The sequence below is a fragment of the Mesoplodon mirus genome, assembly GCF_964341445.2.
Source record: "Mesoplodon mirus genome assembly, chromosome: 1".
In the NCBI taxonomy this organism is placed as follows: Eukaryota; Metazoa; Chordata; class Mammalia; order Artiodactyla; family Ziphiidae; genus Mesoplodon; species Mesoplodon mirus.
This window is the reverse complement of record NC_138976.1, coordinates 208,601,026-208,661,973: the sequence shown is the minus strand read 5'-3', so window position 1 is coordinate 208,661,973 and position 60,948 is coordinate 208,601,026. Positions and strand designations below refer to the sequence as shown.

The following is a 60,948-nucleotide window of genomic DNA, read 5'->3' as shown; positions in this document are numbered from 1 at the left end:
CAAGGTATTGGGGCAAGGAATGGCGACTTTATTTGGAAAGTCAGAAAATTGAGAAGATGGCTGGATAATGTCCTAAAGAACCATCTTAACTTGGAATAGAATTCAGGCTTCTTTTATGTTCAGGGAAAGGGGAAGCAGGAGGATTCAAGATTAAAGGGTAAAAGTGGAATGCAGGCTTCTTGGAGTCACCTGGCCTTCAAGGGAAGCATAACATTTCTTTGTCCTTCTGCTTGCTCATGTAGGCTGGATCACAAGCCCCCTGTAAAAACTTAAAATTGTTAGCAGTTATTTTTACTCTACTATTCTTATCTCTGCTTATTAGCAAGATTTCTGGGCTAAAAGCGAACTTATCTACAAAAAGTAGTAGCCATACTAGCTCGGGACCAGGGGATGGAAACTTTCCTCAGGGAACTTAATGAGCTATTTGGGCACAAGCAATATTTCTCTAATATTTAACTCTTTATGTGCAAGACTAGAGTAATGGAGTATAAGCTGAAAAATGAGGGAGGCTGTTCCAACATGGTGTTAGTTCTGTTCTTCCTCTGTTACAGTTGGAAAGACTATCCTTCTGCCATTGAATTGCTTTTGCACCTTTGTCAAAAATCAGTTGGCTGTACTTGCATACTATTTCTGGGTTCCCAATTCTTTTTCTTTGAACTGTCTGTCTCTTTGCTAATATCAAACTGTCTTGATTACTGTAGCTATATAATAAGTCCAAAAAATGAGTAGAATGATTTCCACTATATTTTGTCTCAAAATTATTTTATTGAGCTGGCTGGGTCTTCCAGGGCTAGGTAGAATTAGAGTGGTGAGAACAAACATATTTGCCTTGTTCCCAAACTTAGGGGGAAAGCATTCAGTCTTTCATAATTTAATTTGATATTCGCTATAGTTTCCCCCCCTAACTTATGAAGTTAGGAAGTTCACCTCTACTCTTAATTCCTGACAGTTAAAAGAAAACAAGAAATGACTGTTCAATTTTGTCAAATGCCTTTTCTGCATCAATTGATATGATCATGTAATATCTTTAATTTTATCCTGTTAATATGATGGATTACAATGATTGATTACATTGGTTTAATTTATTCCATGACTTAATAAACACCACTTGGTAATAGTGTGTGATTATTTTTATATATTTGTTACAAACAAAATAACAGGCCCAAAATGGAGTCACTTATGCTAAACATCATGTCACCAAATCGACACATACCTTAATTACAGTTTCAGCTCTCCAAGAAATAAAATCTTAAACCAGTCAATACGGAATCACCTGATCAGCACTTGTTAGGTAATCTGCCTGATAGCCCCTGTCATTCCCTAAAGGAAACTAATCTTGCAATAACCAATCTGCTTTCTGCCTAATATAAATATCTTCCTTGTTCCTGCTCTCTTCTGCCCATAAAAAATTTCATTTTGCACAGCTTCTCAGAGCTCCTTTCTATCTGCTACGTTGGATGCTGCCAGATTCATGAATCGTTGAATAAAGCCAATAAGATCTTTAAAATTTACTCAGCTGAATTTTACTTTTAACATATTTAAAAATTCTACTTGCTAATACTTTGTTAAGGATTTTTTCCTTATCAACACTCATGAAGTATATTGATCTGTATTCTTTTTTTGTTTTTTTGGTACTGTCTTTCATTTTGGTATCAGGGCAATACTGACCTCATGAAGTTTGTTGGACTGTGTTCCTTTTAATTGTTTATTCTGAAAGAGATCGTGTAGAATTTGTGTTAATCTTTAAATGTTTGTTAGAAATCTCCAATGAAGACATCTGGGCCTGAAGATTTCATTTTCAGATGTTTAAATTTTGACTTCAATTATAGAGCTACTCAACATATTCATTTCTTGCTGTGAAAGTTGTTGGAGTTTGTGCTTTTATGAGCAATTGGTGTATTTATCTAAGTTGTCAAATTTATGTGTATAGAATGGTTTTTGGTATCCTCTTTTTTTAACATCTTTATTGGAGTATAATTGTTTTAAAATGGTGTGTTGGTTTCTGCTTTATAACAAAAATGAATCAGTTATACATATACATGTATCCTCATATCCCCTCCCTATCCCACCCCTCTATGTGGTCACAAAGCACCAAGCTGATCTCCCTGTGCTATGCAGCTGCTTCCCACTAGCTATCGATTTTACATTTGGTAGTGTATATATGTCCATGCCCTTCTCTCACTTTGTCCCAGCTTACCTTTCCCCTTCCCCGTGTCCTCAAGTCCATTCTCTAGTAAGTCTGTGTCTTTATTCCCATCCTGCCCCTAAGTTCTTCATGACCTTTTTTTGTTTTTTTAGATTCCATATATATGTGTTAGCATACGGTATTTGTTTTCTCTTTCTGACTTATTTTACTCTGTATGACAGACTCTAGGTCCATCCACATCACTACAAATAACTCAATTTCGTTTCTTTTTATGGCTGAGTAATAGTCCATTGTATATACGTGCCACATCTTTATCCATTCATCTGTCAATGGACACTTAGGTTGCTTCCATGTCCTGGCTACTGTAAATAGAGCTGCAATGGACATTGTGGTACATGACTCTTTTTGAATTATGGTTTTCTCAGGGTATATGCCCAGTAGTGGGATTGCTGGGTCATATGGTAGTTCTATTGGTATTCTCTTGTTATCTGTAGGATCTACAGTGGTATCTTACATTTCATTCTTGTTTTTGGTAACTTATGTCTCCTCTAGAGGCTTGTCGATTTTATCACACTTCCCATAGAACTAGCTTATTGTTTTGTTTTCTGTATTGTTTATTCTTTTTTTAATTTTATTGTTTTTTGCTCATATTTTTATTATTTACTTCCTTCTTTTTTTTTCTCTTCCTCTTCTAGTTTATTAATGTGGGAACTTAGGTTATTGATTCGAGAATTTTCTTCTTTTCTAATGTAAACATTTAGCAGTATAAAATTCCTCTCACCACTACTTTACTTGCCAACTACAAATTTTGATACATTTTGTTTCCACTTTCATTCATTTCAATATATTTTAAAAATTTCCTTGAGTCTTCTCTTTTGACCCATGGATTATTTAGAATTGTGTTGTTTAATTTACAAGTGTTAATTTCCCATTGTCTTTCTGTTACTGATTTCTTGTTTGATTCTATCGTGTCCAGAGAACATACTCTTGTTGGAGAAAATTTTCACATACTGAGGTATGGAGAAGTCATTTTGGCTTATACATGGTTCAGCCTGAACTTTGGGTGAACTAAAGAAGCCTGACTCATGGCCTGTCAAGTACACTCAGTGCTTCTGCTTTAATCATTAAGGTAAAGAATGTTTGTTTCAAAGACAAGGATAAATAACTCCCTTCCTATAGCATCCAATGTTAACACTCCCTCGAAGATAAAGTTCCCTTTCCAGACACCAGGGTCCTGCTGTCTCGCTGTATATGTAGTAAATCTGTCTCTTTTGAAAGCTTGAAGGAATATACCCCTGTCATGTTTGACGTATGCTCTTCGTTCTGATAAGGTTTAAGCTTATGCTAAAAACCATGCTTCAAGGGAGTGGTTCCTCAGAGCTATCTGAGAAGCTGTCTCCTGGGCTACAGTTCTCAGTTTGGCTCAAATAGAACTCTTTTATATTCCTATTTTAGATTATTTACTTATTATTTCCACCAATACTCTCTAAGATTTCAGTTCTATTAAAGTTGATAAGATTTGTTTTACAGTCCAGCTTATGATATCCCTTGGTAAATGCTCCATAGGTGCTTGCATAGAATGTTTATTCTACTGTTTGGGGGTGGAGTGTTTAATAATTGCTGATTAGATCTTATTGTTTGATGGTGTTTGAAGCCACAGGAGTAGGGGAAAGGCCTGGGGCTGTTTGGGGTGACCGACTCTGGTCACCCAGAGCTCTGGGTTGTTCCTGGCTTAATTCCAGGATACATACCTCTCTGGTCCACCTTTCCTCCTGACAACTCTTAATTACACACAAGTCTACGTCACTTCAACATGGCCGCCCACAGGCCTGAGTGACTACAGGGGCGCCGCCATAATGACTTCAAATTTAAGACATTTAGAGACGGGCGGGGCTCAGCAGAGCGCCATGTTGGATACTGGCAAGTTTTGGCAAAGAAGCCGCTACTGAGCATGCGCACACTCAGGAGGCGCCTAAGGAATTCCGCAAGGACAGGGAGGGATCCAGAAAAAGGAAGTGGGTGCTGTTGTCGTTCCAGTGATTAAATGACCACTGTCTTGAAAGAGCGTGGGTGAGGGGCTGGTGAGTGCAGGGAGTTTCCGAGGGCTGAGTGAAGAGGTGTCTCTGATGTCCGTGAAGAACAATCGGGTCAGTGATGGAGGCGGTCAGTGGATGGAATAATAGGGGTCGGTGTGGTCTTGATGGTGGCTTCCCGGCGGATTGATAGTGGGCTCTTTAATGGTGAATCCGCGGAGACATAGGGTGGGAGTGATGGGGTCTATGATGGTGGATTCCCAGGCGGAGTGAAGGGGTCTGTGGGATCTTTGATGTTGGATCTGTGGACGGATTCCCGGTGTCTGTGGGGGGTGGGGAGGATAACTGTGAGGCCTGAGTAATGAAGGCTCTGAGGGGGAAGGATGCTAGATCTTCATTGATTTCCTCTCTTTTTTCTGCTTACTGGTTTGTTTCTATTTCTGATATTTTAAAAGTTGTCGATGGAAATAATCAATAAGTAATCATAATAGGAGTAGAAAAGAGTTTTATTTGAGCCAAACTGAGGACTGTAGCGCAGGAGATAGCGTCTCAGAAGGCTCTGAGGAACCTCTGGGTTGAAGCATGATTTTTAACATAGTCTTATACCTTATCAGAACAAAAATCATACATCAAACATGACAGGGATATATTCCTTCAAGGTTTTAAGAGCACCAGATTTAGTACATATAAAGTGAGACGGCCGAACCCTGGTGTCTAGGAAAGGGATGCCATGGGAAGGGAGTTATTTATTTTTATCTTCGAAACAGACTTCTTTACTTTAATTGTTAAAGCAGATGTGCTGTGTGTGTTCACACAAGTTCAGGCAGAACCATGTATAAGCCAGAATGACTTCTCCATACCTCTGTATGTGAAAATTTTCTTTATCGTTATCATGGTACACTTTGCTAGAGATTTTTTGATCCCTTCCATATCCAGATTAGTAGCTACTGTGTCATTCCTAATATTTATGTATCATTTTTCTTTCCCTTTTTTATTATCAGTCATCTCAAGGTTTACTTTATTGCATTTTGAAGTACCGATTGTGCTTATACTCTCTTCTGTTTTTATATTAATTTTATCTTTTTCTTTTTAGATAGTTTCTCTTTTATCTCCATTTTATGTAAATTGTCATTCTTTCCCTTATTTTCCCAGTTTTATACTGGATACGTTTAGGGGTATAAAGTTTCTTTTATATACATCTTTATCTTTGAAATGTATAGTTTCAGTTTGATGTTCCACTTTGATCCTGAGTTATTGGAGTTTCTTCATTCCCAAATTATTGATATGTTTTGTTTATTTTAAATTTTATTATATTGTCATAAACTATAGACTACAAAGTCTCAACTTTTAAAAATTTGTCAAGATTTTACTTGAAGACAAGTTACACAAGTTACATTGAACTTTGTTCAATGGCTATAGAAGAAAGTATGTTTTCTGTTTGTGTGGTACAAACTTCTCTTAATGTATATTAAATATAGCCTGTTAGTATTTTTCAAGTTTTTTTCTTTCCTATTTTTGGTCTACTTGATCCATCATATTCTGAAAAATATATAAAAATAATCTCTCACTAATAATTCACTTTGTAGTTCTCTGTGCTTTTTTGCTAGCTTTATTTGTGCGTGTCTGGGGGAGAGACATACATAAACCTAATGGTTAATGCATTTTGTATCATTTTTTTTTCATTTATTGGATGCTATTATTATAGGATCCCTCTTTTCAACAAAAAGCAATTTCAATTTTGAATTTCACTTTGGTATTTATATTGCTATCCCTGCGTTCACTTTCATTTCATTTGGATGATTTATCTTTGCCCAGGGCTTTATTTTATATTTCTATTTGTCTCATTGTTTAGGTTAACTACTTATAATAGATACATTTTATTTTTCTCAAATCCAACCTATAACCTAGTCTTTGTTTGTCAATAGGATAATTTTACCTTTTCAGTTTAGTGTAATAATGATTTACCTGATTTTTATACCTTCTGTTTTAATGTTTACTATTTATTTTAACTCATTTTCTTTTCCTTTTTCATACTTTTATTGGATTGATGAAATTTTTGTTCATTGTTTCCATTCTACACCCCAGATAAATCCTGTTTTTTTCCTGAGATAGTTAAAAATGTTTTGTCATAGGATAGTATTATTAATTTTCTGTTTAATGGCCTCCTTATCACATAATCATCATCTTTTTAAATAATTATATATCTCTTGCAAAAATTATTGCTGAACAATTTTTCTATTTGCTGTTTCTCATCTGATTTATTTTACATTTGTTTGGACTACTTTTGTGGGTATTCTCCTCAGGTAATGATAAGAGATATTCTGCAAGTGCTTTTATTTCTGAAAATGTCTTTGGCCCTAACAAAGAAGTGGTCCTTTAGATGCTACTTCTGATGTCAGGTAGCTTTCATTACTGCAGATGGGGCATCTTGATTTTCTTAATTCTTTTTCTGTAAATAATCTGTTCTTTCACACATGATTTAGATTTAGATGTGTTTTAGATTTCAAAATTTACCTTTAAAATTCAAGAATATTCCTAGATTTGTTCACTGATTGAGCTCCAACTGGTGTGCGTGTTTGTGTGTAAATTTGTTGGAAAGGCTAATGGTGTAGGCCTAGTGAGTGGTGTGGATAGTGGTAGGAGTCCTTGGGTGATTTCTCAGAGTCCATCGCAGGTGCAGGTATGTCTGGAATTGGAGTCTTGGGATCACTGATGGAGATGCATTGTGGGTAGTGTGGACAAAGAACACCGCCTGCCATTTCAGTAAACAAAGTATGGTGTGGCTATCAAGCCATCAGCCACTGCAGCCACCCCCAACTGTGCATCCTGAGGGGAGTCCAGAATGGGGAAAAGCAGGATATTGGCCTTAGATAGTTAGATGCATGTCAAAGGAATGATTTCAGTGAGCCCAGACTCTTGCATCTCCCATATACAGGAAAGTGCTAAACTCATTAACTTGAGATGTCTGGATTTTCTTTAATTGACAGTAATCTTTTGATGTTCCAATTAGATGGTTTTGGTTTTGTTTTGTTTTGCAAAAACCCATATATATTCTGGCTCCTCCCATACCTCTTTGGAACAGTCCCTCAGAGCTATCTGAGGGGCTGTATCCTGGGCTTAAGTCCTCAGCAATTCTGCTGAATAAATAGTAATCCTCACCTTTTAGGCTGTGCACTTTTTTTTCAGTCGACAGTAGTGATAACAGTGTGGAGGCCAGTTATTGGTACATGTGGTATTATGATATAATAAGAAATATATATTTTGGTTTTCATCCACTGTTCCCAGCACATAGCTCCTAACACCTTTATTATTTCCTAAGTGATAGGGCTATAGGGGCTTCTTTTGTTGCTGTGTCTTGAAATAGCATCCAAGGGATAGGGTGAAATTAGTGGGGGTTTTTTGCTATAAAAATTTCCTTTCAACCACACCTGAAGTGATGTTTGGAAAGCCCCTAGTGAATTGCTGGATGGGGGCTGGTTGCCAGGGGAACCAAGCAAATTATTAGAGTTTTAGAACTTGAAACACACTCTCTGGCTGGAGGTTGAATCAGTTGCCAATGGCCAGTTATTTAATCAATCATTTGTACATAGTGAAGCCTCCATAAAAACCCAAAAGGGTGGGGTTTGGAGAGTTTCTGGATTGAACATGTTGAGATTCTGGGAGAGAGATGCACTGCTTCCGACGTATCTTGCCATAACCATCTCTTCTATTCTACCTGGCTGTTTCTGAGTTATATTCTTTTATAACAAATTGGTAATCTAGTAAGTAAAATATTTTCTTGAGTTCTATGAGCTGCTCTAGCAAATTAATGGAGACTGCGGAGGAGGTCGTGGGAACCTCTGATTATAACCGGTTGGTCAGAGCACAAGTAACCTGAACTTGTGATTGGCACCTGAAGTTGGGGTGGGGACAGTCTCGTAGGACTAAGTCCTTAACCTGTGTGATCTAGTGCTAACCCTTAAGTAGATGGTGTCAGAACTGAGTTAAACTGTAGGACACCCAGCTGGTGTTGTAGAATTGCTTGGTTTGGGGACCCCTCCTCCCAACACACACAACACACACACACACACACATGCACACACACTTGGTGGCCAGAAGTGTTGAGAATAGAGGAAAAACACACAGGAGGAGTTTTTCCTTTTCAGGGCATGATTGATGTAGAACCAGGACCATGAGGTAGAGATGTTGGAGGTTCTGTGATCAGGGACTGTAGAATGAGTGATTGTGATCTCGTGGAGAGAGCAGTGAGTGGTGGCTTGAAGTGAGATCTTAGTTCCATGCCCAAGAATTGGACCTGGGTAGCCTGGATGAAAACCAAGAATCCTAGCCCCTAGACCAGCAAGGGCAAAGTTTCCCTGGCTCTTGCCCCGTTTGAAAGCAAGAATGTTTCAAGGAGGCAAAAACCGTAAAAACAGGTACAAAGTTTATTATTAAAGACACAGCACAACATGTGGGAGAGACATAGAGAAACAGTTTGTGTAGTTAAGACAGAAGCAAGGCAGAGATACACACCCGCAGAGAAAGAGTATGGGCATCCTCCCTAATGAGGAGGAGTGAAGTAAAGAGGTGGTTAAATCATTTATATAAAGCATTTCCTCTGGATCTTTGCTTATCTTTGACCAGTTATCTCACTTCTTTTTCCACACCTGACCTATCCTAGGTCCCTCCCTCACATGCATGCACATCTTTTTGCCAAGATCAATTCCAGTGCAGAAGCCTGTGGGAAGGTTGACACCACCTATTATGGGGTGGAGCCCCCTCCCTTTTTTGACCCCTGAGGAGCCTTTATACGCATGTGTAGTTGGGGAGGTCTCCTTGACCTCAAACATGAGAAATATGTGGTCTCTTTATCGTTTATCTGGGCAGGACTCAGCTCCTGTCTGCCCCTGCCATTACTGTTATCTTAAAGTGTCCACTGGAGGCAAAGTGCAGCTGTTTACCCTGTTCCTGTGTTCTTTCTATCTGGAAGTGTAAACAGGAAGCTGGCTGTAAATGTCTAACCTGGAGCCCATCGATTTCTTGCCTCAAGAAATATAAACAGAGGATGGTTGTAAACGCCTAGCCTGGAACCCATCTATCTTCTGCCTCAATTGCGGCCTGTGGGAAGCAGGACAAGGGAACCAGTGATTCTGATGTGTGAGTAATGGCTGCTGGGGGGAGGTCAGTGTGCAGCAGTTGACAGTTGTAGTAAGCAGATTGAGGAGTGGGAGTGAGGAATTGAGTGTCAGGGTTGGTGATGACTTGAGGGGCTGGTGAAGTCAGATAATGTTTGATACAGTAATTGCATTCTATGTGGATTACTGATTTTGTAATAATAGCAGTAATTAATATTTAACAAGCACTTATGTGCCACACATGGACTGAGTGCTTTTCAAGTATTATAAAATTGGTTTGTTTATCTTAAAAGTATAAGGATGAGGAAACTGAGACTGAAGTAAGTTCTTCAGATTGTCACAGCTAGAAGGTGGAAGACCTGGGATTCAAATGTACGTTGATTTGGCTCCACACCTCATATATTTCCCCTGTGCCACCCTGTTCCACACTGTTTGATGCACTCTTGGGAGGACAGCTGAGAGGCTGTCACTGAGTGGCACTCTTTCTGTCAGGATCCCTTTGTGTTTCCACAGAGCTCTGAGGTCAGACCACTTAGTTGAGCCTTCAGGATCATTTTTTCAGACTCCAGCCCAACTAGGCCCGATAATCAGTGGCAGTCTTTGGACCCTCACTCAACTTAGGGCTCCTGGGAAGACTGGAGTTCTAAGAAAACACAGAGGTGAAGCTCATTGTGAACATGCCAGCCAAAAAGAGCTTGTCTCATAGATCCCATATCCAGTTCAAATCCTGGCTTGGCAGGAATACGACAGTTCCTGTGAGTGGAGAGGGGGAAGCCCAGAAGCACGAATCTTCTCAGAGGTGGACTTGCTGAAACAAAGCATGATCCTTTGCAATGTGAATAATGCATGGCTCATGTCATGTACTCCAAGACTGTTCCCTGTAATGGGAGAGGATTTATTTTTTTAAGTTTTTATTATAGAAAATTTCAAACATACAGGAAAGTAGAGAAAATGTTATAATGAAACTACAAATGCTCTCATCACCCAGTCTCAATAATTATCAACTATTTGCCAGTGTTGTTTCACCTTATCTCTTCTCACTTGCTTTGTTTTAGTTAGAATATCTTAAAACAAATCTTGGATACCATGTCATTTCACCCACAAATACTTTAGCATGCAAATCCAACTGATGTGGACTGTTTTCCCCCACATAACCCCCAGGCCATTACTCACCTAACAAAAGTTACAGTAACTCCTTAATATCATCTGATACTCAATCTATAGTCAGAGTTCTCTGATTATTGTGGACAAAGAAAGTTGTCACCTGCCGTATCAGTAAACAAAGGATGTGGTGGTCAACAATCCATCAGCCACTGCACTCGCCCCCAACTGTGCACCCTGAGGGGATTCAGGATGGAAAAAAACCAGGATACTGGCCCTAGATATTTAAGGTGCATATCAAAGCCATGATTTAATGAGCCCAGACTCTCGAATCTTCCCATACATAGAGAACTGCTAAATTCATTAACTTGAGATGTCTGGATTTTCTTTTTCTTTTCTTTTCTTTTTTTAAAATTTTTATTGGATATAGTTGATTTACAATGTTGTGTTAGTTTCAGGTGTACAGCAAAGTGAATCAGTTATACAGATACATATATCCACTTTTTTAAAGATTCTTTTCCCATATAGGCTATTACAGTATTAACAGTAATCTTTTCATGTTCCAGCTACCTATTTTTTTGTGTGTAAAAACTCCTATATATCCTGGCTCCTCCCTTACCTTTTCGGAACAGTCCCTCAGAGCTATCTGAGAGGCTGCATCCTGGGCTTAAGTTCTCAGCAAGTCCGCCGAATAAAACATAATTCTCACCTTTTAGGTTGTGCATTTTTTTTCAGCTGATGTTATCTAAAAAATGACTTTTTAAACTTTTCCTATGAAAATTAAAAAAATACAAATGTAGAGAAAGTAGTATAAAGAAGCCTCATTTAGGGGATTTCCCTGGTGGTCCAGTGGTAAAGAATCTGCCTTCCAATGCAGGGGATGCGGGTTCGATCCCTGGTCAGGGAACTAGGATCCCACATGCCACGGGTCAACGAAGCCCGTGCACCACAGCTACTGAGCTGTGCGCCTCAACTAGAGAGCCCATGTGCCACAAGCTACAGAGCCCATGCACTCTGGAGCCCGCGTGCCATAACTAGAGAAGAGAAAACCCCCATGCCACAACTAGAGAGAAGCCCTCGCGCCGCAATTACCCATCAATTTTCACAATTATCAACTCATGCCCAGTCATTTGTCATCCATCCCTTCCTCCAACATTTCTTTTCTTCTGCTGGATTATTTTGAAGCAAATCTCAAAGATTTTGTCATTTTATCCATAAATATTTCAATATGTAAAATTCCTTTAATAAAAATAGCCACGGTGCTATTATCACACCTTAAAAAATTACAATACATTTTAAAGTATCATTTTATGTGGATTGGATTGGTAAGATTTAGAGGCTTGATCAGATTCAGATTCCTTTTTTTTTGTTTTTGTTTTTTGGGGTGCAAGACTACTTCCCAGGTGATATACTTGATCAGGAGGCACATAATGTCTGGTTATCTGTTTTGTGATGTGAGCAGCCACTGATGATTGTTTCTTAGATCCATATTACATTATGTGTGCAAAATGGACATTTCTATTTCTACCACTCCTTTACTTTGTCGACTTATAAAAATGCATAATGTGAGAGTTGAGAGTTGTCTTATTTGGGGCAAAATGAGGACTATAGCCCAGGAGACTGTTTTATATAGCTCTGAGAAACTGCTCCGAGAGGTAGTGGGGAGGGTCAGTATTATATCTGATTCAGGTGAAGGGGGTGGTACGTACAGTCAAGCACACATTTTGGCAAAGTCTTGCTGCTAGTCCTGTGAAGGTTGCTGCTAGTCACAAGGAGCAGATGTCTCTGTTCATGATTTTAATGCCTTTCTAGATATGAGGAGATGCAAGGATTTGGGCTCATAAAATATTCTCCTGAAAATATCTTACTATCTGCAGGGCTGTTCTGCCAGTTTTTGCCAGAGCATCAAGTGCCTCATTCCTGATCTCCACCCTGAACTCCTTTCAGGATGTGTTGAAGGTCAGCAGTTGCAGTGGCTGGTGACTTAACCCTTGTAGAGGCAGATGGCAAGTGCCAATTTTTAGTTGGCAACTTGTAGCTGGAATAATTATATAAGCAGAAAAAGAAATTCCTTCATGAAGTGTTTGGTTATGCTTGACTGACTCTTGCTTTTTGACAAGTTTCAAAAATAATGGTTTGGTTCCCTAATACTTTCCAAAGGTGCTAGAAATGTTCTCTCTCTTGATCTGGATGGCAGATGTGAAAAATAGGGGGAAATGCTGTATACTTAATATTCACGTACTTTACATAAGTTATACCACACAAAAAAATTAGCAAAGAAGTAACCAAAATGTTGTATATATTAGAAAGTGTATGTTAGAAGCAAAAAATTTAAAAGTCCATCATAAAAAGATACTGGGGAAGATAGGTCTAGGGTAAAAGGGACACAGTCCTCAATGTATAAGTCTTGATTGGAACATACTTTCAACAAAACAGCAAGAAAAGGTTTTTCTGGGGTAATTGGGAATTTTGAATATGAGCTGAATATTAAAGTGTTATAGAATTGCTAATAATTTTCTCAGGCATGATAATAATCTTTTAGGAGATTGATGTTATGAATTTAGGCATGAAGTGTCATGAAATCTGCAACTTTCAAATGGTTCAGCCAAAAAAAAAGTATATACACTAGTATACTCATATATATGTATGCATTTACATGTAACTATATGTGTATATAGAAAGATTAAACAAATATGGCAAAATACTAATTGTTGAAACTAGATGGAAGTTATTTCTTGTACTAATAATTCAACTCTTTATGTTAGAAAACTCAATAAAAAAATTAGAGGGGCTTCCCTGGTGGCACAGTGGTTGAGACTCCGCCTGCCGATGCAGGGGACACGAGTTCGTGCCCCGGTCCGGGAAGATCCCACATGTAGTGGAGCGGCCAGGCCTGGAGCGGCTGAGCCTGCGCGTCCGGAGCCTGTGCTGCACAACGGGAGAGGCCACAACAGTGAGAGGCTCGTGTACCGCAAAAAACAAAAAAAAACAACAAAAAAACAAAAATTAGAAAACAGTGGCTTCAGTCAGTAAGTGACTTAGGTCTTAAGGTTTATTAACTAGAACCAAATCCACTTATTATATTGTAGTTAAGACAAAGTTTCCATTGACAGTTCCCTTTTAAGAATGGGAAGCGGGAATTCCCTGGTGGTTCAGTGGTTAGGGCTCAGCACTTTCACTGCTGGGTCCAGGTTCAATTCCTGTTCTGGGAGCTAATATCCCACAAGCCGCGGGGTGTGGCCCCCCAAAAAAAGAACTGTAAGCAAAGAACAGTGAAAAAGCTAGCAGTCTCCCTTTTTTTGGTCTTACTTATGGATGTTCTCACTACTTGTGATGGGCTGGTCACAGAAGCTCAGAGAAAAATCATTAAAAAATTACTTTGCTTTTTACTAGCAAATAAGAAAAATATAAACATTCAAATTACTTATAATTTTACCATCACCCAAATATTATATCTGTTAACATATATTTCCTTCCAGATAATTTTCTCTATGTGTATGAATGCATTCATGTATGTGTGTATGTGTGTATGTACACACATATTGTTCAATGAAAATGGACTCATACTGTTTGGTACATATTTTTATTTTTACTTAGCATTTTAACATATTTTTCTAGAGTAGTTTAATTTTACATGACATTATGTCTGCTTTATAATACCTATAAAGTATTTAAAGCTGTCCACAATTGTTATCAAGATGTTTCTAAACTTTTTTTTTTTTGATATTAGCTGTGGTAAAACTCCTGGATTTAAATCTTTGTGCAACACAGGATGATTTTTTTATGATGTAGTTCTAGAAATAAGTTTTTGGGTCAGTTGCATGGACACTAAATGATGTATATGTCCATGTGTGCCATTGACACACTTCCTTCTCTCATCTGTCCCTCTGTCAATCTGTTTTTTCAGATCTCTGCCCCTTTCCCAGAAGAACCAGAAATGACCAAGTCCCTGGTGAGTTCTTATTTGTTCATGTATTTATTTGTTGCTTTCTTTATTTTTTAGTGGATTTTAGGAGGCATCTATTAACCCATATAGTAAATGTGTAAGTATAAATAAATGAAAGTTAAGATCAGAGAAAGTAAAGAAGAGATTATCACCTCCAAGTCAAGCTTGGATTATAGGTATACGTGAGTTGTGTGGCTTCACACAGTTATGAACTTTGAACTGTAAAATTGTCTCTGGTCTTCCTGAAAGACATAACAATGATGGAAGTGAAATACATGGTTTATATTGTTGAAAAGTAATTTATTTCATCTATAGTAACTATTTCCTGGTTCTTGATGTTTGAGAAAATTTTTGATAGATCTTCAGATGAATGGAGATAGGACAGTGTCTTTAACAACCCTGTTAGAAGTTCACTAACAGGTTTTCTATAGTGACTTACAAAGCAGTGCTTTTCACACTTGCACATGACTTCAGATTCTGATTTCGTAGGACTGGGATTCCCACAGGATGTTAGTGCTGCTGGTGCAAGGACCACGTTGTGAGGCAAGGTTTTGAGTGAATCGACGTTGAATTTTGTCAGTTGCTTTTTCTGCATCAGTTGACATGGTCAGGTGATTTTCCTTTTTAGCTTATTGCTGCTGTAGATTACACTGATTAATTTTCACATATTGAGCCAGCCTCAGCCTTTCAACCTCTGAATAATTTCCACTTGGTCATGACATACACTTCTTTTTATATATTTGTATTTGCTAGTATATTTTTTAAGGATTTTGTATCATGTTTAGGAGGGATATTGTTCTATTTTTTTCTTTCGTTACTACTATGCATGGATGAAAGTCCCAAAACTCCACTTGGCTTTTTTCTTTTTCCATACCACTCCATTGGAGTGTGACGGGGCCCCTCTGTTCAGCCAGGCAAGAGTGGGAATCTAAGCTACCCACTGGGTCTTTGCTGATGGGCACGGGATCAGGCCCAGAGTTTTCTGTTTATTTGTTATGTTTGGCTGGAGCATGTTTTGCCTAAAGGTTTTCTGTCTTTCTAGATTGCCCCTTTCCTGGTCTTTTAGCTAGAGAGAGCAGACTTTTCTTTGAGTTTTTTTGTTGTGCCCTTGTTGGTGTTTCTGGGTTGTAGGCTTTTCTAGTACTTGGCCAGGGCTGTATGAGTTAATAGACTTCAGGAAACTCATGCTGTGTAGTTCCTTGGTTCCTGAGGTCCCTAGACAGTTTGCTTTTTTTTTCTTTAAGCTTTCAGTCTTCTTATGTTTGCTTTATGGATAATGTCTATGGTTACTAGATGTACTTAGTGGGTGAACAGGGACAAGTGCATCTACCCTGTTTTTCCAGGGGTCGAAGTCAGTTCATTGATTTTTTTTTTAAAAGAGGAGTTATTTATATATTAAGCATGGTCTTTTTTTTTCCAATTTTTTTTTACTTCTTTGTTCTTTGCATTTTACCTTTTAAAAGTAAATATTTAATTGTGAATATCATTAAGGTTATAGATATGTTTACTCAAATAGATTTTTGAAGCTTCATTTAAAAAAAAACAAACCACCTGTTAGCTGCTCTCTTATCCCTCAGATTGCAGCTTCTTAAAGGTAATCACATCAGTCTGAACTCAACTGAACTAATTTTTTTAGTATTTACGTTCCCATGTCTAAATAACATGTTTATATTGGTACCTTTTGGTTTTCAGTTTTAGGCAGTTTCTACTGACTTAGCACAATGGAAAGTAGGGATTTTACTCTCTTTCAGACACTTAAGGCTTCAACACTTATATGCACATTTCTTCTTCCCCTCCTTCTAATATAAGTATATCATAATTTTGGGTAAATCAATAGGCTGTATTTATTATTATGATTATTTTAATTATATTCACAGCTGAACCATTTATTTTACCTTTTATGCACTATTTTTTGTTTTACCTGGAATTAATTATTGTTTGGTTTAATCATTTGTTTCATTTTCCATATTTGGATCACTAATTCAACTCCACATTCTTCCCAGGTATATAAATATCTTCTCAATATGTTAAAATATATTAGATAATAACAGTAATCACAAACATTAATATAGGCTTACTATATGCTAGGCACTATAAACACTCTCTATTAACTGATTTAATCATAACCCCTCTGAGGTATCTATAATCATTATCCTCATTTTACAGAGAAGGAAACATCCACAGAGAAGTAACTTGCCCTGGGTCACACTGCTAGTAAGTGGTGAAGCCAGAAGTAAAACCCAACCAATTTGGCTCCAGAATATAGGTATTTATTTCAGCTGTTGAAAGAAGCTTCCCTTAGAGTCTTTGACCTGCTTGAAGTTGCTCTCTATTTGATATTCATCCACTGACTTGGGGGTCTCCCTTTGGCATGATTCTAGGAATTCCTATCATGTCTCTCAAGTATTGGAGCTCTTGTTTTCTGGCTCTTTCCTGATTTATGCTTTCATTTTTAGAGAATATTATCCAGTAGCTCTCTAGAAAGTATTGTGTGGAAAGTAAATTTTTTGAGACCTTGCATATCTGGAAATATTTTTATTTTACCCTCAGTAATTTCATAGCTAATTCTAGATTGTAAGTCATTTTTACTCAGAAATTTTAAGCCATTCTTTTTACTTTTACTATCCCATCTTCTCTTACTGATGTGATAGGCAGAATAATAACCCCCAAAGGTATCCACATCCTAATTCCTGAAACCCGTGAATATGTTACTTCACATGACAATAGGGACTTTGTAGATGGATTAAGTTAAGGATTTTGAGATGGGGTGATTGTTCTGGGTTATCTGGGAGGGCCCAGTGTAATCACAGTTCCTTATAAATGAAAGAGGGAGGCAGAAGGGTCAGAGTCAAGGGGAGATTTGAAGATGCTACTCTGCTGGCTTTGAAGATAGAGGAAGGGACCACGAGCCTCTTAGAAGTCATACAAGACAAGGAAATGGATTCTCTCTTATAGCCTCCAGAAGGAGTGCATCCAACACATTGATTTTAGCCCAGTAAGACCTATTTTCAACTTCTGATCTCCAGAACTGTAAGATAATAAATTTGTGTTTTAAGTTTGTGGCAATTTGTTGCAGCAGCAATAGGAAACCTTTACAGATTTTGGTACCTGGAAGTGGAATGATGCTGTAACAAATACCCAAAAATGTCAAATGGCTTTGGAATTTGGTAATAGATAGAAACTGTAAAAAATTTGAAGAGCATAATAGCAAGAGCCTAGATTTCCTCGAACAGACTGATAATAGAAATATGAATGTTAACTCTGCTAGAGGACTCAGAATGAAGTGAGGAGCACACTAGGAGAAAAGCTATATTGTTTTAGAGAATATTTCAATTATTATAAACAGACTATTGATAGAAATATGGGTGTTAATGGTGCTGCTGCTGAAGACTCAGAAGGAAATGAGGAACATGTTACTGGAAACTAGAGGAAAACATCTCTGTTATACAGTGGCAGAAAGCTTAGCTGACTTTTTTTCTGTAGTTATGTGAAAAGCAGATTTGTCCATGATGAACTTGTATTTTTCTCTGAGGAGATTTTCAAGCAAAAGGTTGAAGATGTAGCCTGGTTTCTTCTTCCTGCTTATAGTAAAATATGAATGTTAAGAGACAGATTGAAGGAAGAACTGTTGAGCAAAAAGGAACTAGACTTGATGTTTTGGGAAATTTGGGGGCTATCAAGATTCCAAAAGATGCTAAAATTAGTTTCACTGTAGGAAAGTATGCTCTCGAGAGAAAGTCAAGGGTGTGGATAGATGCTTGTATATATTTCTAGGTTTTTAGAAAAAAACCTAGGTATTTAGCAGGATGAATAGGGTGGAATGCATTTAACTTTTTTTTTTTTGAACTGGAAGTCTCAATCTTTGCTGTTAATTTGATTGTTTAGTTTATTTACATTTAATGCAATTACTGATATACTTGAATTTATATCCAGTTTTTTTTTTTCTTTCTTTCTTTCTTTTTAAATTAATTAATTAATTTTTTTGGCTGCGTTGGGTCTTTGTTGCCGGGCACGGGCTCTCTCTAGTTGTGGCGAGTGGGGACTACTCTTTGTTGTGGTGCCCGGGCTTCTCATTGTGGTGGCTTCTCTTTGTTGTGGAGCATGGGCTCTAGGCACACGGGCTTCAGTAGTTGTGGCACGCGGGCTCAGTAGTTGTAGTGCGAGGGCTTAGTTGCTCCGCAGTATGTGGGAATCTTCCTGGACCAGGGCTCAAACCGGTGTCCCCTGCATTGGCAGGCAGATTCTTAATCACTGTGCCACCAGAGAAGTCCTATATCCAATTTTATTAGTTTTATTTTTGAATTGTCTGTTTAATATTATTTTTACATTCCTTTCTTGACTTTCTTTTAGATTAGTCAAAATTTTAATTTTAATTTTGTTAACTTGCTTGTTATACATTCTTTTATTTGTTTCCCTAGATATTACAATATCCATTTTTAACTCATTATTACCTTGCCCCCTTCTCAGTAGATACTAAAACACCTTAATTCCATTTGCTGCATTTAAATTCTACACATATTTTAAACTTCACAAGATATTACTGTTACTGTTTTTGCATAGTCAGTATTTACAGTATTGTAAAGTGGGATTTGAGAAACTTATTGAATCTTTGAGTTGCTGTCATTCACCATTACTTTTTCAAATTTTGCTTCTGCCTCATATTCTCCCTCTTTATCTTCTCAGACTACAATATGTTATTCCTTTTCACTGTGTTGTACATGTGATATGTCACATGCACTTGTGTTTATTTTATTTAGAAAAAACTCTGTGGTCTGGTTTGTATATTTTCTGTTTGCTTGTCTTCCATTTCAGTAATTCTGTATTCTGCTATTAAACCTCTCTCAGTTCTTAATTTTAGATGCTGAATTTTTCAGTTTTCATTTGATATCTTTATTATAAGTCCCATTTTCTCTAATGAAATTCTCCATCTTTTCTTCTAACTCCAAAGCACTGTAGAACTGTTTCTTTTGAATATTTTCCCTCTGGTTTTGGATATTTGGCCCTGTTTTTTGATAGGCATAGGATTTCTTTAATTGTATCAAAACATGTATAAAGCATTGTAGAAGATCTAGATTATGATATCTTTCTCAATGGTGGATTCATCTTTCCCTGAGCAGATAGCGTAGAAGATGAACATCTTTATCCAGTCAGGCACAGTGTTATGTTGAATCAAGGCTGAGTTGAAGCCCTAATAATAGTCTACCTTTGGTTCACTCTGGCTATCTAAGATTTTCAGCTGAGAGCCTGGTTTGTCCTCTGTGGACCCCCGTCCTGATAGATGCCAACTCTGTCTTCTTACCAGACTACTAAAATTTTGCTTTGCTTTTCAGAGGCTATTCTGCTTAAGTTTTTAGTCTTCTACCCATACAGCCCTAGAATTTGGTAGATGTCCTGAGGGGAAAATTGGCCATGTGTTTGAGTTCTGGTTTATCTGTCACCCAACTGTAGCCTTCTACTTGTTCAAAGCTGGATTTTCACCTTTTGCCACACCCAGAATTGGTAAATACTCCCAGTGTAAAAGTGGCTGCGTACATCAACTTAAATCTTCAATGTTCTCTTGAGAGTCTTAGAACCTAACAAGCTTCCAGTACTTCCAAACAGATGATTTCAGTATTTCATCTGGCATTTATAGTTATTCTTGGAATAAACACTGGACTGCCATAAACTATTGTATGCCATCTGGAAATGACAGTGCCTCAAAAGGGTCTCCTTCACATACCATATATATTGCCCATTTAAAGTGTGCATTCAATGGGTTTTAGTATATTCATGGAGTTGTGCACCCTTTTTCACAGTTTTAGAACATTTCCTTTCCCTCCCTACTCCGACTCATACCTTTTAGCTGTCACCCCCCCCCCCACACACACACACACATCCTTCCATTCCCCCTAGCCCTGGGCAACCAGTAGTCTTCTTTCTGTCTCAATAGGTTTGCCTGTTCTGGACATCTCATATAAATAGAATCATATAATATGTGGTCTTATGTGACTGGCTTCTTTCACTTAGCATAGTATTTTCAAGATTCATCCATATTGTAGCATAAATCAGTACTTCATTTCTTATTATGGCTGAATAATCTCTTGTATGGATATACCACATTTTAAAATTCATCATTAGTTGGCAGACATTGCATTGGTTCTATTTTTGACTATTAAGAATAATGCTACTATGAACATTCCTGTACAAGTTTCATGTGGATAAGTGTTTTTATTTCTATTGGGTATGTACCTAGAAGTGGAACCATTGGGTCATATTATTCCTTTTGAGGAAGTATCAGACTGTTTTACAAAGTGACTGCACCATTTTACATTCTCACCTTTACTGTATGAGGGTTCCAGTTTCTCCACTTCCTCACTAACACTTGTTATTATGTGTCTTTTTTTTAAAAAATTATAGCCATCCTAATGGGTGCATTTTTCTGATGACTAATGACTAATGATTTAAGCAGTTTTTTAAATGTCAGAATGCAAATTTTAATGTCATTTATTATTTTGCTACAAAGTAATAATAAAAATACAAATAGGCACAAACAGAGCATTTTTTAGATTATAATCATCTTAGTGAATTTGAAGGGGTATCTCTTTGATTTGAATTTCAATATCCCTTATGACTAAAGATATTGAGACCCTCTCATGTGCTCTTTTGGCCATTTGTATATCTTCTTTGGAGATATGTATATTCAGATTCTTGATCCATTTTTAATTGGATCATTTATCTTTTTATTGAGTTGTAAGAGTTCTTTATCTATTCTATACACAAGTCCCTTATCAGATATATAGTTGCAAACATTTTCTCCCAGTCTTTGGGTTGTCTTTTCACTCTCTTTTTTTAAAAGTACACCTTTTATATGTTTGTTTGTTTTGGCTGCGCCGCATGGCATGTGAGATCTTAGTTCCCCAACTAGAGATCGAACCCATGCCCCCCGCAGTGGAAGCACAGTGACCTAACCACTGGACCACCAGAGAATTCTCCCTGTGTTTTCACTTTCTTGATGGTATCCTTTTAAACACAAAGTCTTTAACTTTGATAAAGTCCAATTTATCTATTTTTTTCTTTGGTTACTTGTGCTTTTGATTTTATATCTAAGCATTGACATATATATGCTACCAAAATGTAAAATAGTTATCTAGTGGGAAGCAGCAGCATAGCACAGGGAGATCAACTGAGTGCTTTGTGATGACCTAGAGGGGTGGGATAGGGAGGGTGGGAGGGAGGCTCAAGAGGGAGGGGATATGGGGATATATGTATATAGATAGCTGATTCACTTTGTTGTACAACAGAAACTAACACAGTATTGTGAAGCAATTAGTCTCCAATAAAGATCTATTAAAAAAAACGAAATCATTGCCAAATCCAATGTCACAAAGATATACCCTTTTTAGCTAAAACTTAAGAACATTTAGGTCTTTTGATCCATTGTGAGTTTATTTTTTTAATATGGCATGAGGTAGGAGTCCAACCTCATTTTTTTGCATGTGGATGTCCACTAGTCCTAGCACCATTTGTTGAAAAGACTATTTTTCCTTTTTAAATTGTCTTGACATCTGTGTTGAATTATCAGCTTACCCTAAATATGAGGGTTTATTTCTGGATTCTTGGTTACATTCCATTGAATTCTATCGTCTATATTTATGCCAATACCACACAGCTTATTGAAAAAAAAGCCTATTTTATTCATCTTTTTTAAAGAAAGAATTGACTTAGTAGATCGATGAGTGCAAAGTGAAAAGCAGAAGATATATTCTAAGTGAAGTGTTAATGAAATATGGCATACATAGAAAAGAATGCACAAATCATGTGTATGCAGCTTGATGAGTTTTCACAGCTTATTCTTTTGTAACCAGCACACAGATAAAAACAAAACAAAATAAAACACCAGAATATTATCAGAACCATAGAAAGAATGGCATGATACTTTTAATATTTATTTTTTCCTTGAAATAATAATGTAAAATTTAGGTATTTAGTGGGAATCTTATATGTCGTATCATGTTAAAAATTATTAAAAATAAGTTTCTAAATATCTTGTTCCTGTCCTGCAATCCTGATCCTTTACATTGAATAAGCATGTGTTTTTCCAGGGATCAGTGTCTTTCAAGGATGTAACTGTAGACTTCAGCAGGGAGGAGTGGCAACAGTTGGACCTTGCTCAGAAAAGTCTATACAGGGATGTAATGCTGGAAAACTATTTCAACTTGATCTCAGTGGGTAAGCACAGCTCTGCTGGGTAAGGCTGTACCTAATTGAGTGTATTTTCTTTCTCAGTGGAATTTCTGAAATCTGTGAGATTTCTGAGGTACGTGGGACTTCTAAAGACTGCAGGACATCTGAAGTGTGTAATAGTTTTGTCCTTATTTTTTGTCCTATGTTCTTAACAATATTATGAATATACTTCTGTTCCCCATGAACTTTTCTGGAAAGTAAATGGAATGTTTCATTGTATGACCTCTGAAATCAAGTATTTTATCGTTTCCTGTTATTAGGGTGTCAAGTTCCCAAGCCAGAAGTCATTTTCAACTTGGAGCGGGGAGAAGAGCCATGTATGTTGGATGGTGAAATCTCAAGCCAGAGCTATCTAGGTGAGTAGGGAACAAAAAGCATAAGAGATAGCACAACCGAACTGCAGTTGTACTGGCAGAGGCTGACAACTTTGAAGTGCTATTCATATGATGTTTCTCAACATTCTGAACTTTTGGAACTGCATGGATAGAGTTGATATTGACCCCTTGGACATCTAAATGCCATCCCCACTTCAGGCCCCTTCCAATATCAGTGTCTTTTTTGCTTGACTTTTTTTTTTTTATTAGCAGAGTTCCCTGTGCTATTCAGTAAGTCCTTGCTGGTTGTCTATTAAATTAAATTAATTAATTAATTAATTAATTTTAAAAGCATCTTTATTGGAGTATAATTGCTTTACAATGGTGTGTTAGTTTCTGCTTTGTAACAAAGTGAATCAGCTATACACATACATATATCCCCATATCTCCTCCCTCTTGCATCTCCCTCCCACCCTCCCTATTCTACCCCTCTAGGTGGTCACAAAGCGCTGAGCTGATCTCCCTGTGCTATGCGGCTGCTTCCCACTAGCTATCTGTTTTACATTTGCTAGTGTATATATGTCCATGCCACTCTCTTCATCCCACTTTGCTTGACTTTTTAGGAGGGATGTGCTACAACTACTGGTATGTTGGATTTAGGATACTGCTTTTTTGCTTTTTCTCCCTTTTTATAGCATTTTAAAAATTCTTTTTACCTCCATCAAGATCTTAAATCATTTTCTTACATATTCAGGGGCTCATAGAGTTGTTTTTTTTTTTTTAAATTACTGTGGGTCACACTCCTGCTGATTTCTTTTCATTGTTTTTCTTTTCCCTTAGTGCTTCAGAATTGTCATCTAGAGATGGCCTTATTATATCTTCTCCCATGCCTCTCCTCCAACTGTTGACTTTGAGGGTACCATTACGTACATTTGGGGACAACTTTTTGTTGTATGTGACATTAGTAATTATGCTTCCTGACATTTTCTTCCTATCTGGCTAGTGTAACACAACACTCACTAGGTCTTTCTGATTAATTTATTAATTTTGATATTTTACAAAAAGTTTCTGTACCTTGTGTGCAGGAAATTGAGTAAATTACAGTCTTCACTTTATAGTCAATATATTCATCACTCTGTTTAAGCTCCCCTTCTTATTTTATTTCTTTCATAACTTTTTTCTTTTTTTTGTCACACCCTGCAGCATGCAGGATCTTGGTTCTCTGACTAGGGATTGAACCGTGCCCCCCTGCAGTGGAAGCTCAAAGTCCTAACCACTGGATGGCCAGGGAATTCCCTATTTTACAATAAAAATTTTATTTTATTTTATTTCTTTACTTATCCCTTTTAATCCTCACTCTCTATTTGTTTTTATTCTTCCCAGAGGCAACTGCTCTATTATATTTGATATGTTTGCAATCTATCCTTGTATTTGTGGGGTATTTGTAAAATTTAAATTTTTGGTCATTTTAATTTATAGAAATGGTACTGTGCTGTATGTCCTACTCAGTTTCTTATTTTTTTCTCTCAGAACTAAATTGGTTCATGTTACAATGTGTTTTTCTAGTTCATTTCTTCTAATTGACGCATATATTTCATAGTGTGTATATATACCACATTTACTTGTCCAGCTTTCTAGCTACTACAACTAGTATTGTAATCAATTTCTTCATGAACTATTCTTATAAGAAATGAGAATTTCTTGAGGAAGAGTAGTGGGATTGTTTTATTACTGAGTATACTAATACTTTATTTCACTAAGTATAAACATGTTGTTTTCTAGATTGGATGTATTAGTCTGCAATCCCCTGAACATACAAGGGCATCAGTTTCTCCACACCCCTGCCCATATTTTTAATAATTTCACATAATGTGGCTAATATGATGGATTTTAATTTCTAACTATTGTTTTAATTTGTGTTTCTCTAATAACAAAATATTTTGAACATCTTATCATGTACCTTGTAGTAGATTCTGACTTCATTTTTGGTATTTGACTGCTGGCACCTTCTAAACTTCACCACGGTCTCTTTACCTTCTGCCCCACATCTGGGCAAACTGACAAGAAAGCCCAGGTGCTCTCTCCCTTGGTACTAGTGGGAAGTTGCACTCTATCAGTCAGCTTAGCCCCACATCCCAACCACCATAAGAATCCCAAGCCAGTTTCCTTTTCTTGCTCTCTTAAGTCACTTTTGGACCTTCTTGGGAGCTCTCCCTTTAAAAGCCTCATTGTGTGAGTAATGAACCTTTTCACACCTTATTGGTACGTATGTCAAATTATCACTCTTGACATTTGAACCAAATTTGGGGTGGGAGTCCATTCCTCCTCTGAAGGTGACTTAACAGTTGGTGTAGTAAGCAGGATCTTTAGACAATGACCACCACCAGGGGGTCTTTCTTCTCTTGTTCTGTGGCTTTACTGCTCTCTGGTGAGTATACACTTTGAGCTGTGCTACTTTATGCTACATTTGCTGAGTCCCACAAGTCTCTGTCATATTTTTTTTTCTCTGTGGGTGGGTGAGGATATATTTATTCTCTCAGAGTATACTTAATAAGTGGAAATAAGAATCAGAGTAAATAATCACATTTATATGTATATTTTGTAGGCTGATTAGCAATAAGTGAAATTGAAATAAAAATGACAAACATAAAAACAGCAAAAAAAAAAATAACAGTTAAAACAATGATGGCAGGTACATTGAGAAACAGGCACAATGCTGAAAGCTCTGTAAGTTTAGCCAAATCTTTCTGGAAAGAACTCTGGAAACATATAATAAGTGATATTAAACTGAACATGCTTCCTGCCCTGGAAATTCTACTTTGGGGACATACTCCAAGGAAGTAAGCAAAAGAAAAGTCAAGAAGTTGACACAAAGATGTTTATGGCTACACTATGTATGAGAATAAACTAAACAACCCAAATGGTCCAAACAGAGGAAAAACTACCATAGCTATAAAAAAAATTATAAGTATAGGAAGTACTAATATACAGAAATGTACTATGAAATGTTATGTGAAGGAAGCAAAAACAAATAATCTATCAACACAGAGTTTAAATACATATAATGTACACACAGACCTTAACAGTGTTCATAAGATTTTAAACAATATAAATAAATTATAATGCTCTGTCATATTTTTAACCAATTGAGGTTGGAAGTTATTGGCATTATGGGACATATGTAAAGGACAACGCCTTCCTTAAAGTGGCCTAGACCTATCTGTGTGTCTCAGAGTGAATCATGTGTCTCAACTCTGGCATAAGCCATGATTGACTCCAGAATCAGGAACAAGTCTTAACCTGTCACTGTTGGTTGTGTGTCTCAAGGAGGCATTGGCCCCCATTGTATAGAGCTTTCAGGGGAACAACTGATACCTTACACGTATAAGGGCCCATCAGGTGGCTGCTTTTGTGGAGGAAGAGCAGTTACAATGCAGCATGCTAACAGCAGATGGCACATCTTTCAAAATTTTGTCATATTTTATTGTGCTTTTTGCTTTTCCCTGTGACTCATCTTCTCAAACAATTCTTTATGCTCTTTCTACTAATTTTTCTCTTTTATAAAATATCAGTTAGATGCCCTCCTCCTTTTACTTTCCAGTGATATCACCAAAACCATGTCTGTATTTACTTATGCCTGGATTATTCAAACCCTATTTGGATGTACTGTTTCCTTTTTTTTTTTTTAACTTTTTTTTCTTAGATGCTGATTAAAATATTCTGCTTATCTTGTCATAGCTATATGGTGCAAAATATCTAACATATGACAAATTCCTCTCTCAATGGGTTTATAAAGGAAGAACATGCCTCATATTTGCAATTCACATTTATCTCTATTTAGTTTCCATAATCATGTTTACTTTGTTTTAACATTTTCTTTAATGATCCCCCTGCATCTGACCCTTTATTTTCTGACCTATCTGCCTATTCAGATAATCCACATACTTATGCTTTGCTCTCAGGTTTCACTTACTCCTTGAATTGGACCTAACTATTACAGCATACATTGCTTTTCCCTTTTCTAATTCTCCAACCCCCAGAAATTCAGAGAAAACAACATTAATTTGTGTGATAACTGAGTCTTTTACCTCTTTTTAAAAATGTTTCCTTAGAGAATAATTAGTGAAATTAACTTCTTTAATTGGTGTGATAGGCAGAGGAGGTTATTTTGTGCTATTTCAGAGGGATTTGAAAAATTTTCTGCTAGGAGTAATTCAAAGGGCCAATAATTGTAATTAGAAAGGGAAGACAACTGCAAGAAATGTTTAAAATTTCAGGCTTTGAGCATTAAGCATTTGTTATTGTGCAAATCTATGCCGATTAAATATGACTATGAAATGCTCAGAAATATCTGTGTTTATTTTTAAGTTAAAAGAAAAGAGAGCCTTCCTAGAGTTGTGCTGAGATTTGAGATTCATTTTCAGAGCATAGAATCCTAAATGATCCATGAAGAAAATGAATTTTGAATAGGAACAGAGGATCAGAAAAAGGAAGCTTAATGGGGAAAAGGAAAAGAATATATGTTTGGATTCAGTAATAAAATAGACTTTAGTGACTGGTGGAAAGATAACTTGCATACATTCATTTTATTGGCCTGAATTATGACTCTGTATTTTATTGAATGAGTAATTCAATGTGTGACAGAGGAATTATGGATAAACTTTTTACCACAGGAGCAAATTTTTTACATTGAACATTGTTGGTAATAATGTAAATGTTGTCAGGTGTAGCAATGGGTTTATAAACTAAAGAAAGTGAAAGGTTGCAAAAGATGAAAATCCATGTTTAGAAATCAGTATTAGAGGCCCTCAGGATTAATGAAAGCCATTAATGTGTGTGAGTAAAAATGTAATATAAAAATTAAAGAATGTGTTTGGGGACATTACAAGGCCCTAGAGATAGAATGAAATGGATATGAGGTTAGACTGTGTCTATATTCAAGAATAATCTAATTTTTACTTAAATATTTACTGAGAATCTACTATGTCTTACACACTATTCCAGAATTTGGAATATTAGTGATTCTTATTCTGGGCAAGAATGGTATATTGGAGTAAAACTAAGCCCCTGTCACTGAGAGACCCCCAAGAAACAGTGACTTAGAGAATATAAACATTGACCCATCACATGACAGTTACAAAGTGTGGTCCAAGTCTGCCAGACCACTCTGCTTCCAATGACTATTTAGGGACAGAGTTTCTAGAAAGTCATTGCACCATGATCTCCTAGAGCAGGGGTCGGCAAACATTTTCTGTAAAGGCCCAGAAGTAACTATTTTAGGCTTTGTGAGGCATGTGATTGCTGTCATAATTACTCAATTTTGTTTTGAATCCCCAAAGCATCTATAGACAATACATCAATGAATGGATGTGGTTGTGTTCCAATAAGAACGTTATGGACATGGAAATTTGAATTTCATATAATTTTCATGTACCATGAAGTATTACTCTGCTTTTGTTTTTTCAACCATTCAAAACTGTAAAATCTTTTCTTAGCTTTTGGGTAGAGGCCTGGATTTAGCCTGAGGGCTGTAGTTTTCTGATCTCTGCCTTGGGCATTGCCAGCCGCAAGTCTGGAATATAGCCAGTGGGAAGAGGAGAGGGTTTGGGGAGACACACCCACTTCCTTAAGACCTTGGCCTGATTACAACAAATATAATTTTTACTCCCATTTGATTGGTGATAACTGAATTACTTGGCTTGACAAATGAGGCTGCACAGACCTATTGTTCTTTTGTTTTTTTTTAGACCTATTGTTTTGAGGCAGACACATGTTTGGCTACAAGCTTAATACTGTTGAAGGAAGGGGACAGATTTTGATGGACAACTTTCAGTCTCTGCTTCAGAGTTAGCCCTTTTTGCTGTTATATTCTTCCTATTAGATGCATGTGTGTGCACCCCAAACAGGACATAAAGAATTGAATCATATACATACATTTATTGTTTGTAATGGTAAAGCTAATTCAGGATGACTGAGGCTACAATAGTTTTCTAAACATAAATAAGTTGGTATTTAGGGCACAGTGGTTAATAGGGAAAAGAGAAAGCAGGGAGATTAAGATTTATAGATGAAGGATAGTAAGAATCTAGAATCAGAAACACTTCTTTTGGGCTTCCCTTCGGGTGGTGCAGTGGTTGAGAATCTGCCTGCCAATGCAGGGGACACGGGTTCGAGCCCTGGTCTGGGAAGACCCCACATGCCGTGGAGCAAGTAGGCCCGTGAGCCACAATTACTGAGCCTGCGTGTCTGGAGCCTGTGCTCCGCAACAAGAGAGGCCGCGATAGTGAGAGGCCCCGCGCACTGCGATGAAGAGGGGCCCTCACTTGCCGCAACTGGAGAAAGCCCTCGCACAGAAATGAAGACCCAACACAGCTATAAATAAATAAATAAATAAATATTAAAAAAAAAAAAGAAAGAAACACTTCTTTTTAGCCACATAGTTTGTCAATTTGTTCTTCTGACCCCTTACTATGTAGTTCTGCTACATACACAGAACTGATGTACTTCAGTTTGAATCTCATCTTCCCCAATTACTAAACATTTGATTTGGACACACTACTTAACTCTTCTTTGGCTCAGTTTCCTCATCTGTAAAATAGGGACAATAATAACACCAATAACAAAAGCTTGTGATGATGTTTAAATGAGTTAGAACTTGGAAAAATGCCTGGCAAATCTAAATGCTATTGTTTATCAGACAGTAAATGTAATGTAAATGCTTATTTTTTTTTTTTTGCGGTACGCGGGCCTCTCACTGTTGTGGCCTCTCCTGTTGCAGAGCACAGGCTCTGGACGTGCAGGCTCAGTGGCCATGGCTTACGGGCCTAGCCGCTCCGTGGCACGTGGGATCTTCCCAGACCGGGGCACAAACCTGTGTCCCCTGCATCGGCAGGCGGACTCTCAACCACTGCGCCACCAGGGAAGCCCTGTAAATGCTTATTTTATTATTGCATATTATTATATATAAAGAGATTACTACACATATATTTATTCATATTTTATATATTTATCTATATTTAGTATTATGTTTATATAAACCTCTTCCATTTCTCTCTGTTCACCCTGTATCCACTCTATGTATCATCCCTTCTGTGTTCTGCTAACTGTTCTTTGTGTGTTTTATTTTATTTTATTTTTTAGATCAGGGTATTGGTTTTGAAACGTCACAACAGGGAATGTCTGAAGAAGTTTCAATCCAGTTTGAGAGAATTAATCTCTTCACAAGAGATGACCTGTATTCCATTTTAGAAGAATTGTGGCAAGATGATGAACAGACAGGGAGATGTGAGGAAAACCAGAACAAATATTTAAGTCATGTTCCCTTCATCAACAAGGATACACTAGCTAATGAGGGAGACTGTGAATATAATAAAGACATTAGGAAACTATTTCCTGTAAACACATACCTTGTTCCTTCAAGAAAAAGACTCCATAACTATGACTCATTTCAAAAGAATTTGAAGCCTATTGTAAGCCTATGTAATTATAATAGAAACAATGCAACAGAAAATTTTGATAAGATTATTGGGTATGGTAATATCTTTACTCATATGAATTCTCATACAGAAATGAATGCTTGTGAATATAATCAATGTAAGAAACTTCTGAGTCATAAGCAAACTCTCATTCAACATCAAAAATTTCATGGGGAGAACCTCTATTTATTTTCTGATTGTGTAAAACTTTCCACCCATAAGTCACACCTTTTTGCACATCAAAGGATTTGTACTGAAGAGAAACATCATGAGTGCAGCAAATGTGAAACAGTCTTCACTCGGAAGTCCCAATTTGCTGTACCTCAGGTTTATACAAGAGAGAAACCCTGTATATGCACTGAATATGGGAAGGACTTTCCCCTCAACTCAAACCATGAGAAAACTCCTCACACTGAGGAGACTGCTTGTAAATGCAGTCCACATGGAAAAGCCTTTATCCTGAAGTCAGATCTGTTCAGACACCAGAGAATTCATACTGGAGGGAAAAAACCCTATAATTGTAATGAATGTGGGGAAAATGTCTCTCAGAATTCAAACCTCAGTATACATAAAAAAGTTCATACTGGCGAGAAACACTTTGAATGTACTGAATGTGGAAAAGCTTTCACAAGGAAATCAACACTAAGTATGCATCAGAAAATTCATACAGGAGAAAAACCCTATGTATGTACTGAATGTGGGAAAGCCTTTATCCGGAAGTCACATTTTATTACACATGAGAGAATTCATACCGGAGAGAAACCTTATGAATGCAGTGACTGTGGGAATTCCTTTATAAAGAAGTCACAGCTCCATGTGCATCAGCGAATTCACACAGGGGAGAATCCCTTTATATGTTCAGAATGTGGTAAGGTATTCACCCACAAGACAAATCTCATTATACACCAGAAAATTCATACTGGTGAGAGACCCTATATATGTACTGAATGTGGGAAGGCCTTTACTGACAGGTCAAATCTCATTAAACACCAAAAAATTCATACTGGAGAGAAACCCTATAAATGCAGTGACTGTGGAAAATCATTCACCTGGAAGTCACGGCTCAGGATACATCAGAAATGTCATACTGGAGAGAGACATTATGAATGCAGTGAATGTGGGAAAGCATTTATTCAGAAGTCAACACTGAGTATGCACCAGAGAATTCATAAAGGAGAAAAGCCCTATGTTTGCACTGAATGTGGGAAGGCCTTCTTCCATAAGTCACATTTTATTACACATGAGAGAATTCATACTGGAGAGAAACCTTACGAATGCAGTGATTGTGGGAAATCCTTCACGAAGAAATCACAGCTTCATGTACATCAGCAAATTCACACAGGAGAGAAACCCTACAGATGTGCTGAATGTGGAAAGGCTTTTACTGACAGATCAAATCTCTTTACACACCAGAAAATTCATACTGGTGAGAAACCCTATAAATGTAATGACTGTGGAAAAGCTTTCACTCGGAAGTCAGGCCTCCATATACATCAGCAGTCTCATACTGGAGAAAAGCATTATGAGTGCAGTGAATGTGGGAAAGCCTTTGCAAGAAAATCAACACTAATTATGCATCAGAGAATTCATACAGGAGAGAAACCTTATATTTGTACTGAATGTGGGAAGTCCTTCATCCAGAAGTCACATTTAAATCGACATCGGAGAATTCATACTGGAGAGAAGCCCTATGAATGCAGTGACTGTGGGAAGGCCTTTATTAAGAAGACACAACTCCTTGAACACCATCGAATTCACACAGGAGAGAAACCATATATGTGTGCTGAATGTGGAAAGGCTTTCACCATCAGATCAAATCTTATTAAACACCAGAAAATTCATACTAAGCAGAAACCCTATAAATGTAGTGACTTTAGGAAAGCCTTCAACTGGAAAGTACAACTCAGTATACATCAGAAATCTGATACTGGGGACGTAGAATGCTCAGTGCCACAATCATGGTGTGGGGATAAAAGTTTTGAGGAGCTATAGCTTGGCTAAGAAGAGGTAACCAAAGTCACTTTATCTAGTCAGAAGAATGAATATCTGGATCTCATAGCTGATGTCCAGTTTTATACATATGGGGAGACACTCTGGAGAAAGTGTTTAAGCAGTGTTTAATGGCCATGCTTGGTTAATTGGGATTGTCAAGCCCCTGCAAATAATAGTACATTTGGAAGGAGAAAACTTGGCAATCTTTCTTGTTTCACATTTTCGATAAGCAGCTTTATAAATCAGGGCTGTTGAGTTTTTCATGCCCTGCATAGCAAAAATATTCAATGTTGACCAAAGGAATTTCTTAATGAACAGTGTTCTAAGAAAATTTTTCATTGTCCAAGCACTCTAAGGACACTGAAATCAAGGCAACAGTATAGACAGTTCAGGTCTATAATGAAGAAAAGCTAGACGTTTTTGTGAAAATTGACATTAAAGGCACAAAGAAGGACTCTACTTTTTTTTTTCTTTGGGAAGTCAGTATTATTTATTGTTTATAATGTTTACTAGTGTGTGGAAATTTGGATTCGTAAATTTAAAATTTACAATTTGACTTTGAGATTGGCAAATCAGAACCACAGACTTACCTGAATATTCACAGGTATATCTTTAGGTAACCAATGTGTTCCCTCGTTTACTAATTCCCTGCCATGGCAGCAGGTAGCTCATGCCCAAGAGGTATAAAGTGCTCCCAGCCTATATCCCAAAAGTGATCAATGATGTAAGCAGCACCCCATAGACTACCTGTCACACTAGAAGTGGCCCTGAGATTGTGGAATTTAGCTGCAGGTTACAGATTTAGCACTCTGGATTCTCAGCATCTTCCACAGAAACCCCTACTTTTTACTGATTTCTGTTTGAAAAAGAGACAAATTAAGAAAATGAGTTTTAAAACCTAGAATTCTTTCCTTCCAATTTCGTTAATGCATTCTCTACATATTTATTATTACATACTAGGTTATATGAGGCAATTGTCTTGCATTTGAGCTTGTATTCTTAGAAGATAGCTGCACATTTGGAAGAGTACTCCTATTTCCTTTCAGTCTCTACAAATTAATCAATTGTTTTCAAATCCTCTATATTCTTAAACTTTTTTTTGTGTTTTCAAATCCTCTATATTTTAAAATTCTTAATCCTCTATATTCTATCAGATACTAAAAGAATGTGTGTACTAATCTCCCAGAATAATTGTGAATTTGTCTCTCTTTTAGAGCTACTAGTTTTTGTTTTATATATTTTAAGTCTTTGTCTTTACATATATTCATATTTAGAATTGTTATACTCTTTCTGGTTAGTTGAAACAATCATTATAAAATATCTGTTTTTATCTCTAATGGTGCTTTTTGTCTCAAAATTTACTATGTAAGATATTAATACAATATGCATACTTTACTTATTAACGGCTAATGTAAATTAGTACACCACTTTCTGTATAAGGTGAAGAGTAGAACATTAACTTTATTTCCTTCTTGACATATGGTATTGGTAGCATGTATTTTAATTCTGAATGTAGTTGAAACACTCAATCATTACTATTTCAGAGTCAATATGCATTTAAATGAATCTGTATATTTACCCTTTTTGTTACTTTTTCCCCTTCTTTTTCTTGAATTTTCCTTCTAGAATCATTTTTTTTTTTCTGACTGAAGAACACCTTTTAGTATTTCTTTTAGTGTATGTTTGCTAGTGACAAATTGTTTTCATTTGTTGGAAAATGTCTTAATTTTGCCTTCATTTTTAAAGGATGTTTTTACTGAGTATAGAATTCTAAGTTGGCAGTTATTTTCTATTAGTATTTTGAGATATTTTGTTATGATTTGTATTTCATTGTTTTGTTGAAAAGTAAGCTTTCAATCCAGTTACCTTTGAAGGTTATGTTTTTTTAAAATTCTTCTTTTCTCTCACTCCTTTAAAATCTGTGTCTTTGTCTTAGGCTGTCAACAATTGGACAGTGATATGCTTAGGTATGATATTCTATGTATTTATCCTGCTTGTGGTTTGCAGTGTTTTTTTAAAATCTGGAGCTTAATGCTTTTTTTCTTTGGGTTTTTTTTTTTTTTTTGCACATTTGGGGAAATTTCTAGCTATTATTTATTCAAATTATGCATTTACTTCATTATGTTCCTCTCCTTCTCCTAGTGATGACCCCATTGTCTAGATCCCAATAGTATTTTTCTGTTGACTATTTTTTCTCTTGGGTTTTGGTGATGTCTTGTCTCCTCATATACCTGGTGATTTTAAATGAACTGCTTAGACATTATATATTAAAAATTGTAGATATGATTAGATGGTCTGGATGATATCTTTCAGAGAGGGTTTCCTTTGCTTCTAACAGGTGACCAGCCTAGGAACACGAGCAATCCCTGATTGCCTTCATCCAATCATTTACTGAGATTATTTGAAACTGGGCTGCAGTCCCTGTGAAGGCTTGTCTATTTTTTTTCACTCTTATTCTTAGGGGATACCATCAAGACTTAGGACTTTGGGAGATTTATCAGGCCCCTCCTCCTTAGAGGGAACTTAATTCTACTATTTGTCCCTTTAGTCCCATAAGTTTGTCAAAAAACTGTCTTAAGCTTCCCTTGCCCAGTATTTGCTTTAAGAATTAGCAAACACCTCTTTTTAATAAATAGTTCCAAATTCCAGAGGTTATGTCTTTAATCTTATTCTTGCAGTTTCTCACTTCCTTGGTAGCTCTCCAGTGCTGTCACAAAGCTAAACGTTTTTAATATTTTCTTCCACCTTTTTTAGTTCTCAGAGGGAGTACTGGTACAGACCACCTACATTGCCATTAACAGAAGTTTTTAATTCACTGAGATAGCTGTTGCTACTTAAGGAATGCAGAGTCCAGAAATATATTTTTTTAATTACCAAAACTCCAAACTTTCCAAAAAATGAAAGTGCTCTGATTTGCAACATGACTTTATTCCCAATTTTTGTTGCTAAAAGTTAAGTCATTCACTCTTTTGTTAAACACTTTATAAAGAAAATTACTTCTGGTGGTGTCAAATTTTATTACGGTAGCTGCCAAACTTTAGCAAAAGGAGGAGATTGACTAAGAGCCTCTCAGATTCCTTCTTTGATAGTATGCCCCCCCATTGGATAATTAATAGAAAATTAAGTTAATGAAAACTGGTGTCAAGAGCCCAGCGGTTTGATTCTCAACTTTTTTTTTCTACGTTGGGGGTAGGAGTTTATTAATTAATTTATTTATTTTTGCTGTGTTGGGTCTTCATTTCTGTGCGAGGGCTTTCTCTAGTTGTGGCAAGCAGGGGCCACTCTTCATTGCAGTGCGTGGGCCTCTCACTATCACGGCCTCTCTTGTTGCAGAGCACAGGCTCCAGACGCGCAAGCTCAGTAGTTGTGGCTCATGGGCCTAGTTGCTCCGCGGCATGTGGGATCCTCCCAGACCAGGGCGTGAACCCATGTCCCCTGCATTAGCAGGCAGATTCTCAACCACTGTGCCACCAGGGAAGCCCCTCAACTTTTTTTATTCTTAGGTACATTAAAAAAAAGGCAATTCTACATTACCAAGCCAAAAAAAAAAAAAGATACTTTACCTTTCGTAAACACACAATTAATCTCTAGGAGAAAGGAAGAGTGTTTTGCGGGCCTCCATGTATCTCAAGGGATACTTGGGAATTGATTGAGGAATGGATGATGGAAAATTATCAGTGGAATATGAGAGCTAAATCCTAAATAGGTAAACCCCAAGGTCAGTATAAATTGATTGGGGGAAATGTGGAGTATAGACTTGACTTGGGAAAGTAGTGTGAGTTAGCCATATCTCTCTTTTTTTAACATCTTTATTGGAGTATAATTGTTTACAATGGTGTGCTAGTTTCTGCTTTATAACAAAGTGAATCAACTATACATAAACATATATCCCCATATCTCTCTCTTGCCTCTCCCTCCCCACTCCCTGTCCCATTCCTCTAGGTGGACACAAAGCACTGAGCCGATCTTCCTGTGCTATGCGGCTGCTTCCCACTAGCTATTTTACATTTGGTAGTGTATATATGTCTATGCCACTCTCTCACTTCATCCCAGCTTACCCTTCCCCCTCCTCATGTCTTCAAGTCCATTCTCTACAGCTGTATCTTTTTATGACAGCACTATAATACAGTTCACTTGTATTTACAGCAAAACTATTTTAAGACAGTTTTACAATATAAATTTTTAAATTAAAAATGCACTTTATATTAATTTTTCAAAAAGGAATCTTGTTCTGTGAATTCAGTAAATGTAAGAAACCGGTCACTTGGACCAGTATTTAATTATACATCAGGTAATTCATAGGGGAGAGTACTGTGATTAAATGTGGTAGGGCTGCATTCACAAATCATACTTCATTACAGAAACTCATTTTGGAGAGAAAAACCTATAAAAGCAGTGACTAGAAAACACTACACCTGGAAGTTATAAGAAAATTTCTGCTAGAGGAAGACAAATGCACTAAATATGGGAGTAGCTTCAGTCAGAAATCAGTTTTCAGTATTCTGTATTATACACAAGTAAAATTGTGTAATTCTTAAAAGCGAGAAAGTATTCTTACACAAGTCAGAATTATAAATTATTAATTACAAGTTATTCATACTACAGAGAGGCCCTATGATATTGTATATTGTATGTTATATGTCAAAAAGTCTTTGTCCATGAGTTACACCTTACTGGACATCAGATAAATAATTGAGAAAAATAAGTCTTCTAAGAATACATCATTTTCTTAAAATGCCACAAAATTCATAGTGGGAGGAAACTATATATTTGATATAGTGGAAGAAGCCTTCCTATAGAAGCAAATTCCTCAAGAAATATTGATTCATCTTGTTTATTGCTTTAATTTCATGCCCATGTCTCTAGAACCAGTGGGGACAAATAGGTCAGTCCCAAAATCTCCTTTCTTTTAATTAAAAAAAATATTTAAAGACACACATGTGCACACACATAAAACTTTGTATAAATGTGACATAATATATTTTATCTCTTGAATTTTGTACTTTCTCCATTCTCAGCAACTCCAGCCATCAACAGTCTGTCAACAGATAAGCAATGCTGATGAAATTCTTTTATTTTTCTTTATACTCATAACCATATGTAGACACATTAATATGTTATCTGTGCACACATATATGAGTGTGTGTTTCAATTGTCTTAATATGGGATTATACACACATTTTTGCATCTTTTGCACTCAACAGTACTTTTAACCAGCAGAAGAGTCCATGGTGCGGACATGCCATAATTTGTTCAACCACTTTGCCACTGTTTATTGACATATTTGTCACTAGGAAAAATGATCTGATAAATATCTTCAAGAGGTGACATAGCATAATAGGTTAGTGGACAAGCATAATCATGCCCTTACCTACTGGAGCTTTTGTTTTCCCCTGTAAGAGTGAGATTGATGGATTTAATTGTGTTTTCTTATTTTAATAGATGTTGCCAGATTTCTCTGTAATAAGACTAGCATTTCATATTTCTAACATTATTATAAATATATGCCCTTCCCCTGTATTAAAAGTAGCTGTTGCTTTTTAACCTTGAGGAGTTTTATGATTTCAAAGTGATAACTAGTTTTATTTTAATTGACATGTTAATATACCTCTTTAAAAGTTCCTTGGCCACTTTGCTAATCTGCAAAGTTGCCTTTATAAACCACCCTAAATTTTTCTTTTTGGATTGTCTTGTCAATTTGTAACAGCTTTTTATGTTCTAAAGGTAGTAACTCCTTTTTTAAAAAAAAAAAGCCTATTGTTTGTCTCTTGAGTTTGTATATGATATTTTCCCATTCACATTTTATTTTTTACATTTTTTTGCGTGTTTTTTTGTGGTACGCTGGCCTCTCACTGTTGTGGCCTCTCCCATTGTGGAGCACAGGCTCCAGACGCGCAGGCTCAGCAGCCATGGCTCACGGGCCCAGCTGCTCCGCAGCATGTGGGATCTTCCCGGACCCGGGCATGAACCCGTGTCCCCTGCATCAGCAGGCGGATTCTCAACCACTGCGCCACCAGGGAAGCCCTTTTTACATGTTTAAATATGCCCATCTATTCTTCTGCAGTTTCTGAATTTCTAGTCTTAGTTAATCTTCACACATTATAAGATTTTTAAGTGTTTGTGGGTTTTTTTGGTATACTTTGTATATCTTTTTTCTTGGATATGGATAGTCACTTTCACAGTTGTAGACACTGTTGGTTTGCTGAGCAATTCCAGTACTCCTCTCTCACTGCTTACTCCATTAGCATCTTTTGAAGCTGGTAGTGGCCAAGTGAACTGACTCAGGCCAGGAGAAGCAAAACACTGGTAGTTCTGGGAAAACCTTTGCTTTCCTAAAGAAAAGGACAGACTTAGCTGCTGTCATCAATTTATGCTTTCTTCCTTTTACATGATGCCTGGGGCAGAGGCAACATTTTCTCAACCATAGGGGAGAGGCCAAAAGAATCAGAGACATGTCCTGACATATATTTAATCAACACTAGCAGCAAGTTACCTCCTGAATTTTGCTATGTGATAAAAATAGACATGCTTTGTATAAACCATTCTATTTTAGATTTCTCTTGCATGGGAAACTATGCCTGAATTTATTCAGGCACCAAATTTATAAAGTAGTCCATCTTTTCTCTATTAAAATAAATAGAAAAGATTTTTTAAAACCCCAGTAAACTAGATACCCCACAGAAACTGAAATGAGGTAGACAGATAGCAAAATTAAACAAGATGTGTAATGAGTAAAAACAACCACAGATACTGGGTCAATCAATAGGACCAAAAGAGAATACTACCAAGAGTAAATGATTTCCTAGCAAGACATAATTGATCAAAATTGAAAAAGAAAAAACTGAAAAAAGTCAACAATCATAAAAAATTGTAAATGTCATTATAGAGCAACCATTTAAAATGTACCAGGACCATAGGAAAATACTTCTTAGATTGGACACACAAATAATGAACTATAAAAGAAAAAATGTTAAGTTTGACTTTTCAAAATTAAAAACTTGCCCTTTGAAAGGCACTGTTAAGAAAATGAAATGACAAGATACAGAATGGGAGAGAATATTTGCAGTAGACATCTGACAAAAGATTTGTATTCTGAAAATATAAAGAAATTTACAACCCAATTGTAAAAAAGGCAGATAAACGCCCCCCCCCAAACGGCAACAAATTCAAATAGAGATCATTCATGAAAAAAGTTATGAAATAGCCAATAAGGACAAGAAAGGATTTTCAACATTAGCCATCAGGGAAATACAAATTAAAATCACAAGACACATCTATACACTCATTAAAAACAGTAAAAAGGATTGACATCATGTGTTGAAAGATGTGGAGCAACTGGAACTCATACATGGCAAATGGGAATATAAAATGACACAAACACTGTAAAATAGTTTGGCAAATACTTAACAGTTAAACATACAACTACTATACAACACAGCCATCCCATTCCTATATTTAACCCAAGAGAAATAAAAACTTATGTCCATACAAAGACTTGTACATGAATGTTGATATCAGTTTTATTCATAATAGCTTCAAACTGGAAATAACCTACATGTCCATCATCAAGTGAATGGATAGTCAAAATGTGGTATATTCATAAATGAATACTACAATACTATTCAGCAATGAAAAGGAATGGACTACTGATATATGTAACAACATAAATGAATTTCAAAACCATTCTGAGTAAAAGAAGCAGACACAAACGAGTATTATATACTGAATGGCTGCATTTATATGAAATTCTAGAAATGAAAACTAATATACAGTGAAGTGACAAAAATCACATCAGTGGTTGCCTGGGGCTAGGGGCAGAGGGAGGGATGGCCAGCAAATGGGTACAAGGAACCTTTTGGGGATGATGAAAATGTTCTGTATTTTTATTGTGTTGGTGTACGCAGCTGTCAAAATGCATTGAATTCAACAAAATGGGTGCAGTTTATTGTATGTAAATTATATCAATAAAGGTGATTTAAAAAAATAACATGAAAAGATGGACTTATATATGAATTTAGCTCACGTTTAAAGACAAGATAATTTTATTCAAATCTTCCAAGTCCTAGAGAAAGATAGTGTTTCCCAGTACATTTTACTATTTTTATTAGTTTCTGCTTTATAACAAAGTGAATCAGTCATACATATACATTTGTTCCCATATCCCTTCCCTCATGCAACTCCCTCCCTCCCACCCTCCCCATCCCACCCCTCCAGGCGGTCACAAAGCACCGGGCTGATCTCCCTGTGCTCTGCGGCTGCTTCCCGCTATCTATCTACCTTATGTTTGGTAGTGTATATATGTCCATGCCTCTCTTTCGCTTTGTCACAGCTTACCCTTCCCCCTCCCCATATCCTCAAGCCCATTCTCAAGTAGGTCTGTGTCTTCATTCCCGTTTTACCCCTAGCTTCTTCATGACATTTTTTTAAATTCCAAATATATGTGTTAGCATATGGTATTTGTCTTTCTCTTTCTGACTTACTTCACTCTGTATGACAGACTCTAGGTCTATCCACCTCATTACAAATAGCTCAGTTTCGTTTCTTTTTATGGCTGAGTAATATTCCATTGTATATATGTGCCACATCTTCTTTATCCATTCATCTGATGATGGATACTTAGGTTGTTTCCATCTCCGGGCTATTGTGAATAGAGTTGCAATGAACATTTTGGCACATGTCTCTTTTTGAATTATGGTTTTCTCAGGGTATATGCCTAGTAGTGGGATTGCTGAGTCATATGGTAGTTGTATTTGTAGTTGTTTAAGGAACCTCCATACTGTTCTCCATAGTGGCTGTACCAATTCACATTCCCACCATCAGTGCAAGAGTGTTCCCTTTTCTCCACACCCTCTCCAGCATTTATTGTTTCTAGATTTCTTGATGATGGCCATTCTGACTGGTGTGAGATGATATCTCATTGTAGTTTTGATTTGCATTTCTCTGATGATTAATGATGTTGAGCATTCTTTCATGTGTTTGTTGGCAGTCTGTATATCTTCTTTGGAGAAATGCCTATTTAAGTCTTCTGCCCATTTTTGGATTGGGTTGTTTGTTTTTTTGCTATTGAGCTGCGTGAGCTGTTTATAAATTTTGGAGATTAATCCTTTGTCAGTTGCTTCATTTGCAAATATTTTCTCCCATTCTGAGGGTTGTCTTTTGGTCTTGTTTAAGGTTTCCTTTGCTGTGCAAAAGCTTTGAAGTTTCATTAGGTCCCATTGGTTTATCTTTGTTTTTATTTCCATTTCTCTAGGAGGTGGGTCCAAAAGGATCTTGCTGTGATTTATGTCATAGAGTGTTCTGCCTGTGTTTTCCTCTAAGAGTTTGATAGTTTCTGGCCTTACATTTAGGTCTTTAATCCGTTTTGAGCTTATTTTTGTGTATGGTGTTAGGGAATGATCTAATCTCAAACTTTTACATGTCCCTGTCCAGTTTTCCCAGCACCACTTATTGAAGAGGCTGTCCTTTCTCCACTGTACGTTCCTGCCTCCTTTATCAAAGATAAGCTGACCATATGTGCGTGGGTTTATCTCTGGGCTTTCTATCCTGTTCCATTGATCTATCTTTCTGTTTTTGTGCCAGTACCACACTGTCTTGATTACTGTAGTATAGTCTGAAGTCAGGGAGCCTGATTCCTCCAGCTCCGTTTTTCTTGCTCAAGATTGCTTTGGCTACTCAGGGTCTTTTGTGTTTCCATACAAATTGTGAGATTTTTTGTTCCAGTTCTGTGAAAAATGCCAGTGGTAGTCTGATAGGGATTGCATTCAAGCTGTAGATTGCTTTGGGTAGTAGAGTCATTTTCAAAATGTTTATTCTTCCAATCCAAGAACATGGTATATCTCTCCATCTATTTGTGTCATCTTTAATTTTTTCACCAGTGTCTTATAATTTTCTGCATACAGGTCTTTTGTCTCCTTAGGTAGGTTTATTCCTAGATATTTTATTCTTTTTGTTGCAATGGTAAATGGGAGTGTTTTCTTAATTTCACTTTCAGATTTTTCATCATTAGTGTATAGGAATGCAAGAGATTTTGGTGCACTAATTTTATATCCTGCTATGTTACCGAATTCATTGATTACCTCTAGTAGTTTTCTGGTAGCATCTTTAGGATTCTCTATGCATAGTGTCATGTCATCTGCAAACAGTGACAGCTTTACTTCTTCTTTTCTGATTTGGATTCCTTTTATTTCTTTACCTTCTCTGATTGCTGTGACTAAAACTTCCAAAACTATGTTGAATAACAGTGGTGAGAGTGGGCAACCTTGTCTTGTTCATGATCTTAGAGGAAATGGTTTCAGTTTTTCACCATTGAGGATGATGTTGGCTGTGGGTTTGTCATATATGGCCTTTATTATGTTGAGGTAAGTTCCCTCTATACCTATTTTATGCAGAGTCTTTATCATAAATGGGTGTTGATTTTTTTCGAAAGCTTTCTCTGCATCTATTGAGATGATCATATGGTTTTTCTCCTTCAGTTTGTTTATATGGTGTCTCACATTGATTGATTTGCATATATTGAAGAATCCTTGCATTCCTGGAATAAACCCCACTTTATCATGGTGTATGATCCTTTTAATGTGCTGTTGGATTCTGTTTGCTAGTATTTTGTTGAGGATTTTTGCATCTATGTTCATCAGTGATATTGGCCTGTAGTTTTCTTTCTTTGTGACATCCTTGTGTGGTTTTGGTATCAGTGTGATGGTGGCCTTGTAGAATGAGTTTGGGAGTGTTCCTCCTCTGCTATATTTTGGAAGAGTTTGAGAAGGATAGGTGTTAGCTCTTCTCTAAATGTTTGATAGAATTCTCCTGTGAAGCCATCTGGTCCTGGGCTTTTGTTTGTTGGAAGATTTTTAATCACAGTTTCAATTTCAGTGCTTGTGATTGGTCTGTTCATATTTTCTATTTCTTCCTGATTCAGTCTTGGCAAGTTGTGCATTTCTAAGAATTTGTCCATTTCTTCCAGGTTGTCCATTTTATTGTCATAGAGTTGCTTGTTGTAACCTCTCATGATCCTTTGTATTTCTGCAGTATCAGTTCTTACTTCCCCTTTTTCATTTCTAATTGTATAGATTTGAGTCTTCTCCCTTATTTTCTTGATGAGTCTGACTAATGGTTTGTCAATTTTGTTTATCTTCTTAAAGAACCAGCTTTTAGTTTTATTGATCTTTGCTATCGTTTCCTTCATTTCTTTTTCATTTATTTCTGATCTGATCTTTCTTTCTTTCCTTCTGCTAATTTTGGGATTTTTTTCTTCTTCTTTCTTTAATTGCTTTAGGTGTAATGTTAGGTTGTTTATTTGAGATGTTTCCTATTTCTTAAGGTAGGATTTTATTGCTATAAACTTCCCTCTTAGAACTGCTTTTGCTGCATCCCATAGGTTTTGGGTCGTCGTGTTTTCAATGTCATTTGTCTCTAGGTATTTTTTGATTTCCTCCTTGATTTCTTCAGTGATCTCTTGGTTATTAAGTAATGTATTGTTTAGCCTCCATGTGTTTGTATTTTTTACAGATTTTTTCCTGTAATTGATATCTAGTCTCATAGTGTTCTGGTCGGAAAAGATACTTGATATGATATCAGTTTTCATAAGTTTACCAAGGCTTGATTTGTGACCCAAGATATGATCTATCCTGGAGAATGTTCCATGAGCACTTGAGAAGAACGTGTATTCTGTTGTTTTTGGATGCAATGTCCAATAAATATCAATTAATTCCATCGTGTTTAATATATCCTTTAAAGCTTGTGTTTCCTTATTTATTTTCATTTTGGATGATCTGTCCATTGGTGAAAGTGGGGTGTCAAAGTCCCTGGCTATGATTGTATTACTGTCAATTTCCCCTTTTATGGCTGTTAGTATTTGCCTTAGGTATTGACGTGCTCCTCTGTTGGGTGCATAAATATTTACAATTGTTATCTTCTTCTTGGATTGATCCCTTGATCATTATGCAATGTCCTTCTTTGTCTCTTGTTATAGTCTTTGTTTTCAAGTCTATTTTTTCTAATATGAAAATTACTACCCCAGCTTTCTGTTGATTTCCATTTGCATGGAATATCTTTTTCCATCCCCTCACTTTCAGTCTGTATGTGTTTCTAGATCTGAAGTGCGTCTCTTGTAGACAGCATATATACGGGTCTTGTTTTTCTATGCATTCAGCCAGTCTATGTCTTTTGGTTGGAGCATTTAACCATTTACATTTAAGGTAATTATCGATATGTATGTTCCTATTACCATTTTCTTAATTGTTTTGTGTTGGCTATTGTAGGTCTTTTCCTTCTCTTGTGTTTCCTGCCTAGAGAAGTTACTTTAGCATTTGTTGTAAAGCTGGTTTGGTGGTGCTGAATTCTCTTAGCTTTTGCCTGTCTGTAAAGGTTTTAATTTCTGCATCAAATCTGAATGAGATCCTCGCTGGGTAGAGTAATCTTGGTTGTAGCTTTTTCCTCTTCATCACTTTAAATATGTCCTGCCACTCCCTTCTGGCTTGCACAGTTTCTGCTGAAAGATCAGCTGGTAACCTTATGGGGATTCCCTTTTATGTTATGTTTTGTTTTTCCCTTGCTGCTTTTAATATTTTTTCTTTGTATTTAATTTTTGATAGTTTGATTAATATGTGTTTTGTCGTGTTTCTCTTTGGATTTATCCTACGTGGGACTCTCTGTGCCTCCTGGACTTAACTATTTCCTTTCCCATATTAGGGAAGTTTTCAACTGTTATCTCTTCAAATATTTCCTCAGTCCCTTTCTTTTTCTCTTCTTCTTCTGGCACCCCTATAATTCAAATGTTGGTGCCTTTAATGTTGTCCCAGAGGCCTCTTAGAGTGTCCTTAATTCTTTTCATTGTTTTTCCTTTATTCTGCTCTGCAGTAGTTATTTCCACTATTTTATCTTGCAGGTCACTTATCTGTTCTTCTGCCTCAGTTATTCTGCTGTTGATCCCTTCTAGATAATTTTTAATTTCATTTATGTGTTGTTCATCATTGTTTGTTTGCTCTTTAATTGTTTTAGGTCCATGTTAAACGTTTCTTGTATTTTCTCCATTCTATTTCCAAGAGTTTGGATCATCTTTAGTATTAGTCTGAATTCTTTTTCAGGTAGACTGGCTATTTCCTCTTCATTTCTTAGGTCTGGTGGGTTTTATCTTGCTCCTTCATCTGCTGTGTGTTTCTTTGTCTTCTCATTTTGCTTAACTTACTATGTTTGGTGTCTCCTTTTCACAGGCTGCAGGTTCTTAGTTCCTGTTGTTTTTGGTGTCTGCCCCAGTGAGTAAAATTGATTCAGTGGGTTAGGTAGGCTTCCTGGTGGAGGGGACTGTTGCTTGTTTTCTGGTGGATGAGGCTGGATCTTGTCTTTCTGGTGGGCAGGTCCACGTCTGGTTGTGTGTCTGTGGCCTTATTATGATTTTAGGCAGCGTCTCTGCTAATGGTTGTGGTTGTGTTTCTGTATTGCTAGTTGTTTGGCATAGCGTGTCCAGCACTGGAGTTTGCTGGTCATTGAGTGGAGGTGGGTCTTGGTGTTGAGATGGAGATCTCTGGGAGTCTTTCATCGTTTGATAGTACCTGAAGCTGGGAGGTCTCTTGTGGACCAATGTCCTGAACTTGGCTCTCCCACTTCATAGGCACAGCCTTGATGCCTGGCTGGAGCACCAAGAGCCTATCATCCACATGGCTCAGAATAAAAGGGAGAAAAGAAATTAAGAAAGAAGATAAAATAAAGTTATTAAAATAAAAAATAATCATTTAAAAGAAAATTTTTAAAAAGTAATAAAAAGAAAAAGAAAGAGGAGAGCAACCAAACCAAACCACAAGCCCACCAATGATAACCAGCGCTAAAAGCTATACTAAAAAAACCCCCAGAAATGGACAGACAGAACTCTAGGACAAATGGTAAAAGCAAAGCTATACAGACAAAATCACAGAGAGAAGTGTATACATACACATTCACAAGAAAAGAAAAAGGCAAAAAAATATGTGTATCGTTGCTCTCAAAGTCCACCTCCTCAATTTGGGATGATTCGTTTTCTATTCAGGTATTCCACAAATGCAGGGTACATCAAGTTGATTTTGGAGATTTTATCTGCTGCTCCTGAGGCTGCTGGGAGAGATTTCCCTTTATCTTCTTTGTTCAAACAGCTCCCGGGGTTCAGCTTTGGATTTGGCCATGCCTCTGCGTGTCGGTCACCTGAAGGCGTCTGTTCTTCACTCAGACAGCATGGGGTTAAAGGAGCATCTAATGCGGGGGCTCTGGCTCACTCGGGCCGTGGGGAGGGAGGGGTATGGAGTTTGGGGCGAGCCTGTGGCGGCAGAGGCTGGCATGACATTGCACAACCCTGAGGTGCACCGTGTGTTCTCCCAGGGAAATTGTACTTGGATCATGGGACCCCGGCAGTGGCAGGCTGCACAGACTCCCAGGAGGGAAGGTGTGGATAGTGACCTTTGCTTGCACAGGGCTTCTTGATGGATGCAGCAGCAGCCTTAGCATCTCATGCCCGTCTCTGGGGTTCGTGCTGATAGCCGCAGCTCACGCCCATCTCTGGAGCTCCTTTAAGCGGCACTCTTTATCCCCTCTCCTTGTGCACCAGGAAACAAAGAGGCAAGAAAAAGTCTCTTGCCTCTTTGGCAGGTCCAGACTTTTTTCCCGACTCCCTCCTGGCTAGCTGTGGCACACTAGCTACCTTCAGGCTGTGTTCACACAGCCAACCCCAGTCCTCTCCCTGGGATCCTACCAAAGCTGGAGCCTGAGCTCCCAGTCCCCGCCTGCCCCGGCGGGTGAGCAGACAAGCCTCTCCAGCTGGTGAGTGCTGGTTGGCACCAATCCTCTGTGCGGGAATCTCTCCGCTTTGCCCTCCGCACCCCTGTTGCTGTGCTCTCCTCTGTGGCTCCAAAGCTTCCCCCCTCTGCCACCCGCAGTCTCCGCCCGCGAAGGGGCTTCCTAGTGTGTGGAAACCTTTCCTCCTTCACAGCTCCCTCCCACTGGTGCAGGTTCCATCCCTATCCTTTTGTCTCTGTTTATTCTTTTTTCTTTTGCCCTACCCAGGTACGTGGGGGACTTCCTTGCCTTTTGGGAGGTCTGAGGTATTCTGCCTGCGTTCAGTACATGTTCTGTAGGGGTTGTTCCACATGTAGATGTATTTGTGATGTATTTGTGGGGAGGAAGGTGATCTCTGCGTCTTACTCTTCCGCCATCTTGAAGCTTCTCTTCTTCATGACATTTTAAATGAAGAGTATGGACCAGTTATTTTGTAGACTGTCTCTGTCTGATGTTTCCTTATAATTAGATTCTGATAATTTTCATTCAAAAAACCATAGAAATGACTTTGTATTTCATAAGTTCATCATATCAGAACTCATATGATATTGATTTACTTACCGGTTATATTAACTTTGATCATTTAAGGTTGTTGTCTACCAGGTTTCTCCCCTGTCAAGTTTCTGTTTTCCATTAATATTAATAAGTTCCCTGGAGGGGGGAATCTTTGAGACTATGTAAATATCTTTTAATTCCTCATAGATTCATCCACTACACTTAGCATTTACTGATGCTTCTTGCATGAATCCATTATTCTGATGGCTGCAAAATGATAACTTTCTAATTCCATATTTTTTATATGTGTATTAGATGACTTTCTGTTTTTAAAAATTCATATTTTTATTTTTCCAGCTTCATTGAGACATAATTGATATATAATGTGTAAATTTAAGGTGTACAACGTGATGACTGTATACACATTTATTGTAAAATGATTACTAAAATAAGGTCAGTTAACACTTCAATTGTCTCACATAATTACCTTTTTCTTGTGTGATGAGAACATTTAAGATCTACTCTCTTAGCAACTTTCAAGTATATAATACAGTATTGTTAACTATAGTTACCATGAGGTACATTAGATCCCCAGAGCTTATTCAGTATTAAACTAGAAGTGTGTATCCTTTGACAAACTCTCACTTCCCCTGGCCCCCAGCCCCGGCAACAACCACTCTACTCTCTCTGTTTCTATGAGATTGGTTTTTATTAGATTCCACATATAAGTGAGATCATACAGTATTTGCCTTTGTCTGGCTTATTTCACTTAGGATAATGCCCTAAAGAGCCATCCACATTGCCTCAAATGGCAGGATTTCCTTCTTTCTTATGTGTGAATAATATTCTATTGTGTGTGCATTTGTATGTGTGTATAATGTTTTCTTTATCATTGATGGACACTTAGGTTGTTTCCATACTTTGGCTATTGAGAATAATGCTGCAATGAACATGAGAGTGCAAATATCTTTTTGAGATACTCATTTCATTACCTTTGGATACAGACAAAGGAGTGGAATTGCTGGGTCATATCTTAGTTCTATTTTTAATTTTTTGAGGAATCTGCATATGGTTTTCCATAGTGGCTGTACCAATTTACATTCCTACCAACAGTGCACAAAAGTTCCCTTTTCTTCCCATCCTTAAAAACACTTGTTATCTCTTGGTTTTTTTTGTTTTTGTTTTTTGTAATAGCCATTCTAACAGGTGTGAGGTAATATCTTGTGGTTTTGATTTGCATTTTCCTTATGATAAGTGATGTTGAGCATCTTTTCATGTACATGTTGGCCATTTGGATATCTTTGGGAAAATGTCTATTCAGGTTCTCTCCCCATTTTTTAAAATGGATTGTTTCTTTTTTCTGCTACTGAGTTGTATGAGTTCTTTCTATATTTTGAACATTAACTCCTATCCTAGGTATGATTAGCAGATATTTTCTCCCATTCTTTAGGTTTCCTTTTCATTTTAATTGTTTCTTTTGTTATGTAGAAGTTTTTAGTTTTATGTAGTGCCACTTATTGACTTTTGCTTTTGTTGCTTGTGATTTTAGTGTCATAAAAAAATCATTGGAACATCTATGTCAAGAGCTTCTTCCCTCTGTTATTTTCTAGAACTTTTATGATATAAGGTCTTATCTTTAGTCTTCACTCCATTTTGAGTTAATTTTTGTGAGTGGTGTGAGGGAGGGGTCCAATTTTATTTTTCTGCATGTGGTTATATAGTTTTCCCAACACCATGTGTTGAAGACTGTTCTCTCCCCATTGAGTATTCTTGGCGCCCTTGTCAAATATTATTTGACTTAATATGCATGGGTTAATTTCCAGGTTTTCTATTTTGTTCCATTGATCAATGTGTCTTCTTTATGCCAATACTATACTGTTTTGATTACCATGGATTTGAAAGACACTTTGAAATCAGGGAGCATTATGCCTCTAGCTTTGTTCTTTCCTAAGATTGCTTTGGCTACTTGGGGTCTTTTGTGGTTTCATGCAAATTTAAGAATTGTTTTATCTATTTCTGTGAAAAATACCACTGGAAGTTTTATAGGGATTGCATTGAATCTATAGATGGCATTGGGCTGTTTGGATATTTAAACAATATTAATCCTTTTGATCCATGGATATGGGACATCTTTCTGTTTGTGTGTTCTTCAATTTCTTTCATCGATGTCTTCCTTTGTTTGGTTTTGTTTGGTTTTGTTTTATTGGCTGCACCGTGTGACTTGTGGGATCTTAGTTCCCTGACCAGGGACCAAACCTGGGCCCACGGCAGTGAAAGCACACAGTCCTAACCACTGGACCACCAGGGAATTCCCTGTCTTACAGTTTTTAGTGTACAGATCTTTCACCTCCTTGGTTAAATTTATTCCTAAGTATTACATTGTTTTTGATACTATTGTAAATAGGATTTGTTTCTTAATTTTTTTTCAGATTGATCATTTGTTAGTGTATAGAAGTACAACTGATTTTTGTATGTTGATTTTACATTATCCTGAAACTTTACTGGATTCATTTATTAGTTCTAATAGTTTTTAGCAGAGTCTTTAGGATTATTTTTACATAAGATCATCTGAAAACAGACAGTTTTACTTTATTTCTGATTTAGATGCCTATTATTTCTTTTTCTTGACTAATTGCTCTGGCTAGGACATCTAGTACTCTCTTGAATAAGAGTGGTGAGAGTGGGCATGCCTGTCTTATTTCTAATCTTAGAGGAAAAGCTTTCAACCTTTCACCACTGGGTAAGATGTTAGCTGTGTGCTCATCACATATGGCCTTTATTATGTTGAGGTACATTCTTTCTACTCAGTTTGTTGAGAATCTTTATCATGAAAGGATATTGAATTTTTCAAATGCTTTTTCTGCATCTGTTGAGAGGATTGTGTGATTTTTATCTTTAATTCTATCAATGTGATGTATCACATTTATTGATTGTGTATGTTGAATCATCCTTGTATCCCAGGGATATAGCCCTCTTCATCATGGTGTATGATCCTTTTAATGTGTTAATTTAATTTGGTTTGCTAATATTTTCATTAGTTTTTTCCATCTATATTCACCAGGGATGTAGTTTTCTTTTCTTGTAGTGGCTTTGGTATCAGAGTAATGCTGGTTTTTTAAAATGAGCTTGGGAGTGTTCTCTTCATCTGTAGTTTTGGGGGAAGAGTTTGAGAAGAATTGGCATTAATTCTTCTTTAAATGTTTATTACAATTCACCAGTGACACCATCTGCTCATGGACTTTTCTTTGTTGGGAAGTTTTTAAACTACTGCTTCAATGTTATTGATATTGACTTGTGCAGATTTTCTTTCTTGATGATTCAGTCTTGATAGGTTGCATGTTCCTAGGAATTTTCCATTTCCTCTAGGTTATCCAATTTGTTGATGTATAATTGTTAGAGTTACCTCTTGTGATTCTTTGTATTTCTGTGTTGTCAGTTGGAATGTCTCCTCTTTTATTTCTGATATTATTTATTTAGTCTTCTTTTTCCTTTGTTAAAAGGTTTATCAATTTTCTGTATCTTTTCAAAAATTAGCTCTTAGTTTTGTTGATCTTTTCTATTGTTTTTCTGGTATCTACTTCATTTATGTCTGCTCTGATGTTTCTTTCCTTCTGCTAACTTTGGGCTTTGTTCTTCTTTTTCTAGATCTTTGAGGTGTAAAGTTAGGTTATTTATTTGAGTTCTTTATTTTTTCTTAATACAGGCTAAAACTTTCCTCTTAGAACTTCTTTTGCTTCATCTCAGAAGTTTTGGTATGTTGTATTTTGGTTTTGTTTGTTTCAAGATGTTTTCTGATTCCTTTTGATATCTTCTTTGACCCATTGGTTGTTCAGGAGCAGGCTGTTTAATTTCCACATCTTTGTGAATTTTACAGATTTTCTCCTGTTAGTAATTTCTAGCTTTGTACCACTGTGGTCAGAAAAGATACTTGGTATGATTTCAATCATCTTAAGTTTGCTAAGACTTCTTTTGTAATCTAACATATCATCTATTCTGGAGAATTTTCTTTGTACGCTTGAGTAGAATGTGTATTCTCGTTTCATAATATGGAATGTTCTGTTATATGTGTGTTAGGCCCATTTAGTCTAAAGTGTAATTCAAGTCCACTGCTTCCACTCTCTGGATGATCTATCCATTGTTAAAAGTGGGGTATTGAAATCTGCAACTATTATTGTATTGTCTATTTCTCCCTTCAGATCTGTTAGTATTTGCTTAATAAATTTAGGTACTATGTTTTTGGGCACATTTAAATTTACAATTTGTTTATCCTCTTGATAAAGTTACCCCATTATCATTATACAATAACGTTCTTTGCCTCCTGTTAGTTTTTGGCTTAAAGTCTGTTTTGTCTGATGTAAGTGTTGCACTCCCTGCTTCCTTTTGGTTTCCATTTGCACAGAATATCTTTTTCCATCCCTTTACCTTGAGCCTATATATGTCCCTAAAACTGAAATGAGTTGTAGGCAGCATATCCTTGGTTCTTGTTTTTTAAATCCATTCAGCCACTATATGCTTTTGATTGGAGAATTGAAGCCATTTACATTTAAAGTACTTATTCATAGGGAAGCACCTATTAATGCAATCTTACTGTTTCTGGCTTTTTTTGTTGTTTGCTTTTTCTTTTTTTCCTTTCTATTATCTTCCTTTGTGTATTGATGATTTTCCATAGTGATATACTTTGATTCCCTTCTCTTTACCTTTTGTGTATCTACTATATGTTTTTGCTTTGTGGTTACCATGAGGCTTACATAACACATAGTATACGTGTAACCATCTATTTAACACTGATAACAACTTAACTTCAATCATATGCAAAAACTCTGCTCTTTTACTCCCCTTCACATTTTTTGCTTTTGATGTCACAATTTACCTCTTTTTTTAACCTCTTTTTATATTGTGTATCCATTAACAAATTGTTGTAGCTATAGTTAGTTTTAATACTTTTGTCCTTTAACCTTAACACTAGCACCAAGAGGTTAGCACACCACCATATTATAGTATTAGAATATTCTGAATATGATGTATACTTACCTTTGGCAGTGTGGCTTTTATTTTAATATGGCTTCATGTTACTAATTAGGACCCTTCATTTCACATTGAAGAATGCTCCAACACTTCCTATAAGGCAGGTCTAGTGGTGATGAGCTCCCTCAGCTTTGGTTTGTTTGGGAGAGTCTTTATCTCTACTTCATTTCTGAAGGACAGCTTTTCCAGGTAAAGTATAATTCTTTGACAGTTTTTTTTTTCCTTTCAGCATGTTGGATATATTATCCCACTCTACTGGCCTGCAAGGTTTCTTCTAAAAAATCAGTTGATAGCTTAACTGAAGTTTCCTTGTATGTAGAAAAATTTTTCTCTCTTCTTTTAAAATCCTCTCTTTGTCTTTGATTTTAGAGGTTTGTTATAATGTGTCTTGGAGAAGATCATTTGGGATTTAAATTTTGAAGGGGCCTATGAACTTCATGAACTTAGATGTCCAAATCTCTCCCCAGATTTCAGTAGTTCTAGGCTATTGCTTTTCTAAAAAAATTAATTTATTTATTTATTCATTTTTGGCTGTGTTGGGTCTACATTGCTGCATGCTTTCTCTAGTTGTGTCGAGGGGGGCTACTCTTTGTTGTGGTGTCTGGGCTTCTCATTGCAGTGGCTTCTCTTGTTGCAGAGCACAGGCTCTAGGCACTCAGGCTTCAGTAGTTGTGGCACATGGGCTCACTAGTTGTAGCTTTTGGGCTCTAGAGTGCAGGTTCAGTAGCTGTGGTCATGGTCAGTTGCCCTGTGGCATGTGGGATCTTCCCGGACCAGGGCTCAAACCCATGTCCCCTGCATTGGCAGGCGGATTCTTAACCACTGTGCCACCAGGGAGGCCCTCAGCTATTACTTCTTTAAATAAGCTTTCTACCCCTTTCTCCCTGTCTCCTCCTTCTGGGACTCCAATAGTATGTAGATTGCTTCTCTTAATTTTATCCCATAGTTCACATAGGCTTTCTTCATTCTTTTTCATTCTTTTTTCTTTGTTTTCTGACTGGATAATTTCAAGAAACCTGTCTTCTACTTTACAGATTTTTCTGTTTGATCCTCACTCTTATTGATTTTCTCTATTTTTTGTTTGTTTTATGCATTGTGCTCTTTGGCCCGAGATATTCTTTTTTATGATTTCTATCTCTCTGTTAAACTGCAAAGTTTTTGTTTGTGTGTTGTTTTCCTAATTTTGTTGAATAGTTTTTCTGTGTTTTCTTGTAGCTCCCTGAGTTTCCTTAAAACAACTATTTTGAATTCTTTCTCAGGCAAATTTCAGATCTCCATTTCTTTTGGTTTGGTTATTGGAAAATTATTGTGTTCTTTCAGTGATGTCCTGTTTCCTTGATTTTTCATGTTCCTTGAAGTCTTGCATTGCTATCTTTGTATTGAAGATAAAGATAAAGATAAACATCTTCCCATCTTTACTGACTAACTTTGGGAGAGAAATACCTTCCATCAGCCCTGTTAGGGATTCTGAGGTTTTCTCAGACCTTTTCTATGGATATGCTGGTGCCACACTTCTTGTTGCCTCTTGTGGGAGAAACAGTAAGATTGTATGCCTTCTATCAATCCTTCAAAGCCAGGTTGGGTGTGGACAACCTCCCTTTTGCATTCCCTAAGGTGGTGCTGAATGCCTACGTTTATGGGGTTTCTCCTGATTCTGCAGTTGTGCCAGCTTCCTATGCAAGCTCACTAGGCCTCCACACAGGCTCACTCTCACCATTTTGGGGGGGCATGCACAGGGAGATGATTACAATGTGTGAGGGTATGTGTGAGTGAGGCACATGAAGCATTGGGTCAGTTGGGGGGATCTGTAGGCAAGGCATTACCAGCAGTCATGGGTGGGCTCCCTGATGGAATCTGTAATGCAGTTAATAGGATCCACATCTCTTTGATGCCCTCTGAGAGACCTAGCTACTCTTCTCCCAGTTATTCCCTGTCCTCATCTCACTGCACACCTCAGTATTCTAGGTAGGGTGAAAAAGAAGTAGGTCTGTTTTTTAGCATCTTGCACAGCTGGAGAAGCTGGGTGCTCATTCATATGCTTGCTTTTCCCCATGGGAGAAATCATGGCCAAGAAATTCCCTCTTGGTACTGAGGTAAACTGCCTCAGGGGAGGGTTGATGCAGGTAATGTGAAACTGTTCATCTTCCCTGTTTAATGCATCCTCTCTCAGATTTTTCTTTTTTTGTTCCAATGCTGTGCTAGAACTTTCCTCCTGGACTTCCACAAATGCTCTCTTATCCATTGTTAATTGTCTAAATATGTTTTCTTTTGGGGGAAGATGGTAGAAACTCTTATCCTGCCATGTTGATGATGTCACTTCTTCTAGATGATTTTCTAGTATAAGAAAGATATTTCCTTTCTCTGTCTTTAATTTTTTTAATTAACCCATGCTTTTATTTACTCATTTGTTATATCCATAAGGAATCCTGGATTCTTATTTTATTCACCTTAATGTCATTATTTATTTTGATGCTCAAATTATCCCATATTAGACAAGTGGGCATCCCTTCAGGCTAACTCCTATGTCCATTGGATGTATTCCCATTATTTTTTGAGTACTTCTTATTTTCTGCCACAAGATGTTCCAAGATCATTTTCCTTTTCCTAGCCCCAAGTTAGCAATGTCATAAAGGATACATGAAGAAGAGGATAATATAATAGAAGAATATAATATCATATTTATTTATAGAAGAGGATAATATTACAAACCAAGATCTGGGCGCTGTGTATACATTGCTATTGAAATATTATAATTTCTTGTCTCTATCAGGGGAATAACTAATAAATAGTTGAATAACTATATATACATTCCCATAAACACTCAAAATATCATGTACATGCACATGTGATCTGTTTCAGTATCTATATATTTAAAAACATGAGTTCATTTTAATACCCCCAATTCATATCTAAAATGAAAATGTTTATGCTTACTTCCCTTTCCACATTTGTAACTCCCTTTTCTGACAGTGAGAAACATAGCTCCCATTATCCACAATATCTTTCCATATTCTCTCTCTAGAATACGTAAGAAGTACAGAATGGCTAACTACTCTTCTGCAAAATAAGAAACTATAGTTCAGTATTTGTTTACAGCTTTTCCTGTCTCTAAACAGAGGACATACAGCACAAAATGGTGTTCTAAGTTACTTGGGGACTCAGCATATGATCAAGGTTAACATTAACAATGATAAATCACATTGATGATATGTACTAAAGATATGATGTAATGAGTAGCACGTTCTTCTATGGCCTTCCTCCTCAAAACACATAACATCAGTCTAATCATGAGAAAAACATTAGAAAAAGCTCAATTCAGGGATCTCCTATAAAATGCCTCTCTAGTACTCCTTAAACCTGTCAAGGTCACCAAAAATGAAGTCTGTCACAGCCAGAAGGAAACATGATGACCAAATGTAATCTTGGACGGGCTCCTGGAACACAAAAAAGGACATACAAAAAAGTAGATTCCGAATGAGGTTAGTAATAATGTGTCAGTATTGATACATTACTTGTGACAAACACCATACTAATGTAAGATGTAAATAGTAGAGAGTACTAGGTGTGGGGTACATGGAAACTCTGTACTATTTTTCATAAGTTTTTGCTAAATCTAAAATGTTTACTTAAAAAATTGCATGGGGAGATGAGCTGAGGGAGGTCAAAATGACTAGCATTCCAGGACACAGAACCAGACAGGAGAGAGCTGCACACACAAACACACACACACACCACACACTCACACTGCACAGGGATGGAAACTGTTCCTGTTCTGGCCACCCACAGTGGAAAGTCTCATAATTTGTGGGGCACTGGGTAAGGTACTCAGACAAACTTTAGAAGAAAGACCCAATGGATCAATTGTTTTCAAGTAATTAAACTGCATTTAAGAACAAATCTCAAAAATATTAGTGGAAACATGAAAATATTCAGCATACAACAATGTAACATTCACAGTGTCTGGCATACAATTATAAATTATCAGGCATGAAAATAACGAGGTAAATATAACCCAGAAGGAGGAGAAAAATGAATTAGAAATAAACCCAGAAATGACATGATTGAATTAGTAGACAAGAACATTAAAGTACAGGTATAACTGTATTAAAAATGATCAAGGAGATAGAGGGAAGATTAAATGAATTAAATAGATATGGAAGGTATAAAAAAGACATGATTCAAACTTCATAATAAGAAAACCACTATGCCTGAGATTAAAAGTACACTGTATTGGATTAATATTAGGTTACAATGAAGAAGAAATACTGAACTAAAAATCATAGAAATGGAAACTGTCCAAAAGTAATCTCAGAAAATGGACACAAAAAATAGACAACAGAGCATCAGTGAGCAGCAAGACAGTTTCAGGCATCCTAACATACAAATATTTAGCATCCCCAAAGGGGGGGACAAGCAAAAATATTTAAAGAAATAATGGTCAAATTTCCCCCAATTTGATGAACTCTATATACCCATAGATTCAAGAACCTCACAAACCTGAAGAAGAAGAAAATATACCAAGACATATCATAACTACATTTCTTAAAACTAGTGAAAATAGAAAATCTGAAAAGCTGACTGAGGAAAAAAGACACCTTATGTACATAGGAACAAACAAAAAACAACAGCAGAGGCTTTCTGTTTTTGATCTGGCATGTAAAGAGTCTGGACATCATTACTTTGTCCTAACAATAAATAAAAAGCTGAACATAACTGAGTAATAAAAATTATTATTGGATCTTCCAGAGAAATGAGGTCACAGGGCAAACCATTATCCCCAAATTGAAGAGACAGACAGACAATTGGAGAAACAAATTATCACAACTTACCAGAGCAGAAACCCACAAGGAGAAACTTCTATGGGAACCAGTACACATGTAGGAAAACCTAAACTATAATTGATGAATTGCTGGAAATGCACTGTGGACAAGTCTGAGAGTTAAAAAATCCAGTGGGACTCAGTCAAAAGGAGACTCCCACAAATTTGTGAGTTTATCCCCAGAAACCTAACCAAATTCTCACAGTACATATCAGAGAAAAAGCCCCTCATACTTCTAGTAGGAGAAGGGAAAAGGAACAATTTGGAAACTTGCCAGAGCATTTTGTTCTTCTTAACAAGGCCTGCCCTCCAGAGAAACTCTTACCACAGCCTAAATGACTGGTATTTTTTCAGAGCTTAACCACATCAGGGGATAGGAAATACCAACCCTAGCCCTCTCTACCCTTCCACATGAGGAAAGAAAATACCCAACTCCTGTCCACGCTAGCCATCCTTTCCCATCTAAGGGAGGAAAAACTGAGAAACATTTGTAAAGTTCACAGTCAAAGGGCACAGGCTCACTAAAAGACTGAGACTTAATTATAACACTACAGAATGTTTTCCATTCCCCACGCGTTGCCACCACATTATTAATGGCTTATTTACCACACTTCCTTGTATTCAGTACATGATGTTCAGCTATCAAGAAAAAGGTACAAATTATACTAAAAGGGAGAAAACAGTTTGAAGAGAAAAAGTGAGCATGAGAACCAGACTCAGATGTGGCAGGGATGTTGGCACTATCAGACCTGAAATTTAAAATGACTATGATCGGGGGGACCTTCAAGATGGTGGAGGGGCTTCCCAGGCGGCGCAGAGGTTGAGAGTCTGCCTGCCAATGCAGGGGACACGGGTTCATGCCCCAGTCTGGGAAGATCCCACATGCCACAGAGCGGCTGGGCTCATGAGCCATGGCCGCTGAGCCTGCGTGTCCAGAGCCTGTGCTCCGCAATGGGAGAGGCCACAAGAGTGACAGGCCCGTGTACCAAAAAAAAAAAAAAAAAAAAAGATGGTGGAGGAGTAAGATGTGGAGATTACCTTCCTCGCTACAAATACATCAAAAATACATCTACATGTGGAACAACTCTTACAGAACACCTACTGAATGCTGGCAGAAAACCTCAGACTTCCCCAAAGGCAAGAAACTCCCCCACATACTGGGGTAGGGCAAAAGAAAAAAGAAAAAACAGAGACAAAAGAATAGGGACGGGACCTGCATCTCTGGGAAGGAGCTGTGAAGGAGGAAAAGTTTCCACACACTAGGAAGCCCCTTCACTGGTGGAGACAGGGGGTGGACCAGGGGGAAGCTTCAGAGCCATGGAGGACAGCACAGCAACAGGGGTGCAGAGGGAAAAGTGGAGAGATTCCCACACAGAGTATCGGTGCTGACCAGCAATCACCAGCCTGAGAGTCTGCTCCCCTGCCAGGGTGGGTGGAGCCTGGGAGCTGAGGCTCAGGCTTCAGAGGTCAGATCCCAGGGAGAGGACTGGGGTTGGCTGTGTCAGCACAGCCTGAAGAGGGCTAGTGCACCACAGCTAGCCGGGAGGGAGTGGGGGGAAAAGTCTGGACCTGCTAGAGAGGCAAGAGACCATTGTTTCAGGGTGCGTGAGGAGAGGAGATTCAGAGCACCGCCTAAATTAGCTTCAGAGACAGACATGAGCCGCAGCTATCAGCGTGGACACCAGAGACCGGCATGAAACACTAAGGCTGCTGCTGCAGACACCAAGAAGCCTGTGTGCAAGTGCAGGTCGCTATCCACACTTTCCCTCCCAGGAACCTGTGCAGCCTGCCATGGCGAGGGTCCTGGGTCCAGGGACAACTTCCCCAGGAGAAAACACAGTGCGCCTCAGGCTGTTGCAACATCATGATGGCCTCTGCTGCTGCAGGATCGCCCTGCATTCCGTACCCCTTCCTCCCCCCGGCGTGAGTGACCCAGAGCCCCCTAATCAGCTGCTACTTTAACCCTGTCCTGTCTGGGAGGGGAACAGACACCCTCATGCGACCTACATATAGAGGTGAGGCCAAATCCAAAGCTGAAACACAGGAGCTGTGCAAACAAAGAAGAGAAAGGGAAATTTCTCCCAGCAGCCTCAGGAGCAGTGGATTAAATCTCCACAATCAACTTGATGTACCCAGCATCTATGGAATACCTGAATAGACAATGAATCATCCCAAAATTGAGATGGTGGACTTTGGGAGCAACTGTAGACTTGGGGTTTGCTTTTTGCACCTAATTTGTTTCTGGTTTTATGTTTATCTTAGTTTAGTATTTAGAGCTTATTATCATTGGTAGATTTGTTTATTGATTTGGTTGCTCTCTTCCTTTATACATATATACACACATATTTTTCTTTTTCTCTTTTTGTGAGTGTGTGTGTGTGTATGCTTCTCTGAGATATTTTGTCTGTATAGTTTTGCTTTTATCATTTCTCCTAGGGTTCTGTCTGTCCGTTTTTTCTTTTTTTTTTTAAGAACAGATTTTAGCACTTGTTATACTTGGTGGATGTGTTTTTTTGGTTTGGCTGCTCTCTTTTTTCTTTCTTTCTTTTCTTATTACTTTCTAATTTTTAAATTTTAAATAATTTTTAATAACTTTATTTTATTTTATTTATTTATTTCTTCTTTCTTTCTTTTATTTTCCCTCTCTTTTCTTATGAGCAGTGTGGCTGACAGGGTCTTGGTGCTCCAGCCAGGTGTCAGGCCTGAGTCTGATAGGTGGAAGAGCCAAGTTCAGGACATTGGTCCACCACAGACCTCCCGGCCCCCCATAATATCAAATGGCAAAAGCTCTCCTAGAGATCTCCATCTCAACACTAAGACCCAGCTCCACTCAACAACCAGCAAGCTACAGTGCTGGACACCCCATGCCAAACAACCAGCAACATAGGAACACAACAACACCCATTAGCAGAGACGCTGCCTAAAGTCATATTAAGTTCACAGACACCCCAAAACACACCACCAGATGTGGTCCTGCCCACCAGAAGGAAAAGATACAGCCTCATCCACCAGAAGACAGGCACCAGTCCCCTCCACCAGGAAGCCTACAAAACCCACTGAACCAGTTTTACTCACTGGGGGCAGACACCAAAAACAATGGGAACTACAAACCTGCAGCCTGCAAAAAGGAGACCCCAAATGCAGTAAGTTAAACAAATTTAATGAATTTTACCAGGCTTCCCTGGTGGCACAGTGGTTGAGAGTCTGCCTGCCAATGCAGGGGACATGGGTTCGTGACCTGGTCTCGGAAGATCCCACATGCCACGGAGTGGCTGGGCCCGTGAGCCATGGCCACTGAGCCTGTGCGTCCAGAGCCTGTGCTCCGCAATGGGAGAGGCCACAACAGTGAGAGGCCCACATACCACAAAAAAAAAAAAAAATTGAGAAGATGTAAATACACAGCAGATGAAGGAGCAAAGTATAAACCCAACAGACCAAACAAATGAGGAGGAAATAGGCAGTCTACCTG

At 37.4% G+C, this 60,948-nt stretch overlaps 1 protein-coding gene across 6 annotated transcripts; it reads left to right on the top strand.

Moving 5' to 3' along the window:
- Positions 1-4,123: 4,123 nt before the first annotated feature.
- On the top strand, positions 4,124-33,990 carry ZNF484 (zinc finger protein 484). Of its 6 annotated transcripts, XM_082623371.1 has the most exons (7): positions 4,127-4,293; positions 9,149-9,315; positions 14,302-14,346; positions 16,507-16,606; positions 22,422-22,548; positions 22,824-22,919; positions 30,018-33,990. In XM_082623371.1, exons 5-7 carry the CDS (start codon positions 22,515-22,517, stop codon positions 32,342-32,344), a joined length of 2,457 nt encoding a protein of 818 aa, XP_082479497.1. In that variant the 5' UTR covers positions 4,127-4,293; positions 9,149-9,315; positions 14,302-14,346; positions 16,507-16,606; positions 22,422-22,514; the 3' UTR covers positions 32,345-33,990. The 6 variants fall into 6 exon arrangements, with proteins under 6 accessions (XP_082479495.1, XP_082479497.1, XP_082479494.1 ...); XM_082623369.1 differs by lacking the exon at positions 16,507-16,606 and having other exon boundaries at positions 4,124-4,161; XM_082623368.1 differs by lacking the exon at positions 16,507-16,606 and having other exon boundaries at positions 4,127-4,227.
- Positions 33,991-60,948: the final 26,958 nt, after the last annotated feature.

Excerpts from the sequence above, each read along its gene's own strand:
- ZNF484 (XM_082623366.1), top strand. The coding sequence starts at position 4,273 with ATGTCCGTGAAGAACAATCGG. Across the intron at positions 4,294-14,301 it reads TGTCCGTGAAGAACAATCGG|ATCTCTGCCCCTTTCCCAGA; the intron begins GTCAGTGATGGA and ends CTGTTTTTTCAG. Across the intron at positions 14,347-22,421 it reads CAGAAATGACCAAGTCCCTG|GGATCAGTGTCTTTCAAGGA; the intron begins GTGAGTTCTTAT and ends GTGTTTTTCCAG.